The 70,878-nt window shown below is 50.0% G+C and overlaps 1 protein-coding gene and 2 pseudogenes across 3 annotated transcripts in view; 2 read left to right on the plus strand and 1 right to left on the minus strand.

Annotated features, from left to right (window-relative positions):
• The first annotated feature begins 10,837 nt into the window (after positions 1-10,837).
• On the plus strand, positions 10,838-12,145 carry LOC116532483 (annotated as a pseudogene).
• Positions 12,146-26,226: 14,081 nt separating this feature from the next.
• LOC116532496 lies at positions 26,227-26,345 on the minus strand (annotated as a pseudogene).
• A 31,432-nt stretch (positions 26,346-57,777) lies between these two features.
• DAB2IP (DAB2 interacting protein) overlaps positions 57,778-70,878 on the plus strand; it is a 213,608-nt gene continuing 200,507 nt past the window's right edge. Inside the window, exon 1 of one of the 3 annotated variants that reach the window (XM_032251506.1) lies at positions 57,778-58,251. In XM_032251506.1, the coding sequence (XP_032107397.1) occupies positions 58,212-58,251 (40 nt within the window). In that variant the 5' untranslated portion in view covers positions 57,778-58,211. The remainder of the gene's footprint in view (positions 58,252-70,878) is intronic. The other 2 variants (XM_032251501.1, XM_032251509.1) reach the window with 2 other exon arrangements.

Consider the following 70,878-nt stretch of genomic DNA (forward strand, 5'->3'; position numbering starts at 1 on the left):
AGAGAAGTGAGCAGGGGCTTCCCAACTGGAGCTGTTTCATTACAAAAAGGAGCTGTCACTTTTCTTCCGGGTCCCTTCACAAATCCACCAGACTGCAAGTCCCACATGGGCAAGGATTGGCTGAGTATCCTCTGCTGTTGCAGCCCCAGCCTAGTGCAGTGCCTGGACCATGGTAGGTACCAGACATTTGCTGAATAAATGGAACTGAGAGGGTATGTATTCTCATCCATCTCTAATTTTGGCAGACTTACTCCTCTGTGACCATACAACCTCCTCTCCCCCTGCAAAGGAATCAGACCGAAATTGGAGTGTGGGTGGGATTTAGGGGAGGAGTATGATGGAAACCAGCCCCACTGACAAGCCTTTATCTCAAGATACTGACTCCTGGGGACAGAAACCACAGCCATCTGTCTTTCCCCACACCTGTTCACTGGGGTGCATTGAAAGCCAATTTTCCAATGATCTGTCAAGTCTTACAAGCAGAGCCACGGACTGCCTTTTGTTCTAGACTACCTTTTCACGCAAGCAGCCTGGGAAGGCAGAGCCAGTGGCTCTCTGAATTAAACAGCAAGCATACTTACTGTCCATTATAAAAGATTTGAGTTCTTCAAATCAGGGTCAGTTTCCTATAATGCAACCCAATATGGGTGAACTCATACAGCTGAACTCATCTATGTCACCCATGTAGAGCTGCCAGTTAAAATATAAGACATCCACTTCAATTTGAATTTCAGATAAATAATTTTTTTTTAGAAATACTTTTTTAGAATATGTACATCCCATGCAATATTTGGGACATACTAAAAAGGTATTCATTGTTAATCTACAATTCAAAGCCAACTGGGTGCTCTATATTTTTATTTTCTAAATCTGGCAACCCTACCACTGTGGGACTTGGGGGTAAGAGGAACTAATGCAAATATGCTGATGCTTATGCTGCTTCTCTTGCTGTGAGGAATAAAATCTTTTGTCTCTGACCCAAGAATCTTGTGTCTTCCGTTAGTACTCAAGTTGGCTACCACATAAGGTAAAATCTTATGCTCTACATGGTTCTTCTTTGGAGGGATGGAGTCTCACTCTGTTGCCAGCCTAGAATGCAGTGGTGCGATCTAGGCTCACTGCAACCTCTGCCTCCTGGGTTCAAGCGATTCTTCTGCCTCAGCTTCCTGAGCAGCTGGGACTACAGGCGCCTGCCACCACGCTCAGCTAATTTTTGTATTTTTAGTAGAGATGGATTTTCACCATGTAAACCAGGATGGTCTCAATATCTCGAGCTCATGATCCACCTGCCTTGGCCTCCAAAGTGCTGGGATTACAGGTATGAGCCACCGTGCCCGGCCTCACAGTTCTTTATAAATATCCCCAACCTAAGCTTGGAGCCTGGGATAGAGTTGGCCGTGAAATGTATTTGTGGAATGGATGGTTGTCAATCCATAGGAATTGCTGCCAAGTACACAGAATCCCTAGAGATGAAGAATTTGTTACTGGTGCTTTGTACACAACTATACATCTCACTAATGCATTGTTGTTACTATGGTTACTATAACTAGATAGTGCTTCATAGCTTCCAAAGAGCATTTTCATGCATTTCCTCATTCAATTTTCCAATGACTTGCTAAAATATGTGTAATTATTCTTACTTTAGGAATTAGAAATTGAAGTTCAGGATCAAGAAGTGCATTGCACAAGGACATGCCTCCTGTAAGTGGCACAGTTGGGGGTCACTCAACCACAGAGGACTTACAAAGATCCGCTATACATCTAGCACTGAGCTAAACGCATTACTTCCTTTATCAATGCCAAGTCTTACAACTGCCTTATGATGTGGGCATAATCAGCCCTGAAGGAGTCACATCCCTCCAGATTTGCATAGCGGGAAAGTGTGGCGAAGTCAGAATGAGAACCCACGTCTGTTTGATGCCAAAGCCTAAGCAAAAGTGGCAGGAGGTGGTGGGGTTAGGGAGGGACAGAGCCCAGCAGAGAAGAGCATTTCAGGCAGCTGAGAGATTCCCCAGCCAGTCCCAGGGGGTCATAACTAGCAATGAGTAAATTGGCCAAATATGCCAAATTGGAAACCATGGCCCCAACCCAGATGGGAACTGCAGCACTAGATGGGGAAACTGAGGCAGTCCAGCCACACAGACTAGATCAACTCAGCAACCGCACATCCTGGGACTTCTACAAATACCACAGTTCATTCCAGGGCCCACAGCGTGGGAGGCTGGGCTACCCTGGGCCCTAACAGTCATAGAGATAGAACAATGATTCAAGTTGATTGGGAGAAGAGGGGGTAATGATGTTTTCTATATGTCCTGGGGGGAAAGTTGACCTTTTGGGAAAACACACTCTTTTACACCAGTTTCCTTAAGTATATGTACCAAAACATTAGTTTCCAAAAAATAGAAAAGGAGGTTCTGTAGTCATATTGCACCAAAACAAGCCACAGACAAAACCTCCTGGACACCAGATTTAAAGAAGGTAGTGGCTTTGTTTGGCCGGGAGCATTGGCAGACTTGCATCTCAAGAACCAATCTCCTGGTCAAAGAAAATCCTAGCCGTTTTAAAGGCTTACAGTTCTAGAAAGTACATGTGAGAGGGTTGTGATTGATAAAATAGGCGTGACCACGTGGGGTTTGAGCAAGATTGAGCAAGGACAATGCTTTCCAGAGGGTGTTTCTCCATACTACGCCTGGGATCTGTAGCTAGGAGTACGATTAAGGGTGGGAAGTTTAATCTTTCACCTCCAGGCCTGATCAGCAGTGCTAGCCCACCTTGCCACTGACCTCATGGCTGCTATGTCTCAACTTTTGCTTCCTCCTCCTTTGAGACAAGAGACAGGAAAGAGGGATCTTTTCCCTCAACATAAGTTTAAGAAATGCCACAGCCCATCTTTCTCTTCGATGAATGGAGTCCTCAGTATATTAAAGGCTCTGAGAAGTTTGGTAGCAGGCCAGGTGCGGTGGCTCACTCCTGTAATCCCAGCACTTTGAGAGGCTGAAGCGAGCGGTTGGATCACTTGAGATCAGGAGTTCCAGACCAGCCTGGCCAACATGGTGAAATCCCGTCTCTTCTAAAATACAAAAATTAGCCAAGCATGGTGGTACATGCCTGTAATTCCAGCTATTCAGGAGGCTGAGGCATGAGAATCACTTGAACATGGGAGACAGAGGTTGCAGTGAACTGAGATCGTGTCACTGCATTCCAGCCTTGGCGACAGAGTGAGACCGTCTCAAAAAAAAAAAAAAAAAAAAAAAAGTCTGGCAGCAAAGAAAGCTGTTGCATTAAAATTTTTTTTTTTTACATTTTAACTTTTTTGTTTATTTTAACTTTTTTTTTTTTGCTTATTTTTGTTTACTTTTAGCCTCTACTGTTGCAGGAGTAATCAGTCTGGAAGTAATCAGATCATGACTTCATGACATCATGACATATCTCCCTCACTTGGGGTGATTCTTTTTTTTTTTTTTGAGATGGAGTCTCACTCGTTACTGAGGCTGGAGTGCAATGGCACGACCTGCTACAATCTCCGCCTACTGGGTTCAAGCAATTCTCCTGCTTCAGCCTCCTGAGTAGCTGGGATTACAGGCGTCCACCACCATGCCCAGCTAATTTTTGTATTCTTAGGTGGAGGCAGGGTTTCACCATGCTTCGCCATGTTGGCCAAGCAGGTCTCGCACTCCTGGCTTCAAGTGATCTGCCTGCCTCAGCCTCCCAAAATGCTGGGATTACAGGAGTGAGCTACCATGCCGGTGCCCAGCCCCAGAAAGCCTTGAAAGCAAAATTTTCAATGGCAGACAACGGTGAAACCACATTTAGCCTCTTGAGCCAGAGGAAACGCAGCTGAGGTCAAACTTCCCCACCATGAAAAGGGGGGAAGGAGCATTCTGTGCCGCTAGAGCTGGCCTCAGGATGCAGAGGAAGCAGCTGCTGACGAGTTTGACATGCAGTGGGCCAGGCGGGCCCTGATGCCCTTATCTGCTCTGCCAGCTCTTCCAGGGCCTGAAAACACCACTGCTAGAGTCACCGCTTTTGCCTGTGGATGCTTTCCGGGCTGCAAGTCTGTGAAGAAAATGTCATTACCCCCCACCCCCAAAGAAAGACCCTCTTGGATCTCACAAGGGTGACATTCGTGAAGGTATGGCCCGAGGAAATAATACTTGGGACATTAACAAGTGTCACAAGAGAAAAACTGTTTCATGCTTACGTAAGTTCTGACACTCTGCATCCTGAACACCCTCTGAAGAGAGTCACAGTGGATGCTAAAGTGCTGAGAAGTCCTGAAGGACCAAGATTTTGACTGTTTAGAGCAGAGTGGCTATTTATATCTACCCAGCATGGGAAATGCTGAGCATAGGAGATTTGGTCAACAACTCATTAAGAAGCAGGCTTGTATGGCCGGGCGCGGTGGCTCATGCCTGTAATCCCAGCACTTTGGGAGGCCGAGGTGGGCGGATCACGAGGTCAAGAGATCGAGAGCATCCTGGCCAACATGGTGAAAACCCGTCTCTACTAAAAATACAAAAATTAGCTGTGTGTGGTGGCGTGCGCCTGTAGTCTCAGCTACTCAGGAGGCTGAGGCAGGAGAATCACTTGAACCCAGGAGGCGGAGGTTGCAGTGGGCCGAGATTACGCCACTGCACTCCAGCCTGGGTGACAGAGCAAGACTTTGTCTCAAAAAATTAATAAATAAAAATAAATAAATAAAAAAGAACCAGGCTTTCAGGGGTGGACCACCAGGGCAAGACAGATGTTATGTAAAGCAGCTCAGATGTCAGGAAGACATGAGTTCAAGTTTTGCCACCATGATTTAGAACTATATAGCCTTGGGCAGATTACTGAACTTCCCTGACCAAAAATTTCTTATCTGTAAAAGAGGGATAACAAAAATTCCTATTTCCTACACGTGCGTGTGTGTGTGTGTGTGTGTGTGTGTGTGTGTGTGAGATGAAGTCTTGCTCTGTCGCTCAAGGTGGAATGAAGTGGCATGATCTCAACTAGCTGCAACCTCCACGTCCCAGGTTTGAGGAATTCTCGTGCCTCAGCTTCCTGAGTAGCTGGGACTACAGGTGCCTGCCACCACCCCCAGCTAATTTTTGTATTTTTATTGGAGAGGGTTTTGCCATATTGGCCAGGCTGGTCTCAGACCATTGTCTTGTGCATACCTGGGCACAGCCTATGTGGTATTTGTAAGGATTAAGGGAGGTATGCACAAGACAGTGGTTCAATAATAGTAATAGCCATAATCATTGCTGTTCCTGTGTTTTGTACTTTTTTTTCCTTTTTTTTTCAGAGTCAAGGATACTCTACCAGTGCAGTCTTGTTTTTGTTACAAGGCTGTTTATGGAGATGGAATGGAGAGGGTAGATAACAGGAACTGAGGAATCATAAGGGGTGAGGAGGAAAAAGGCCAAGCATATATTTCACTGCCTTGGCAAATCCTATAATGTCAGAGTTGAAAGAAACTTCTCTTGCTATGAAGTTGGGACAACCTAGCCGGGCATGGTGGCACATGCCTGTAATCCTAGCTACTCAGGAGGCTGAAGCAGCAGAATCGCTTGAACCTGGGAGGCGGAAGCTGTGGTGAGCTGAGATCGCGTCACTACACTCCAGCCTAGGCAACAGAGCGAAACTTCCTCAGGAAGGAAAGAAGGATGGGAGGGAGGGAGGGAGGGAGGGAGGAAGGGACAACCAAAGTCCAGAGAGACACATTTTCCCCAAATCACAGAGTGAATTAGTCTCAAACCAAGAATTCATTCATTTATTTTGCAACTATTTACTAAGCATCTACTCTACTATGTGGAAGCAGTCTGCGTAATCTAAGAAACATACACAACACACAGTAAAAATCTCAAGCTTGGAATTTACCTTACAGAAACTTTTGCAAAATGTTTTCCAAACAAGTGTATTTTTTATTTTATTTTATTTTATTTTTTATTACAAAGATGGGATTTCACCATGATGGCCAGGCTGGTCTTGAACTCCCGACCTCAGGTGATCCGCCCGCCTTGGCCTCCAAAGTGCTTGGAATACAAGCGTGAGCCACCACGTCCAGCCAACAAGTGTATTTTTTTTTTTTTTTTTTTTTTTTGAGACGGAGTTTCGCTCTTGTTACCCAGGCTGGAGTGCAATGGCGCGATCTCGGCTCACTGCAACCTCCGCCTCCTGGGTTCAGGCAATTCTCCTGCCTCAGCCTCCTGAGTAGCTGGGATTACAGGCACGTGCCACCATGCCCAGCTAATTTTTTGTAGTTTTTAGTAGAGACGGGGTTCACCGTGTTGACCAGGATGGTCTCGATCTCTTGACCTCGTGATCCACCCGCCTCGGCCTCCCAAAGTGCTGGGATTACAGGCTTGAGCCACCGCGCCCGGCCCTAACAAGTGTATTTTTTAAAGGGACATAAGAAAATACACTTTGGCTGGGCGCAGTGGCTCACCCCTGTAATCCCAGCACTTTAAGAAGCCGAGGTGTGTGGATCACCTGAGGTCAGGAGTTCAAGACCAGCCTGGCCAACATGGCAAAACCCCATCTCTACTAAAAATAGAAAAATTAGCCAGGTGTGGTGGCGGGCACCTGTAATTCCAGCTACTCGGGAGGCTGAGCAGGAGAATCGCCTGAACCTGGGAGGCAGAGGTTACAGTGAGCCAAGATTGTGCCACTGCACTTCAGAATGGGCAACAGAGCAAAACTCCATCTCAAAAAAGTAAAAATAAAAAAGTGTATACAATATTGTATTTTTGTTAGACTCAACTTTCACAGAGATGTGGGTTAGAAATTTTGAATTTATTTTATCTATATCTTAGGATTGAGCAATTAAGCAAATATATTGTAAATAATGAAAGCCAGGTTTCTTGTTGTTGGAGAAAAAAAGTTAGAAATAAAGCAGGGCCAGGTGCGGTGGCTCACACTTGCAATCCCAGCACTTTGGGAGGCAGAGGCGGGCCGATCATGAGGTCAGTAGTTTGCGACCAGCCTGGACAACACAGTGAAACCCAGTCTCTACTAAAAATACAAAAATTATCTGGGTCTGGTGGCAGGTGTCTGTAATCCCAGCTACTCGAAAGGCTGAGGCAGAAGAATCGCTTGAACCCAGGAGGCAGAGTTGCAGTGAGCCGAGATCGTGCCACTGCACTCCAGCCTGGGCAACAGAGCTAGACTCTCTTTCAAAAAAAAAAAGGAAAAAGAAAGAAAAATAAATAAGCAAAGCAGCTGGGTGTGGCGGTGGTGGCTCATGCCTGTAATTCCAGCACTTTGGGAGGCCGAGGCAGGACGATTGCATGAGGCCAGGAGTTTGAGACCAGCTTGGCCAACATGGTAAAACCTTGTCTCTACTAAAAACACAAAAATTTGCCAGGCATAGTGGTGAGAGCCTGTAATCTCAGCTATTCAGGAGGCTGAAGCAGGAGAACTGCTTGGACCTGGGAGGTGGAGGTTTCAGTGAGCTCAGATTTTGCCACTACACACCAGACTGTGTAACAGACAGATCAAGACTCTCCCTCTCGAAAGAAAGAAAGAAAGAAAGGAAGGAAGGAAGGAAGGAAATAAACAAAAGAGAAAGGCTGGAATAAATCCTGTGGTGATTGATTGGAATTGGAGTTGTTGGTATAAACTCTTGAATATATACTAGATATATACTGAATATACAAACACACACATGCACATCCACACATACATATGTAGTTGAGTCTCATTATTTGCATTGTTTTGGATATATGCTAGATATATAGTGGCGATACACCCACATACGCACACACATACACACTTATACAGTTGATTCCCATTATTTGCAATTGTCAAGTTTACCTTAGTCCCCTCCAGTCTGGGACAATTCCTCAGACTTTGTCTTTCAAAGGTCTCTATATCTTTGAAGAATTTCTGCTACTTATTTTGTAAACGGTGCCTCAATGTGTGTTTATCTGATATCTTCTCATAATTCAATTGAATTGTGTATTGGGGGCAAGAATCCCACAGGAGCAATATCGTGTCCTTCTTTGTGCATTATATCAGGGGGTTCATGGTCCATATGCCTTATAACTGGTGACAGTAACTTTGCTTTTAGATATCTGCCAGGTTTTTTCCCTTGTAAAATTGCTACCTATCCTTTGTCATTAAAAAGTATCCTGTAGGGAGACACTTTGAGATTCTACAAATATCCTGTCTCTCATCAGACTTCGGCCCACTTATTTTAGCAGCTATCAAAAATTCTCACCTGCCTCAATTAATACTATGTTGTGCACCTAATGGTTATTTTCTATTTCCATTATTCTTTCTACATTTACTAATTGGAATTCTGCTCTAAGAAAAAGTCATCTTTGCCCAGGCGCAGTGGCCAACGCTTGTAATCCAGCACTTTGGGAGTTAGAGGTGGCCAGATCACGAGGTCAGGAGTTCAAGACCAGCCTGGCCAGCACAGTGAAACCCCATCTCTACTAAAAATACAAAAGTTAGCTGGGCGTGGTGGCAGGTGCCTGTAATCCCAGCTACTTGGGAGGCTGAGGCAAGAGAATCGCTTGAACTCGGGAGGTTGAGGTTGCAGTGAGCTGAGATCGCACCACTGCACTCTAGCCTGGGCAACAGAGCCAGACTCCATCTCAGGAAAAAAAAAAAAACAAAAAAAAACGCCATCTTTTCTCCCTCATGTATTTATTTAGTCAATCATTTCTATCAATATAAATTTATGAATACTTAGTTTACCCTGTGAGCCATGATTGATCACCGTTATGCTTACTCAAATTGTCTCAGATTTTGAATTATTCTTTACTTTTTTTTTTTTGTTTTGAGACAGAGTTTTGCTCTGTCGCCCAGGCTGGAGTGCAGTGTGCAGTCTCAGCTTGCTGCAACCTCTGCCTCCCAGGTTCAAGCAATTCTTCTGCCTCAGCCTCCCAAGCACCTGGGATTACAGGCATGTGCCATCATGCCCGGTTGATTTTTTTTTTCTATTTTTAGTACAGATAAGGTTTCACCATGTTGGTCAGGCTTGTCTCAAACTCCTGACCTCGAGTGATCTGCCCGCATTGGCCTCCTGAAGTGCTGGGATTACAGCCGTGAGCCGCCGCTTGTGGCCAAGTTGTTCCTTACTTTTTGATGCTATAACATCTTCTAGTTTCATCTATATTTTCTCTATTCCGATCCTGGAATCAGCCATTTCTTCAAGAAAATGGAGGAGAAATTCCATGGAGTTCTTATTTCTTTTATTAGGGAATAATATTTGAAACTAAAATCTGGGTGCGGAATGTCCTCATTCCTATTGGGGTGTCATGGATTCTAGTCCCTCTCCACAGACAGAGCTAGGGACTATGTTTATGTGTGCTCACTTGCTCATTGTGATAGTTACCTTCATGTGCTAACTTGGCTGGGCCAGAGACATGTGGTCATACATTATTCTGGATGTTTCTGTGAGGGTGTTTTTGGATGATGTTAACATTTAAATTAGGCTCTGCGCGGTGGCTCACACCTGTAATCCCAGCACTTTAGGAGGTTGAGGAGGGCAGATGACCTGAGGTCAGGAGTTCAAGATCAGCCTGGTCAACATGGTGAAACCCTGACTCTACTAAAAATACAAAAATTAGCTGGGCATGGTGGCACACACTTGTAGTCCCAGCTACTCAGGAGGCTGAGGCAGGAGAGTCACTTGAACCCAAGATGTGGGGGCTGCAGTGAGCTGAGATTACACCATTGCACCATAGCCTGGGCGACAAAGTGAGACTCTGTCTCAAAAAAAAATTATATTAGTGGATTTGAGTAAAGCAGATTGGCCTCCATCATGCGAGTAGGTCTCATCCATCAGTTGGAGGCCTGCACAGAGCAAAATGGCCCACCAGCAGGAGGAAATTCTGCAGCAGATGCCTTTGGATGTGAACTGCAGCATCAGGCCCTGAGTCTTAGCCTGCCAGTCTACTATCAGATTTTAGACTTGCCAGTCTCCATAATCGTGTGAGCCAATTTCTTAAAATAAATATCTTTCCTTCTATAGACACATCCTACTGGTTCTTTTTCTGTTGAGAACTCTGAGTAATGCACACACACACATTTCTCTCTTTTTTTTATATGCACATGTATGCATATATATACTGATATGGTTTGGATCTGTGCCCCCACTTGTATTAGTTTGTTTTCACGCTGTTGATGAGACATACTGGAGACTGGGCAATTTACAAAAGAAGGAGGTCTAATTGGACTTACAGTTCCATGTGGCTGGGGAAGTCCTCATAATCATCACGCGAGGTGAAAGGCACTTCTTTACTAGGTGAGGTAAGAGAGAATGAGGAAAGTGCAAAAGCGGAAACCCCTCATAAAACCATCAGATTTTGTGAGACTTATTCACCACCATGAGAACAGCATGTGGGAAAGTGCCCCATGATTCAAATTATCTCCTACTGGATCTCTCCTACAACATGTGGGAATTATGGGAGTACAATTCAAGATGAGATTTGGGTGGGGACACAGCCAGACCATATCATTTTGCCCCCGGTCCCTCCAAATCTCATGTCCTCACATTTCAAAACCATTCATACTTTCCCAACATTCCCTCAAAGTCTTAACTCATTTTAGCATTAACTCAAAAGTCCACAGTCCAAAGTCTCATCTGAGACAAGGCAAGTCGCTTGCACCTATGAGCCTGCAAAATCAAAAGTAAGCTAGTTATCTGGATTCAGGTATTTCTTTATAGCATTGCAAGAACAGACTAATACGTGTATGTTATATATTATAGTATATCTACATAGTTGACATGGTACCAGATTTTGGAGGCAACACATCTCCCACTTGGGTGTGTTACTCTGGCCTACCTATTGAGTGACTTAAAAAGCTGCTAGTTTTGCCCTTCTCTCTTCCTTGGTGCTGCCTCCAGAGGTGACAGCCATCTCCTCCTCGGCATCATGGCCACCCTCAGACCGCTTGTGAAGCCCAAGATCGTCAAAAAGAGAACCAAGAAGTTCATCCAGCACCATTCAGACCAATATGTCAAAATTAAGCATAAGCGGCGGAAACCCAGAGGTATTGACAACAGGGTGCATAGAAGGTTCAAGGGCCAGATCTTGATGCCCAATGTGGGAAGTAGAAAAGTTGCTTTTTAAAGTTTCCTTTCTTGGTTGGGCACAGTGGCTCATGCCTGTAATCCCAGCCCTTTGGGGGGTCGAGGTGGGTGGATCACCTGAGGTCAGGAGTTCAAGACCAGCCTGGCCAACATGGTGAAACACCATCTCTAAAAAAAAAATAAATAAATAAAATTTAAAAAATAAAAAGTTTCCTTTCTTGTTAAAGAATAAGTGTGCTAATAACTTTGTGTTTTTTTCTTTTTCTTTTTTTTTAAGACTGGGTTTCACCATGTTGGTCAGGCTGGTCTTGAACTCCCGACCTCATGTGATCTGCCCACCTTGGTCTCCAAAGTGCTTGGATTACAGGCGTGAGCCACCACGCCCGGCCGTGGTGCTAATAACTTTGTTAAGCCCTATCCTATGTAGCTATTAAACATGCCATGCTTATAGGCATGTAGTACATTCTATGTCCTTGTACTTTAACCAAGATATCTGTGCTGGACGTGTTCACAGGCATGTCCCAGCTCTCTATTGCTTTTACCTGTTTAGAAAAGTTTTAAGTTGTTAGCCAATCGGGTTTTAGTTTAGATTGTGAGGTCTGGCTCCAGCCAAGGGAGATCAGACACAGCAGTAGGAATGGCCCCTAAATGCGTAAGGAATAAATTTGTGTGTTTTCCTTTGATCATTGTACTCTTGTGGCACGATGGCTAGCGAGGGTACTCCTCCTGCAGTCCGGAAAGTAAAAATTGCATTGCTGAAAGATCGTTTGTCTCAGTGCTAATTTTTCTTTGCGGCACTGAGCGTCTTTCTAACATCTATTTCCAACACCCAACATTGGTTATGGGAGCAACAAAAAAACAAAGCACATTCTGTGCAGTGGCTTCCGGAAGTTCCTGGGCCACAACATGAAGGAGCTGGAAGTGCTGCTGTGTGCAACAAATCTTACTGTGCTGAGACTGCTCACAATGTTTCCTCCAAGAACCACAAAGCCATTGTGGAAAGAGCTGCCCAGCTGGCCATCAGAGTCACTGACCCCAATGCCAGGCTGCTCAGTGAAGAAAATGAGTAGACAGCTCATGTGCACATTCTGTGTTTAAATAAAACTGTAAAAACTGAAAAAAAAAAAAAAAAAAAAAAAAAAAAAAAAAAAAGCTGCTAGTTTTGAATGGGACCCAGAACAGGAGAAGACTCTGCAACAGGTGGGTATGTGAGGACAGCTGGGAAGAAGGGCTGGAAGGGGAAAAGAAATAAGGGGAAAGTGACACTTCTCTGTGCAAGCAGCTCTACCACTTCGGCCATGTGATTCAACAGATCCAATGGTTCTTGAGGTGTCAGTGGCAAGAGGGAGGCTGTTTGGCGCCTTTGGCCAACCTCTACAGGCAAATCATAGCACAGGCCCTTAGGATTTTGGAGCCAGGTCTTGCCATCATCTGCAGATAACTACTCTCCTTTTGAGAGACAGCTCTTGGCCTGTGGCTGGACTTTGTAGAAACTGGATGCTTGGCCATGGGCCACCAAGTTATCGTGTGACCTGACTTGGGTCACCAAGTTATCATGTGACTCAGTGGGCATTATCTGAGCCACTAAGCTGTAAAGTTGGACATACACAGCGGCACTCCATCATCAGATGGAAGTGACAGAGACATGATGGGGCTCAAGCAAGTCCTAAAGGCACAAGTAAGTCATGAGGAAGTGGCCCAAATACCCACGGTCCCCACTCCTGCTACCCTTCCTTGTCTCCCTCAGCCTGCACCTACGGCTCATGGAGACTTTCCTATGGTCAGCTGACAGAGGAAGAGAAGAGCAGGACCAGGTTTACAGATGGTTTGGCCCAATAGTGGGGCATCAATCACAAGTGGATGCTGCAGCACTGTAGCCATTCTCTGGGACTCCCTGAAGGATAGTGGTGAAGGGAATTCTCTCAGTGTACAGGACTTTGGGAAGTGCACATGGTTGTGCACTTTGCTTGAAAGGAGAAATGGTCAGATGTGTAATTGTAAACCAATCCATGAGCTGGAGCCAACGGTTTGGCAGATGGTCAGGAACTTAGAAGAAACATGGTTGAAACATCAGTGACAGGCTGGGTTCGGTGGCTCATGCCCATATTCCCAGAACTTTGGGAAGCCGAAGTGGGTGGATCACCTGAGGTCAGGGGTTCGAGACGAGCCTGACCAATATGGTGAAACCCTGTCTCTACTAAAAATACAAAAATTAGCCAGGCATGGTTGTGTGTGCCTGTAGTCCTACCTACTTGGGAGGGTGAGACAGGAGAATTGCTTGAACCTAGCAGGTGGAGGTTGCAGTGAGCCAAGATTACGCCACTGCACACCAGCCTGGGCAAGAGAGACCAAGACTCCATCTAAAAAAAAAACAAAACAAAAACAAACAAACAAAAACATCAGTGACAAATTTGAGGAAGAGTTATGTGGATGGACCTCTCTGAGCAGGCAAAGTTGTGAAGATATTTGTGTCCCATGTGAATGCTCACCAAAGGGTGACCTCAGGAAGGGGGTTTTAATATTCAAGTGGATAGGTTGGCCCATTCAACCTAGAGGTATTTCAGTCAATCTCTTTCCCCCGTCATCCCTGTCATTGCCCAATGGACTCATATGATTTATGATGGGCTCAGCAGCATGGAGTATCACTCACCAGGGCTGACCTGGCTACTGCCACCTCTGAGTGTCCAATCTGCCAGCAGCAGAGAACAACACTAAGTCCCTGCAATGGCACCATTCCCCAGGGTGATCAGACAGCTACCTGGTGGCAGTTGATTACATTGGTCCTCTCCCATCATGGAAGGGGCAGCATTCTGTCCTTACTGGAACAGTCACTCTGGATATGGATTTGGACTTATGGAATGCCTTATCCATCATCAATCATAACATTCCACATAGCATTGCTTCTTCTTTTTTTAGACAGGATCTTACTCTGTTGCCCAGTCTGGAGTGCAATGGCACAGTCATGGCTTACTACAGCCTTCAACTCTTGGCCTTAAACAATCCTCCTGCCTCAGCCTCCTAAAATGTTGTAATTACAGGCATGACTCACAATATCCTGCCTATTTCTGAGGAGGGAACACACTTCACAGCCAGAAAAGTGCAGCAATGAGCCCATGTTCATGGAATTCACTGGTTTTACCATGTTCCCCATCATCCTGAAGCATCTGGCTTGACAGAAAGGTAGAATGGTCTTTTGTAGACTCAGTTAGAGTGCCAGATAGGTGACAATACTTTATAAGACTGGGGAGAGGTTCTCCAGAAGGCTGCATATGCACTGAATCAGCATGATATTTATACAGTATTGTTTTCCTCAAGCTAGTTTTATAGTCTGCCAATGCACCACAATGTAGCAATCTCTCATTGTTTGAGGTATCATCAGGAGTTCTTTGTCTCATGACCATGAAAATTAAGGCATGTGTACACCAAGGGTGAGGTTGAAATGAAAGTTCAATAAGCAAAAGAAGAAAGCTCTCCTCTGTGGAGAGGGGGCCCAAAACAGCGTTGCTGTTTTTACAGTTGAATGCAAAGGCTTTTATAGAAAACTGATGAGTCAGGCTGGGTGTCTCATTTGCATAAGGTGCAAATTTCTAGTAGCTCCACCCCATCCTCCTAATGTGCATGCAAGCCCTTAGCTTGAGTTACTCCATATTGCTTTGTTTCCCTTACTGCTCATGTGTCAGGGGATGGAATTTTTCACTGCAGACATGTCTAAGCAAGTTACCTGTGCAGGCTTTCTTTATCTGTGCATCTGTGGGCATGTCTTAGGCAAGCCCCCTATGCAAGTTCCCTTATCTGTGCCTGCAGCTTGATTTTTCAGGTTGTTATTTTGTTTGAAAGAATTCAACTGAGGATCCACCCTACCTGCTCACCTGATCAGTTTCTTCCTTTCTCCTCTCTCATTCTCCCTCCTCAGGAGTAAAGACCCTAATTGCATTTAGGGAGGTGGGGCGACGATCCTTCGGGTTATTTTCTACTGGAAAGGGGTGCTGTGTGGGGAACAACCGATAGGGTTCCTCCTGGGGAAGGTCTAAGAGTCCTTGGAATAAAGGCACGCCCATGTGTAGTTTCATTTGCATCACTATTTGGAGCTTGATAGCCTTTGGGGAGAAGAAACAACTTGGGTTATTAGAGGACATGTATTAAAACAAAGCAAAGGGGTGGAAGTAAGGACAGCTCAAAAATCCCAAGCCTGCCAATATGCCCTGATAACTGGTAGCTATAGTTATACCTGCTAAGATTTGGATGCATGGGGTTTGGCTTTGGTTAACTTCTTTGGTTCTATTTTACCAAACAAAGAAACCTCTGGGTTATGGGTGCCCTGTTTATTCCCATCACATGTCAGGATTTGCAGGATAATTGTCCAGAACTAGAATATTGATCCAGACTTTTACATTACCCATTTCTTTTTGTTTTTTTCTGAGCTGCAGCCAGAGATTGCTAGTCGGTTTACAGGAATAAGCAGGGTTAGTCTAAAATGTATGCAAGAACTTAAAAACAGCTAAGGAGATTAGAATTTAATGACAAGTGTATGATAAGTTTTGAAATATAATTTGTCTCTCTTAGTCTTCATTTGTGTTAAAAACAAATCGTGATAGGACTGAGCTGTTTCCAAAATAAACTTTAGTTTTATACATGACCTGATTATTTGGATAAAGTGCAGCAAGAATAATCATTTTGATATAGGCTTTTAAAATTGGCTTTGGATCGGCTGGGTGAGGTGGATTATGCCTGTAATCCCAACACTTTGGGAGGCTGAGGTGGACAAATCACGAGGTCAGGAGATCGAGACCATTCTGGCTACCATGGTGAAACCCAGTCTCTACTAAAAATACAAACAATTAGCTAGGTGTGGTGGCATGCACCTGTAGTACCAGCTACTTGGGAGGCTGAGGCAGGAAAACCACTTGAACCCAGGAGTAAGAGGTTGCAATGAGCCAAGATCGAGCCACTGCACTCCAGCCTGGGCAACAGAGTGAGACTCCATCTCAAATAATAATAAATAAATAAAATATAATAAAATTGACTTTGATAGGACTCTGTTCCATAAGAAATCTCAGATAGGACATTTTAAAGTCATGCCCAGCCATGGGTTTGTATCTTCAAATACCTATGAATTGGGTGAATTCCTCTCTTCTTAAAGTCCCAAGAATATAAAGTTCGTAGGCCTGTTAGAAAGTGACATTCTCTACTCACCACAGGTTAGGAACCCTCTTTGGGGACTGTGCAGACAAGGTATGAGGCCAGTTTCCCAAGGGGCATTTATTGGCTCTGTAAGTCAAGTTTCATTCCTTAAAGGGAAGCATACCCTTCCAGTCAAAGCCAGTAAAACAACTAATTTCTCCAATTGTGTCCTGTTTCAAAATGAAATGGATTCTTATTGGACTAATACAAACGACTATATTATCATAAGTTAGGAGTACTCACAAATAGTTTCCAAATTCTGGAGAAGCCAGGAAGAGAGAAACAAACATGCTCCAAATTTTGTTTACAAGAGTATACCTCACTTAATTATTAAAGGCTGTAAAGAGCTTAAGTTTCCTTGACTCTGAAAAACAAAACAAGAATCAGCAACTTTTCTTTTTTCTTTTTTAGGACAGAGTCTCGCTCTGTCACCCAGGCTGGAGCGCAATGGCATGATCTCAGCTCACTGCAACCTCTGCTTCCCAGGTTCAAGCAATTTTCCTGCCTCAGCCTCCCGAGTAGCTGGGAGTACAAGTGCCTGCCACTACAACTGGCTAATTTTTGTATTTTTAGTAGAGATGGGGTTTCACCATATTGGCCAGGCTGGTCTCAAACTCCTGGCCTCAAGTGATCCACCTGCCATGGCCTCTCAAAGTTCTGGATCATAGGCATTAGCCACTGTGCCTGGCCAAGAATCATCAATGTTTTAAGCAAAAAGGTTGACAAGATTATTTCAGTTTTCTGTCAGTTCAGGCCATTCTGTTAACTCTTGTTTTGCTTGATGTTTATGAACATTTCAGCTCTTCATGAGTCCTGTACATTTTTCCTTTATTCTAATGTCATAATCTCCAAAGTTATTAGAAACTTGCATTGGAGAGCACCTGTCAAAGTCCTATAGCTGATTATATACCATCTTTTAAAGAGGATTAAAACAAGATAACAATTCTCTGCGAATGACAAAATGTCTAGGGTAGTTACAGTCAAGAACCTGATTGCCAGGCATGGGGACTCCTGCCTGTAATCCTAGCACTTTGGGAGGCCAAGGCAGGTGGATCACTTGAGGTCAGGAGTTCGAGACCAGCCTGGCCAACATGTTGAAGCCCCAACTTTACTAAAAATGCAAAAAAATTAACCAGGCATGCTGGCACACACCTGCAGTCCCAGCTACTTGGGAGGCTGAGGCATGAGAACTGATTGAAACCAGGAGGTAGAAGTTGCAGTGAGCCAAGATTGTGCCACTGCACTCCAGCCTGGGTGACACGGTGAGACTCTGTCTCAAACAACAACAATGTCAAAACACAATTCATAAAGAAATTTGGTTATTTCTGTGGCAATAACTTAACATAATAACCTTAACTATGATTAATAGCATATACTCAGACATTAGAATTTTAGAAATTCCATACAATTTTGGAAAATGTATCAACATTATTCACTAAAATATAATCTGAAGAAGAATAAGCATCATTTTGGCAATCCCACATATGTAAACATACCAAATAATCCTTTTTGCCTCGCTTCTGGATGCTTCAGGGGCCCTCTGTAGCATCTGAAAACTAGGGGTCAGGAGAGACAATTTTGAATCCGAAGCTTGAGTTAGGAAAGCCCGTTAAGTGTTAGAGGTTTAAAACACTTGAAATTATAAAATACAATTCCAGATTAACATAGATTATTCATTTTTGTCATTTAAAACAAGGCAAAAAAAAAAAAAAAACCTTTACTCATTAAGAGGGAAGACTTAGTTTTTCAAACAGTTTGCCTCCTTTTCCCGCTTTCCTCTCCTTGGTGGTCTATCTGCAAGGCAAATGAAAAGCTTTCATTTTTCTTCACTACTACATGAAAATCTCGTACAAGAGAGAGAAAGCCAAATTTTAGCCTTATATTGGTTTCAAAACAATCCTTTATCCCTAGGCAAGATTTACATTTTCATACCTTTTTATAGTTGTTCACCACAAACACATTTTACCTTTCTTAGATACCTTGTGCGTAAATCTATTTTCACTAGTCTCATTTACATGTTATAATAGTAGCTCTTAGCAATTTTTAACTTTAATGTAAAATCTGGTAAGTTGTTTTAGTTATGTACTAGGTTCAGATAAAGTCTGACTATTTCCAGCATAGTTAGGGGTGTGGTTAATTTTGTATGTCCACAGGCCTTACCAAGTTGTAAAGCAGGCAGTTTACAATCTTGAAACAGTTAGAGAACCTAGTATTTGACTTATATGATTTAGACCACCTATTTACATTTTGACAACATGGCATTTTACCAATTATCTTTTTTCTTTTTTTGAGACAGAGTTTCACTCTTGTTGCCCAGGCTAGAGTGCAGTGGCACTATCTCTGCTCACCACAACCTCTGCCTCCTGGGTCAAGTGATTCTTTTGCCTCAGCATCCCTAGTAGCTGGGATTACAGGCATATGCCACCATGCCCAGCTAATTTTGTATTTTTAGTAGAGACAGTGTTTCTCCATGTTGGTCAGACTGGTCTTGAACACCCGACCTCAGGTGATCCACCTGCTTCAGCCTCCCAAAGTGCTGGGATTACAGGCATGAGCCACTGCGCCTGCCATCCCCCCAAATGTTTTAAATAAAACTTAAAAAGGTTTCCTTAAAAATTTTTTTTGATTTCCTACAGAAAATTTCTTACAGAAAATTTACAAAATATGTACACTCTTCCCCAGCTTGCTTTAATGTTAACATATAATTGTAGCACAGTGATTAAAACCAGAAAATGAACATTGATGTAATACAATATTTATCTACATTTTTCCTCTAATATCCTGTTCTAGTCCAAGATCCACTCCAGGATTCCACACTGTATTTAGTTGTTGTATTAATCAGAGTTTCCTGGAGAGATGGAACCAATAGGATAGATGGTTGGAGGGACAAGCAGATAGACAGACAGATAGACAGAAAGACAGAGAGATAAGGGAATGTATTAGTTCATTTTCATGTGGCTGCTAAAGAAACACCCAAGACTGGGTAATTTACAAAAGAAAGATGTTGATTGGACTTACAGTTCCACATGGCTGGGGAGGCCTCACAATCAGGTGGAAGGCAGGGAGGGACAAGTAACATCTTACGTGGATGGCAGCAGGCAGAGAGAGAGAGCTTGCACAGGGAAATTCCATCTTATAAAGCCATTAGATCTCGTGAGACATATTCGCTATTATGAGATAGTGAGGTCAGGAGTTTGAGACCAGCCTGACCAATATGGTGAAACCCCATCTCAACTAAAAATACAAAAATTAGCCAGGCATGATGATGCACACCTGTAATCCCAGGCAGAGGCAGAAGAATCACTTGGACCTGGGAGGTGTAGGTTGCAGTGAGCTGAGATATTGCCATTGCACTCCAGCCTGGGCAACAAGAGCAAATCTCCAGCTCAAAAAAAACAACAAAACAAAACATTTTTGGGGGGACCATGTGTGGTGGCTCACACCTGTAATCCCAGCACTTTGGGAGGCTGAGGTGAGCGGATCACCTGAGGTTGGGAGTCCAAGACCAGCCTGACCAACGTGGAGAAACCCCACCTCTACCAAAAATATGAAAATTAGCCGGGCGCGGTGGTGCATGTCTGTAATCCCAGTTACTTGAGAGGAGAATTGCTTGAACCCAGGAGGGGGAGGTTGCAGTGAGCTGAGACCACATCACTGCTCTCCAGCCTGTGCCACAAGAGTAAAACTGTCTTCAAAAAAAAAAAAAAAAAAAGAAAGAAAAGGGGTTTTTTCATGAAACAGCTTTATAGGGCTTTTTTTTTTTTTTTTTTTTTTTTTTTTAGGAGGGTCTCACTTTGTCACCCGGGCTGGAGTGCAGTGGCTCAATGTAGCCTCGACCTCCCAGGTTCGGGCACCCCTCCTGCTTAGACCACAAGTAGCTGGGACTACAGGCATTAGTTGTTTTTGTAGCTTATCTTTTCTAAGAGTGATATTGAGGTTCTGCATTTTTTCTGGACTGATCCAAACAGAATGCCAAAGTTCAATCTCCATCCTTGTAAATCTGAAGGAGACTTGGGCCGTGACCTCCTGGCCTCTCTGGGAAGGGGCGTCTGCAGGCCCCCACTCTGGTGGGCACCCGCTGAGGGCTGGCTTGTACCCACGTTGGATGCAGCAGGTGCAGCTTGTGGCTGAAAAGAAACACGCTTTGCTCTGGTTTATGTCTGGCTGAGCTTTGAAAGGGTGGGGCCCTCTCAGCAAGCTGGGAGGCCACATCTGAGGAAGATGACCTGCGGGCTTCTCAGCACCTATCTTTCATGAAAACCCTGAGAGGCCAGCTTTGTGTCTGGGACCCTGGCAGCTCAGGAGGGCAGCTCCGCTTTTGTTCCTTGTTCTCCTCCAGCTGTTGGGAACTTTGCTGACAGCGGAAATCTACTGCATGTATTCACAGCACAGGCTAGGACCAGAGACATATTTTCTTCCCAAAACTTTTTTTTTCCTGATTTTAGAGTTGATGCCCATTTTCTTTTCTAGCTTTTTATTTTGAAATCGTGTGAAGCTTCTAAAAACACTGTAAACGTTATACAAAGAGTCCCCATGCACCCTTCACCCACCTTGATGCTCCTTTACCTCTAAATGCCTTGGTCTGTATTCCTCCCAAAATAACCACAGGCTAGTGACTAAATCAGGAAATTAATGTTGATACAGTTCTGTTATCTTTCCCTCATCATATTTTTCCTAGGCCCAGGAATGCGTCTTCTCTGAATCACACCTTGGGTTAGTTATTGCTTCTCTTTAGTCCTTTCTAATCTGGATCACCACACCCTGCTAATTTTTTATGTTTATTTTTTACTTTTTGAGATGGTGGGTTTCATTCCTGTTGCCCAGGCTGGAGTGCAATGGCGCGGTCTCGGCTCACCACAATCTCCACCTCCCAGGTTCAAGCGATTCTCCTGCCTCAGCCTCCCAAGTAGCTGGGATTACAGCCACCACCACACCTGGCTAAATTTTTTTTTTGGATTTTTAGTACAGACGGGGTTTCACCATGTTGGCCAGGCTGGTCTCAAACTCCTGACCTCAGGTGATTCCGCCCACCTCAGCCTCCCAAAGTGCTGCGATTACAGGCACCCAGCTGATGCTCAGCTAATTTTTGTATTTTTTGTAGAGACAAGGTTTCACCCTGTTGCCCAGGCTGGTCTTGAACTCCTGAGCTCAAGTGATCCACCTCCCTTGGCCTCCCAAATTGCTGAAATTACAGGTGTGAGCCATTGTGCCCGGCCTTTGATAGGACTCTTTTTTTTTTTTTTTTTTTTTTTTTTGAGACGGGGTTTCGCTCTTGTTACCCAGGCTGGAGTGCAATGGTGCGATCTCGGCTCACCGCAACCTCCGCCTCCTGGGTTCAGGCAATTCTCCTGCCTCAGCCTCCTGAGTAGCTGGGATTGCAGGCACGCACCACCATGCCCAGCTAATTTTTTGTAGTTTTAGTAGAGACGGGATTTCACCGTGTTGACCAGGATGGTCTCGATCTCTTGACCTCGTGATCCACCCGCCTCGGCCTCCCAAAGTGCTGGGATTACAGGCGTGAGCCACCGCGCCCGGCTTTGTTTAAAAAAAAAAATGTTTTGGCTGGGCGCAGTGGCTCACTCCTGTAATCCCAGCACTTTGGGAGGCCAAGGAGGGCAGATCATTTGAAGCCAGGAATTTGAGACTAGCTGGCCAACATGGTAAAACCCCATCTCTACTAAAAATACCAAAATTAGCTGAGTGTGGTGGTGGGGGCCTGCAGTCTCAGCTACTCAGGAGGCAGGAGAAGCACTTGAACCCAAGAGGCAGAGGTTGCAGTGAACTGAGATTGCACCATTGCACTCCAGCCTGGGCAACAAAGTGAGACCCTGTCTCAAAAGAGTAAAAATAGGCTGGGCGTGGTGGCTCACGCCTGTAATCCAAGCACTTTGGAGGCCAAGGCGGGCGGATCACCTGAGGTCGGGAGTTCAAGACCAGCCTGACCAACATGGTGAAACTCTGTCTTTAAAAAAAAAAAGGAAAAATAATAAAAGTAAACATTTTTTTTTCAAGACAGGATCTCCCTCTGTTGTCCAGGCTGGAGTGCAGTGGTGTAATCTCAGCTCACGGCAACTTCCACCTCCTGGGCTCAAGCCATTTCCTCACCTCAGTTTCCTGAGTAGCTGGGACCACAGGTAAGCACCAGCTAATTTTTTAGTATTTTGTAGAGATGGGGTCTTGCTATGTTGCCCAGGCTGGTCTGGAATTTTCCGGAGCTCAAATGATCCTCCACCTCAGCCTCCCAAAGTGCTGGTGATGGCAGCAGTGGCCTGTCTAGAGTGGCCGCTGTCATGACGCCGGCTGCAGTGGGTGAGGTGTGGCCGGGGCTGCATACTTCATGGAGCCAGTGGGGGCTGGGAGCAGGCAGGAGCCCCACCCTCCCAGGTGCAGCTGTTGCCGCGCAAGCCGTGGCTTCGGACCCAGGCATTTCTGCACTCTCGGGGGGCTGGGAAGGCAGCCCCTTCCCCTGCTGGCTTGGAAGTTCCTGCTCCCGCTGCCTGGCCTCTCCTCGATCTTGAAGTGAGGCTGGGGCTGAGCCCGGGTGCTGTCACAGCCTGGCCAGGTGTAGGGACGCTTGGTGCAGCGCTGACACACAAGCCCCCTGCCACCTTAGCCCCCTCCAGACTTTGAACACCAATGAGCAGAGGAGGGAGGCCAAGGGGGGACTAAAGGCAGCTTGGCATTGGCCTGCAGGCATCCCTTGGCACGAACAGCCTGGGTGCCATGAATGGCAGCAGAATGCATACAGGCTCCTGGATGGAAGGAAGCAGGTCCCTGTGAAGCCCCACCTCCCCTCCAGGGAGGGCCTGAAGCCTGGGGGCTGGGCTGCCCATCCCATGAGAAGGAGTGGGAATTTGTAGTACTTCTTCTGGGCCCACCCACGGCCACCCATGGACCGACTGGTGCACACTTCCTCCCCTCTGAGGCCCATTAAAGCCTCAGACTCAGCCAGACTCAAGGAGACAACAGTCTGCCAGCTGTGGAGAGGGACCACTCACTCCAGGGTCTCCACTCTGCTAAGAGCAGAGCAGTCACTGGGACAACCTACCTGTGGAAAGGAGCTCCCCACTTCAGGTCTCCTGAGGGCTGCTCTGTCCCTCAGTAAAGCTCCTCTTCACTTTGCTCACTCTCCACTTGTCCACGTGCCTCATTCTTCCTGGACACAGGACAACAACTTGGGACCCACCAAATGGCAGGGCTAAAAGAGTTGTAACACAAACAGGGCTGAAGCATGCCTCTTCCTCATAACGTTGCAGGTGACAAGAAAGAGAGAAGAGAGAAGGAGAGAAGAGCTGTGGCCCTTGGGGGAGCCAGACTTAGTGGCTCTCTGAGCCAGGGCTGTGACACCCTGTTTGGGGCTCTGCAGTTCCCGGCATCTCTAAGCTTCTGGGTGCCATTGTGTTCCCCGGTGCCAGCCGTAGAAGCTGTTTGTGGTATGCCCGGTCCAGCTGCAGCCTCACAGGGAGCTGCTGCCTGTGCCAGCACCTGGAGCTGCATGCCCCACTGCAGCGGGCATGCCTGGCTATGCACAGTGGCCAGACCCCATGATCGCTCACACATCCCTCACTGCCCCATGCCTGCCTTACCCTTGGCAGGCAGGGGATCTAGGCTAGCAGTGTGAGCCAAGTGCAGCCTGCCAGGCCAAGTGGGTAGAATGAGTGCAGTAGGCCTGTGCAAAACTTGGGCAAAGGTGTCACTGGCTACAGAGGTTTCCAGCTGGCAAAGCAACACCCCAAGGACCCCATAACAATGGGATTACAGGCGTGAGCCACTGCACCCAGACAAGAATCCTCCCACCTCAGCCTCCTGAGTAGCTGGGACCACAGATGTGCACCACCACAGCCAGCTAAGTTTTCAATATTTTTATAGAGACAGGGTCTTGCTGTGTTGCCCCGCCTGGTCTCAAACTCCTGGGCTCAAGCGATCCTCCACCTCAGCCTCCCAAAGTGCTGGGATTACAGGCATGAGCCACTACACCCAGACAATAAGTCTGTCTTAAACAGAGTCTTGGAGGTGGGGGGAGGTTAAAAAAAAAAAAAAAAGAGTCTTTTACTTGGAGCTCTCTGAATTGCAATCTGCTGTTATTGTACTTGTTGATGTGGTGGTGGGCGCCTGATCTGTTATCTTATGATTCAATCCTACTTGGTTGGTTTTTTTCTTTCAGGAGGTCTGAGTTGCTGAGCTGGGACCTTCAGAATGTCTTAGCTTCCGTTCCCCCTCCTCTTTGTGAGTCAGGAAGTCTGGAGAAGGCCGGATAATCTCATCACCTTTCCTCCAGATCAGACAAGACTCTGGAAAAGTGGTTTCCCCTGAAGGCAAGCCTTTGTCACAGACAAAGATCTGGGTGTATTTCAGAACGGCTACTTTCCCTTTTCCCTGCCAGAAATATGAGGGGACTTTTCTCCAGTTTTCACTGTGAGAACCTGGTAGGCTCTTGGAGATAAAACCCTAAAAAATGTGGGGAATTCCCTAAGACTGGGCCCCCTAGATTTTTCAATTTGCAACCTAGTCCACACTGAGCCTCCAGCAATGACCATTTTATTTTATTTTTATTTGAGACAGTCTTTGTTTGTTTGTTTGTTTTGTTTTTTTATTTCCTTGCAAGATTTTTTCAATGTTTTGTTAGTTTTTTTTTTTTTTTTTTTTTTTTAAGAAACAGGGTTTCACTCTGTTAGCCAGGATGGTCTTGATCTCCTGACCACCTCAGCCTCCCAAAGTGTTGGGATTACAGGTGTGAGCCACTGCACCTGGTCTTGGTTTTTTTTTTAAGATGGAGACTTTGCTCGCTCTGTCACCCAGGCTGGAGTGCAGTGATGCGATCTCAGCTCACTGCAACCTCCACCTCCCAGATTCCAGGCAGGTTCGCCTGCCTCAGCCTCCTGAGTAGCTGGGATTACAGGTGCCTGCCACCACACCCATATAATTTTGTATTTTTAGTAGAGACAGGGTTTCACCATGTTGGCCAGGCTGGTCTTGAACTGCTGACCTCAAGTGATCTGCCTGCCTTAGCCTCCCAGAGTGCTGGGATTACAGTGCTGAGATTACTGTGCCTGGCCCTAGAAATGGCCGTTTCAGATGTTCCAACCAGTTCCTGGCTCCAGCGGCTTCTGCTTCCCAGGAGGCTGTCTTCATTGTGATTCTCCCTTATTCCTCCATTTTTTTCCTGCGGTGGTTTCCCCTGCGACTTTAGTTCTCTGCTGGATCTAGGACAATTCATTAATTTCAGTTTGTTCAGCTTTTTCTTACTGTGAGGATGGACATGATGACTTCCAAGCTCTTTCTTCACTTGTTGCAGCTGAAACTGAATGAGTATGTGTTTATTTGTGCCTGGAGAGAGCTAGAAATGTTTTAAAGTTGTTTACTCTTTAATCTTTCTTTTATTTTTTTCTTTGTCATAATCTCACTCTGTTGCTCAGCCTTGAGTGCAGTGGCATGATCTTGGCTCACTGCAGCCCCCACCTCCTGGGTTTAAACCATCCTCCTGCCTCAACCTCAGGAGTAGTGGGCATGTGCCAACCATGCCCAGCTAATGTTTGTATTTTTAGTAGAGACGGGTTTCGCCATGTTGGCCAGGCTGGCCTCGAACTCCTTTCCTCAGATGATCTGCCCACCTGGGCCTCCCAAAGTGTTGGGATTACAGGCATGAGCCTCCTCACCTGGCCTATTTTTAATTAAAAAAAATTTTTTTGGCTGGGCGCGGTGGCTCATGACTGTAATCCTAGCACTTTAGGAGGCTGAGATGGGTGGATCACCTGAGATCAGGAGTTTGAGACCAGCCTGACCAACACGGCAAAACCTTGTCTCTACTAAAAATACAAAAAATAAAAAATTAACTGGGTGTGGTGGCGGGCATTTGTAATCCCAACTACTCAGGAGACTGAGGCAGGAGAATCGTTTGAACTTGGGAGGCGGAGGTTTCAGTGAACTGAGATCACGCCACTGCATTCCGGCCTGGGCAACAAGAGCAAAAGTCCATCTCAAAAAAAAAAAAAATGCTTTTTTTTTTTTTTTACAAAAGCCTACAGCACCTAGTATTCCCAGGCAGTCTCCCATCCAAGTGCTAACCAGACCTGACCCTGCTTAGCTTCTGAGATCAGACGAGATCAGGCACATTCAGGATGGTATGACTGGATACAAAAAAATGCTTTTAAATTTTCCTTTTCAAAAATTTATAATTTTTTTTTTTTTAAATATAAGGTTTCATTCTGTCACCCAGGCTGGAGGGAAGTGGCATGATCACAGCTTACTATAACCTTGGACTCCTGGGCTCAAAAGATCTTCCTGCCTCAGGAAATTTTATTATAAATTATTTTCATTTTCAGTAATTTATAACTTTTTTAAAAACCAAGGTCTCACTCTGTCACCCAGGTTGGAGTACTGTGGCATAATCACAGCTCACTGCAGCCTCAAACTCCTGGGCTCCAGGAATCTTCCCTCCTCAGGCTCTCAAGCAGCTGGGACTGCAGCCACATACCACCACAGCCACCACGCCCAACTATGTTTTCATTTTTTGTAGAGATAGGATCTTGCTATGTTGCCCAGGCTGGTCTCAAATTCCTGGACTCAAGTGATCCTCCCACCTTGGCCTCCCAAAGTGTGGTTGCTGTTATTTGTAAACAGAGAGGTTTCTGCCCTTGAGGCATTTACAGTCTGGAGAGGGAGACAGAGAGTAAACAGATAATCCTATCTACAAGTGCGTGCTACAAATTGCAAGAGGTGCTGGGAGGTGCTACAAGAACGTCTCCAGGGGAACCTTGAGGCGGAGAGAGGGTCTTGGCCGGCAGCAGTGACTGCTTAGCGGTGGTGTCTGCAGGAGGCTCAGGCAGAGAGAAGGGATGGAGGGGCCAACACTGAGAAGCCAGGAAGCCCTTTCCAACTTCCAGGCCAGAGCGTGCTCCTCTGGCCTTTATATTATCCCTGTTCAGTCATTCTCACCCTTAGCTTGATTTGACAACTCTACTGCGTCCACCTGGGTGGTTGAGTTGAAGCCATTTTCACCAGGCAGATGCTGTCTGGGTTGGATGACTCTCCTCCTCTCTTTGAATAAAATTGCTTGGACCTAGTTGGTGATTCTGGGAGAAGAAACCTACAAACAGTGTTCTTTCTGGTCCCAGTTCCTGCTACTAACAGACTCAAGAAATGCGAGTGACGATCCGGTATCCTGTTTGCTGCTAGATGTCCTTGTGTGTGTTAATAATCACTCTCCTTGATCGTACACCCTGTGTGATAAGTATTATTATCCCCATTTCACAGTCAAGAAAACTGAGGCTCAAAGGGGAGGGTGCTCGTTTGCCCAGGACCAGGCAGGTAGAAAGGGCTGGGATTCAGATTCAAGTGTCCTAACTGGAGGTCTGAGCTCCCCCGCAACACTCCCACCAAGGTCATGCTGACCCAGTGTGACAAAGCCTTGCGCCCTGTGGCCTCAGCTCCGGCATCTGTCCCAGATGTACACAGAGTCTGTTGGTGATTTAATGGCAGGCCCGTTGGAAATTTGGCTTGGAGCCTCCATTGTCTCAGCATTTTGTAATCTGGTCCTGGGCAGGGGGCTGGGGGCGGAGGCCACATTTCATGGGAACTCAGGCAAGGAGGGAGTGTGAACTGTCAGACTGGGACCCAGGCCAGGAGAGCAAGAAGAAAGCTGGGGACTTCGCCAAGGCTCAGGGCCCTCGGGAGCTTCCAGCTGGATGGGGCCTTGTGGGCTGAGCCAGATGCAGGCCGGGAAGGACACAAGAGTTGCTGGCGACTCATCGACTCATTGTCTGCAGGGGAGAGAGACAATGAGTAAGCTGACCTGGTGGTCCAGAGGGTGGAGATGCCGTCCAGGCACACAGGGGCCTCCCGTCACCCAGGAGAGCAGCCGATCCATTTTGAGGGAGCAGAGAGGAATCTCAGAGGAGGGACCCCCAGTGTTCTGACACCCAAGAGATGAGCAAAGATTGGCTGGGGGAGAAGGGAGAATGGCCTTTCTGGTGGAGGGAACAGCAGGAATGAAGAGCGTATCAATGAGGAAATGTCTAACCCATTCGGAGAGTTTACTTTTCTTTCTTTTCTTTTCTCTTTTCTTTTTGAGACAGGGTCTTGTTCTGTCTCCCAGGCTGCATGCAGTGGCACAATCTTGGATCACTGCAGCCTCAACTTCCTGGGCTCAAGTGGTCCTCCTACCTCAGCCTCCTGAGTAGCTGTGACTACAGGCTTGTGTCACCATGCCCAGATACTTTTTATTTTTAAAATTTTTAAAATTTTATTTTTTACAAGCACCAAGGCGCAAAAACTTTTTTTTTTTTTTTAAATGGAGTCTCAGTTTGTCGCCCAGGCTGGAATGCAGCGGCACAATCTCGGCTCACTGCAACCTCCACTCCCTGGGTTCAAGAGATTCTCCTGCCTCAGCTGCCCGAGTCACTGGGACTACATGCATGTGCAACCATGCCTGGCTAATTTTTGTATTTTTAGTAGAGATGGGATTTCACCATGTTGGCCAGGCTGGTCTCAAACTCCTGACCTCAGGGGATCCACCTGCCTCAGCCTCCCAAAGTGCTGGAATTATCGGCATGAGATAAAGGCAGTGGGCTTTGGCAATTAATTGGGTGTGGAAATAGAAGATGGAGCAGTCAAGTTTGACATCCAAGTTTCTGGGCCACTAGACAGATGGTGGTGACCAATTCTTTTTTTTTTTTTTGAAATGGAGTCTTGTTCTGTCACCTAGGCTGGAGTGCAGTGACACGATCTTGGCTCACTGCACTCTGCCTCCTGAGTTCAAGCGATTCTCCTACCTCAGCCTCTTAAGTAGCTGGGATTATAGGCATGTACCACGATGCCCGCTTAAGTTTTTTGTATTTTTAGTAGAGATGGAGTTTCACCATCTCGACCTCCGCTTGCCTTGGCCTCCCAAAGTGCTGGGATTACAGGCATGAGCCACTGCACTCGGCTGGTAGTGACCACTTCTGAGCTAGAAGTACAGGAAGAGAGGCAGTTTTGGGAGGAAGGAGAAGCAGAGTCCAGCTTCCAGCATGTGGATCTGAGCAGCCTGAGGCCATTCAAAAAGAGACATCTGGGGACAGCTGGAGCTGTAGATCTGGAATTCAGGCAAGAGGCTGGAGCTGGAGGTTGATGTTTGTAAAAGATCAGACTTTGGAGTGAAATTGAAACCATGGGAATAGATGAGCACACTCAGGGAGACGGTGCAGGGAGAGAAAGGAAGGGAACCAGAACAGACCCCTGAGAATAGTCATGGTTTTGAGGAAGCAGAAGGAAGAGAAGCCAGCACATCAAAAGCAGAGGCAGAAACCAGAGAGGTAGAGAAATGCAGGAAGGGCCGTCAGGATAAAATATTCCCCTAGGAGGGCCGGGCGCGGTGGCTCAAGCCTGTAATCCCAGCACTTTGGGAGGCCGAGGCGGGTGGATCACGAGGTCAAGAGATCAAGACCATCCTGGTCAACATGGTGAAACCCCGTCTCTACTAAAAATACAAAAAATTAGCTGGGCATGGTGGCGCGTGCCTGTAATCCCAGCTACTCAGGAGGCTGAGGCAGGAGAATTGCCTGAACCCAGGAGACGGAGGTTGCGGTGAGCCGAGATCGCGCCATTGCACTCCAGCCTGGGTAGCAAGAGCGAAACTCCGTCTCAAAAAAAAAAAAAAAAAAAAATATTCCCCTAGGAGACAGAACAGGAGAGCTTTGAAAGGAAAGTGAGCTTGATGGTGTCAAGTACTATCAAGACATCAAATAATATGGAGAAAAAACACAGTCCATTGGATCCAGCTACTGGAGACCTGATGAGGGGGATTTCAGTGCAGTGGTGAGGGCTGAGACCAGACAGGAAGGGCGAGCAGGGAAGTGGAGACAAATCTACTTTGGCCATGAGCCCCTTAAACATGGTGGATTGACCATAGGCATGCCTTTCCCTCCTCAGAACCATGAATCTGACAGTAAAGGAATAATGTAAGCTGACCTACAATGACAAAGAGGCTGGAAAAGGAGGCATCAGCCAAATAAAGATTCCAACCAACCTTTGTAAGTCGGCATGCTAACAGAGAAGTACCAAGGTCACTTTTGGTTATGACCTAAAGTGCCCGTGGAGGAGATACCAACGCCAATTTGTCCTGACACATCCCTGAGAGGTCCAGGTCTTGGAGAGAACAGGTGCGGCTGGAAGACTGAACATGGGGCAGTTCTCTCAAGCCTTCTCCCTATCCCATGCAGCCAGATGTCTAAACCCACAGGCATAAAAACAGCAGTTTTGTCCAGGTGCGATGGCTCATGCCTGTAGTCCCAGCACTTCGGGAGGCCAAGGTGGGTGGATCACCTGAGGTCGGAGTTCGAGACTAGCCTGACCAATGTGGAGAAACTCTATCTCTACTAAAAATACAAAATTAGCCGGGCGTGGTTGTGCATGTCTGTAATCCCAGCTACTTGGGAGGCTGAGGCAAGAGAATCGCTTGAAACCCGGAGACGGAGGTTGTGGTGAGCCGAGATTGCACCAGTGCACTCCAGCCTGGGCAAGAAGAACAAAACTCTGTCTCAAACAAACAAACAAACAACAGCAACAACAACAAACCCAGCAGTTTCTTCCTGGAGGAACTGAACTCTCAAAACGTCCTAGACTTGTTTAGATCGGGCACAGCAGAGAGGTGGACTGCAAACAGAGATTAGAGATTGGCATTCTGAATGGCAGGATTTTCCTTTTTCCTTGGCCTGCTCCTAGAATGCCAGCAGCCAAGGGTATCTCCTCTATGCCCTACCCCAGCAAGAGATTAGAAGACTTTTCTTTTTTTTTTTTTTGAGACTGAGTTTCCCTCTTGTTGCCTGGGCTGGAGAGCAATGGCTAGATCTCGGCTCACTGCAACCTCCGCCTCCCGGGTTCAAGCGATTCTCCTGCCTCAGCCTCCCGAGTAGCTGGGATTACAGGCATGTGCCATCACGACTGGCTAATTTTGTATTTTTAGTAGAGAAGGGCTTTCTCCATGTTGGTCAGGCTGGTCTTGAACCCCTCACCTCAGGTGACCTGCCCACTTTGGCCTCCCAAAGTGCTGGGATTACAGGTGTGAGCCACTGCGTTCGGCCTGAAATTGGAGGACTTTTAAGCTACTAAGTCCCAAAGAATGTACTTTCTGTTGATGGTATGATGATAGGTCTGCACACTTTTCAATCACCTTTCAGTGAAACCCAACCATGAGAATCAAGCTTCCAACCACCTTTTTAAAGTTTCTTTGACCTTAGTGTTTTTTTTTTTTAAAGAGACAACTAGAATTATTTTCTTTCTTTCTCTCTTTCTTTCCCTCCTTCCTTCCTTCCTTCCTTCCCTTCTTTCCTTCTTTCCTTCTTTCCTCCTTCTTTCCTTCTTTCCTTCTTTCCTTCTTTCCTTCTTTCCTTCTTTCTTTCTTTCTTTCTTTCTTTTCTTTCTTTTCTTTCTTTTCTTTCTTTTCTTTCTTTCTTTCTTTCTTTCTTTCTTTCTTTCTTTCTTTCTTTCTTTCTTTCTTTTTCTTTCTTCTTTTTTTTTCAGACAACTAGAATTTCTAAGAAGAATCAAATGAGGCCGGGCGCTGTGGCTCACACCTGTAATCCCAGCACTTTGTGAGGCCAAGGTGGGCAGATAACTTGAGGTCAGGAGTTTGAGACCAGTCTGGCCAACATGGCAAAAACCCATCTCTACCAAAAAAAGAAAAAAAAAAAAAAAAAGAAAAAAAAATCTCCACAAAAATAAGCCAGGCATGGTGGCAGTTGCCTGTAATCCCAGCTACTCATGAGGCTGAGACAGGAGAATCGCTTTAACCAGGGAGGCAGAGGTTTTAATGAGCTGAGATCCTGCCATTGAACTCCAGCATGGGTGACAGAACAAGACTCTTTCTCAGGAAAAAAAAAAAAAAAAAAAAGAATCAAACAAATATTATTGTAAAATTAAAATATTACATGCTGAAAATAAACACTCCAGGTTGGGTGTGGTGGCTGACGCCTGTAATCCCAGCACTTTGAGAGGCCAAGGCAGGTGGATCACCTGAGGTCAGGGGTTCAAGAACAGTCTGGCCAACATGGCGAAACTCTGTCTCTGCAAACATACAATAATTAGCTGGGCATGGTGGTGGGGCCTGTAATCCCAACTGCTCGGGAGGCTGAATTGGAAGAATTGCTTGAACCTGGGAGGTGGAGGTTGCAGTGAGCTGAGATCCATGCCATTGCACTCCAGCCTGGGTGACACAGTAAGGCTCCGTCTCAAAAAAAAAAAAAAAAAAAAAAAAGCAGTCTATAGATCAGTTTCACAGAAGATTGGAAATAAGTAAAGCCAGGACTAGCATACTGAAAGATGAGTATGGTTAAAAATATCCAAACTGAAGCATAGGAAAAAATTAAAAATAAAACATAAATGAGCATAAGACATAAATACAACACACATGAAAGATCTAACGTAATATAAACGTGGTTTGCAAAAGAGAAGATTAGGAAGAAGAAGTATGTTAAGAAATAAAGACCAAAACTTTTTTAAATCTAAGGAAAGACATCAAACTATAAATTCAACAAGCTCAGCAAACCCAAAACAAAATGTACACAAATAAGCCACATGACAGTACAGCAGAACAAGATAGTCAGAAACCGAAGACAAAGAGAAAATTTTAACAGCTTCATAGGACAGTCAGGTACGGTAGCTCACACCCGTAATCCTAACACTTTGGGAGGCTGAGGCAGGAGGATTGCTTGAGCCCAGGAGTCCAAGAACAGCCTGGGTCTTAGCAAGACCTCATTGCCACTAAAAATAAAAATAAAAATAAAAATAAATATGAGCCAGGCATGGTGGCGTGAGCCTGTGATCCCAGCTACTTGCGAGGCTGAGATGGGAGGATCATTTGAAGCCTGGAAGTTGAGGCTGCAGTGAGCCATGATCGCTCCACTGCACTCCAGCCTCGACAATTTCAAATAGAAATAAAGTACTATAGATATATTTCCTTGAATACGCCCCGTCATCTCTAGAAATAGTGGCTGTTGTCTACTTTGGTTGTTTTTTTTTTGAGACAGAGTTTTGTGCTGTCTCCCAGGCTGTAGTGCAGTGGCACGATCTTGGCTCACTACAATCTCTGCCTCCCAGGTTCAAGCGATTCTTGGGCCTCAGCCTCTCGAGTAGCTTGGAGCACAGTCACCACCACCACATTCATTTTTTTTTTTTTTTTTTTAAAGCAGAGATAAGGCTTCATCATGTTGGCCAGTCTGGTCTCAAACTCCTGACCTCAAGTGATTCTCCTGCCTTGGCCTCCTAAGTGATGGGATTACAGGTGTGAGCCACTGTGCCTGGCCCTTACTTTGTTATTTTTAAATTCCTTTAAGTCCTCCCATGCCTCCTTAGTGGTTAACTGCTATGTTTCTTTTATTTTTATTTTTTATAAAGACGGGGTTTCACCATGTTGGTCAGGCTGGTCTTGAACTCCCGACCTCAGGTGATCCACCTGCCTTGGCCTCCAAAGTGCTTGGATTACAGGCGTGAGCCACCACACCCGGCCTATTTCTTTTTTTTTTTTTTTTTTCAAAATTTTCTTTGAGAGAGTCTCACTTTGTTGCCCAGGCTGGAGTGCAGTGGTGTGATCATGGCTCACAACCGCCAGCACCTCCCAGGTCCAAGTGATCCTTCTACCTCTGTCCCCAAGCAGCTGGGAGTACAGGCACGCATCACCACGCCTGGCTAATTAAAAAATTTTTTGGTTGAGTTGAGATCTCCTTATGTTCCACAGTCTGTTCTTGAACTCCCTGGACTCAAGTGATCCTTCTTCCTTGGCCTCCCAAAGTGCTGGGTTTACAGGCATGAGCCACCACACCCGGCCAAGTCCAAGCTCTCAACCACAGCAGCAGATATAAACCAAGGTTTTCAGGTTCTGTCTGCTGTTCTTTCCATGGAGGCTCACTGCCGGGGACAAAGTGGGCTCCTGGCAAAGAGCCCCTCCCACTGACTTCCTCTTCTGGGAGAAGAAAAACCAGAAGGACAATGAAAAATGGGGCCGCCTGTAGCTATTGCTACCACCTCTTCCCACCCCCTGAATCTCACCACCGAACAAGCAGCTGCAGGAGAAAAGGACTGGCTTGGTCTCGCAGGGGTCTGTCCTGCAGAGGGTGGGTTCACGATGGCTAGGGAGAAATGTGGTGGTAACAGCACGTACCTGGGTTGGGCCCCAGGCGCTGGCCTTTTTGGAGATGGAGTTTTGCTCTTGTTGCCCAGGCTGGAGTGCGACGGCATGATTTTGGCTCACTGCAACCTCTGCCTCCTGGGTTTAGGCAATTCTCCTGCTTCAGTCTCCCCAGTAGCTGGGATTACAGGCACCCGCCACCATGCCCGGCTAATTTTGTATTTTTAGTACAGACAGGGTTTCTCCATGTTGCTCAGGCTGGTCTTGAACCCCCGACCTGATGATCCATCCGCCTCGGCCTCCCAAAGTGCTGGGATTATAGGTGTGAGCCACCACACCCGGCCTGGCACTGGCCTTTTAAAGGGCAAAGCCATCCACTCCTCCAGGACAACATGGAGAAGGAGCGTCCCAACATTTCCTCAGCACCTCCATGTCCAGCACTGAGCACATCTGTTCTCTCATTGGTTCCTGACATTGACCAAGAATGTCTATCTGACATTAATTCGCCCTCGAGGCCTGAGGATTACATCAGCCTGCAGATTGCTGCTGTTTCTCAGCTCCCTTCTGCCCTGGTCTCCTCCCTCTGCAGTCCTCAATGCCCATCTGCAGCCACTATCCATCCATACCTGAGGTTGCCCTGGCTCTGACCCTTGCATGACATTTGGGAGTTGCTCTAATGCCACCTCCTGGCTGGTACTAGAAAGATGAGGACCCGGCCGGGCATGCTGGCTCATCCCAGCACTTCGGCAGGCCAAGGTGGGTGGATCACTTGAGGTCAGGAGTTCAAGACCAGCCTGGCCAACATGGAGAAACCCCATCTCTACTAAAAATACAAAATTAGCTGGGCATGGTGGTGCATACCTGCAATCCCAGCTACTCCGGGGTCTGAGGGAGGAGAATCGCTTGAACCCGGGAGGCAAAGGTTGTGGTGAGCTGAGATTGCACCCTTGCACTCCAGCCTGGCAACAAGAGAAAAACTCCATCTCAAAATAATAATGATAATGATAATAATAATAATTAGCAGGCTGGTGGCACACACCTGTAGTTCCGGCTAACTGGGAGGCTGAGGTGGGAGGATTGCTTCAGCCTGGGAGGTTAAGGCTGAAGTAAGCCATGATCACAACACTGCACTCCAGCCTGGGTGACAGAGTGCGATCCTGTCTCAAACAAACAAACAAACAACAACAACAACGAAACTATCAAGAGGGTTGGTTCCCCTTCACAGGATTTGATTTTTTTGATTTGTGGGGCTCTGTGAGTCCTTTGAGTTGGTACTCCCTGAGGAAGCCTGGGAACTGAGTCTTTCTCTTAAGCCCTGAGCTGTCTGGAAAGGTAGTCTCTTCATCTGCCTTCCAGCATCACTAGCTCCAGGGCTCCTCCCCAGAATGGAGGCCTCTGTAGCCCTGCCTGGGTGGTCCTGCCCTCAGGACACTGTGCCAGGCTCCTGTGAGGGGCTCAGCTCCATATCCCCTGGGTCACTATCTGGGTCCCTTCCAGGCTGTGGGAGGTCTCTCTGTTTTGGTCTGGCTGATGTGGTTGAAATGAACAGGACTGCTCTGACCAGCTCATAGAAGGGGAAGTGGATGGCACAAACACAGGCAGGGCAGCCAGGGAGCAGAGATTCTCTCAATTCCCCAAGGTCTCCAAAGCAGGGCTCCTTGGGATGCAAATGAGAAAAATCCCAAGCTATCCTCAAGCAAAAGAAGGAAGAGGAGGCACTGGCTTAGCTGGCTTCAGGTGCTGCTGGATCCAGCATTCCATTTTGCTTCCATCATTTGTCTCCTCCCTGCTCAATCCCACACTCTTAGCAGTGAGCAGTTTTTTTCCTCTATCAGTTCTTACCGTGGTCCCAGCCAGACCCAAGTCTCACTGAGCCAGATGAGGTGCCCAGCCCTTCTCTGAACCAATCACCACAGCCAGGGGGAAAGAATTACACAGATTGGCTAGGTCTGTGTCTCTACCCATTTCTAGGTAACTCAATCCCCTAGACGAAGGTTTTAGGAGATCCTTAGGGAAAATAGAACTGCAGATGAGAGGCTGATAGGCAGAGACAGATTCATCCTTTCTATCCAGGAAACCCCATACCACTGGGCTCCCAGAGACCAGAGCCAGGGAGCTGGAGGGGGGCTGAGGTGGGCCCTGCAGGGCTATGGCGTTCTGCTTCTCGCCTGTGTCTTTCCTCTCCTTTCTTTGGTGACCTCTTCTATTTCCCCTCCTAGTTCCTAGTGTGCAGATATGGAGACCCAAGCCATCCCAGGGCCAGGTGACACGAGCTCTTGGAGTCAGTCCATCTAGGTTTGAATCCTGGCTCTATGTTTCTTAGCTGAGGGACTTGGGACACTTCACTTCATCTGTCTGAATCTCATTGTCTTCCCTGTGAAGTGGGCCAAGGACAGAGCTGGCTCCTGGGTGGTGGCTGCCACAGCTTCATGAGACGAGGCATTAGGAACACGCAGCAAAAGCTGCTGTGGAAAACGGTCTGGCGGCTCCTCAGAAAGTGAAACGTAGAATTACCGTATGATCCAGCAATTCCACTCCTGGTTACTGACCCAAAAGAATTGAAAGCAGGGACTCAAAACACCATCATTCACAGCAGCATTAGTTACAACAGCGAGAAGGTGGAAACGACTCAAGGTCACCAACAGATGATGGATAAACACGACGTGCTAATATTGACAGGGCTCAGGGCAGGATATTCCCAACACGGCATCTTGGTTTTTTTTTGAGACAGAATCTCGCTCTGTCACCCAGGCTGGAGTGCAATGGTACAATCTTGGCTCACTGTAACCTCGGCCTCCTGGGTTCAAGTGATTCTCCTGCCTCAGCCTCCTGAGAAGCTGGGATTTCAGGTGCCTGTCACTACACCCAGCTACATTTTGTATTTTTAGTAGAGACGGGATTTCACCATGTTGGCCAGGTTGGTCTTGAACTCCTGACCTCAGGTGATCCGCCCGCCTTGGCCTCCCAAGATGTTGGGATTACAGGCATAAGCCACTGCTCCAGGCCCATCTTGGTATATTGATTGTTTCAAGCTGAAGGAAGTTGGGAAATAGCATGTGCAGGAAAGACTTTCTGACCTTTCCCGATCAGGTCATAAAACCCACTTGTGAGAGGTGCTCTCCCTCTACCTGGAGGAAAGGGAGCCTCCTAAACTCTGAAGATGAAAGGATGTCAAGAGGAATCTGGATGCACAGACCTTGGTAAACTTCCTCCAGCTGATTACACTCAGCTCTTTGTCCCATCCCATTTTTCCATGACTTTCTGCTCTTCATCGAACCTACCATAAAACCAGCCTGGGCAACACCGTGAGATCCCCCATCTCTACAAAAACACAAAAATTAGCTGAGTGTGGTGGCACATACCTGTAGTCCCAGCCACTCAGAGGCTGAGGTGGGAGGATCACTTGAGCCCAGAAATTCAAGGCTGTGGTAAACCATGAGCGTGCTACTGCACCCCAGCAGACAGCAGAGCAAGACTCTGTCTCAAAACAAAAAATAAAAAACCCAGCATAAAGACATTCAGGTTTAATGGCTTCTTTGGGTCTTCATTTCTTTATGAAAGCTCCTGTATTACACACTATTTACATAAAACATTTGTATGCTTTTCTCTCTTTTTTTGTTTGTTTGTTTTTTGTTTTTATCTCAGTTCACGACAAACTCCGCCTCCTGGGTTCAAGCAATTCTCCTGCCTCAGCCTTCCGAGTAGCTGGGATTACAGGCACACACCACCATGCCCAGCTAATTTTTGTATTTATTTATTTTTTTGAGATGGAGTTTCGCTCTCGTTGCCTAGGCTGGAGTGCAATGGGCAATCTCGGCTCACCGCAACCTCTGTCTCCCTGCAGAGTGCTCAACAGGCCTCAGAAGTGTCACAACAGTCCTGGAAGGTCCTTCACAAGAGAGGAAACTGAGGCAGGAGCCACGAGGTCAATCGCCTGTCTGTGGCTGAGCCAAACTTGAACCTTGTCTGACATGCTTTTTCCGACTTCCTGTCCCCCCCAAAGTCACCCCCCTCCGGAATCCAGGCTCTGGGATCCTGAGGCCTCAGGGACGGGGCACCCCTTCCTCCACCACCGCCGAGGAGTGGTCGTTTCTACAGCCTCCGTGGGCCTGCGACCCCCAGTGTGAGGGGAGGGCCGCTGGGGGCTCTTGAAACCCCCTCTTCCAGGGGTGGGAGGTGAGGGGCTGAGGTGCAGCGCTGGGCTGGCCCCGGGCCAGCTTCGCCCACACCTGGGATGGAGGCGGAGGCGCTCCGGGTGGTCTGCAGGCGGCGGCTTTCCCACCGCCCTGGCCCCTCACCCCGGCGCACCCTCATGGGATCCTCACGAGGGCCTCCATTCTTACTCTCTGCCCTGGCAGGAGGCGAGCAGAGGCCCTGGACCCCACAGGTGGCGCGTGGTGCGCGGCCAAGATAAGCTCAGGCAGCCTCTCCAAAGCAGGGGCGCCAACGCAGCCACCTCTCACGGCCTGGCCCCCGGCCCGTCCTCTCCGCCCCTGGCCCCGCCCTAAGGCCACTTCTCGGCCGCTCTGCCCGGGCGTCCCTCCCTACGCCCGCCAGGGGGCGTGCGAGCTCCTTGTAAAGACCTCAGGAGGCCGCCGAAGGGTCTGGACCGGCCAGGCGAGGCGGCAGGGGGTGGACCCGCGGGGTGGGGACGGGAATCGGGAATCGCAGGGAGGCCGCCCGGCTTGGGGTCCTGGTCCTCCCTGGCCTCGCCAGGCTCCAGTGTCCTTGTCTATATAATGGGAGGTGGGGCCCTGGGGAGCAGAGCTGCTCACTTCCTAAGGGCATGTGAATCACCTAGAAATCTTTTTTTTTTCGAGACGGAGTTTCGCTGTTGTTGCCCAGACTGGAGTGCAATGGCACGATCTCGGTTCACCGCAACCTCCGCCTCCTGGGTTCAAGTGATTCTCTCCTGCCTCAGCCTCCCAAGCAGCTGGGACTACAGGCACGCACCCTCATGCCCAGCTAATTTTTGTATTTTTAGTAGAGACGGGGTTTCACCTTGTTGACCAGGATGGTCTCGATCTCTTGACCTTGTGATCCACCCGCCTCGGCCTCCCAAAGTGCTGGGATTATAGGCGTGAGCCACCGCGCCCGGCCTAGAAATCTTTTTAAAGGCAGATTCTGATTCAGTGGGTCTGGGGTGGGGCCTGGGAAGCCGCATGTCTAAGGAGCTCCCAGGTGGGGTCCATGCTGCTGGATCCTGGATTCAGCTCTCTCTCACCCTCTCTTTTTTAGATAGAGTCTCACTCTGTTGCGCGGGGTGGAGTGCAGCGGTGCAATCTCGGCTCACTACCACCTCCGCCTTCTGGGTTCAAGTGATTCTCCCGCCTCAGCCTCCCAACTAGCTGGGATTACAGGCGCCGGCCACCACGCCCAGCTAATTTTTGTATTTTTAGTAGAGACGGGGTTTCACTCTGTTGGCCAGGCTGGTCTTGAACTCCTGACTTCAGGTGATCTGCCCACCTTGGCCTCCCAAAGTGCTGAATTACAGGCATGAACCACCTCGCCTGGCCTCTGGATTCAACTCTAAGGGAGCTGCCAGCTCCAACCTACCTGTGTCCCAGACCCTTCCAAAAAAGTGGCTGTTCATGTGGTCATTAACTCACTCCTTCATCCAACAAGCATTCTCCGAGTCTCTCTCTGTGCCAGGTCCCTGCCTGGTGCCAGAGATACAGAAATGGACAAGGTCCTGTCCTGCCCTTGAGGAGCTCATGGACACAAGAACCAAGATTAGCACCCAACATGGTCAGCGCTGGGGGAGAAAGAAGCCCAGGGCAGAGGCGTGAGAATACCAGAGGGGCCCGTCACCAGACATGTGGGGAGATCAGGGAAGGCTTTTGGGGAAGAAGACTCCTCCACTTCCCTTTTTATTTTTGAGAAAAGATCTCTCTCTGTCACCCAGCAATTACTGCTCACCGCATCCTCAACCTCCCAGGCTCAGGCTCAGCCTCCGGAGTAGCTGAGATTACAGGTGAGTGCCACCAAAGCTGGCTAACGGGAAAATTTTGTTTTCTGTAGAGACAGGGTCTCACAATGTTGCCCAGGCTGGTCTCGAGCTCCTGAGCTCAAGGGATCCTCCTGCCTTGGCCTCCTAAAGTGTTGGGATTACAGGTGCGGGCTCCACCTACTCTGGATGAATGGGCAGAAGAGCACCAGGCAAAGGGGAGGGGAGGGAAAGGGTTTTCCAGCAGAGGAATGAGCACGCGCGAGGCCCTGAGCAGAGAGAGCCAGGCATGGGGTAAAGTGGTTATGCAGCGAGAGGGCGGCGCATAGACACACAAATACACATAAACCCCTCACACAAAGCAAACACACGAACACGCAAGCACATACACACACCCCCTCAGAAGTGCAGATGTGGGTAGGAAGCCGCATCCTGAGAGAGGGGAGTTCTTATTCGGGAACTTCAGTAAGCTCCGATTGGAGTGGGTTGTTGTAGGACGGTTTCCTTGGCAACCCCCTGCTTATCTCCCTGAAGACTGCAAGGACCTCTTCTAGGGCTCCTTCAGCTCCACAGCTGAGGCTCCCCTGGCTGCCAGACTCCAGAGTCCAGCCCTGTCCCATCTCCCTTCTCTACTCCCATCCCCAACTCCGGGACCCTGGTTCTGAAGAACTGACCCTAGGGAGTGTCCCGTCACAGACGGGCCAACACCCATCTCCACCCCTCTGCTCCAGTGGCAGTGGCTACCTGCTTTTCCCTACTCCTGGCCCCATGCTGTCCCTCCAGCAACTTTGGGGGACAGGTCTGGTTAGTGCCTTTCTTGGCCTGTTTGTTTGTTTTTGAGACGGAGTCTTGCTCTGTCACCCAAGTTGGAGGGCAGTCGCGTTATCTGGGCTCACGGCAACCTCCGCCTTCCGGGTTCAAGCACTTCTCCTGCCTCAGCCTCCCAAGTAGCTGGGACGACAGGCGTGCACCACCACACTCGTTTAACTTTCATATTTTTAGTAGAGACAGGGTTTCACCTTGTTGACCAGGATGGTCTCGATCTCTTGACCTTGTGATCCGCCCGCCTCGGCCTCCCACAGTGCTGGGATTACAGGCGTGAGCCACTGCGCCCGGCCTAGGTTGCTGGTCCTACTGCTTGCTTTCTATTTGTCCTACTCATACTGTTACTTTTCTCTACTTTCTTGCCTTCTCTTGCCAGCCTACACCAACGTGCCCAGCAAAAAAATACTCTTCAAAAACAGAGGTGGTCTCTTCTGGAAGATCTGATTTTATAAAAAGAAGCAGAAAAAAAAAATTGAATGCAAGTGAAACCGAGACATTTCATACAAATAAAAATGGAAAGAATTTGTCACCAGCACATCCCCATCAAAAAATTAGCAAAGGGTGATTTTCAGGCAGGAGAAAATGGATCCCAGATGGAAACTTGGAGATGTTGGAGGAAATGAAGGCCAATGGAGAGAGAAAATATTTGGTTAATCTAAACAAATATTGTCTGTATAAAACAATAATTAGGTCTTGTGGCGTTTGCAGTAGATATACAGGATTCAAATAGCAGATGCTAACAGATGAAAATAGCATACAAGTCGGGAGGGGGTAAATGGAGTTTTAAGTGGTCTAAGCTTCCTGCCTTTTCCTCTGAGTGGTGAGAGTTCATCAGTAGCAGACTTTAATAAGTCAAGGATATGCATTATAATCTTTAGGATAATGTGCTAAAAGAAAGGAATACAAAAAATTAATAAAGCAATAGCATGGATTAATTAAAAATACCTATCAGTCCAGGTGCAATGGCTCATGCCTGTAATCCCAGCACTTTGGAGGCCAAAACAGGTGGCTCACTTGAGGTCAGGAGTTCAAGACTAGCTTGGCTAACATAGTGAAACCCTGTCTCTACTAAAAATACAAAAATTAGCCGGGCGTGGTGGTGGGTGCCTGTATTCCCAGCTACTCAGGAGGCTGAGGCATGAGAATCACTTGAACCCAGGAGACGGAGGTTGCAGTGAGCAAGAATGCACCACTGCACTCTAGCCTGGGTGACAGAGCGAGACTCTGTCTCAAACAGACAAACACAAAAAAGACCAAAGCAAAACCAACCAAACAAAAAAACCCATATCAATCCACAATAAGGTAAGAAAGGAGAGAAAATATATTTTAACAAGAAACTTCGAAGGGAATTAAAATGTTCTTAAATTGGGTGGTGGGCACACAGTGTTCCGCTTTAACCTGATTCATATACCATACGTGTGTTCAATAAATATCTTTTATCTGTACTCCACAGTTGATTAAAATGTTTAAAAAGCAAAGCAAGTGGCAGAACATTAGGCATATGTAATATGACTCATTTGAGTGCGTGTGAATATATAAATATATATACATACTATGTACATAGTTGTTTTCTGTTGAAGAAAATCTGGGCTGGGCGTGGTGGCTCACGCCTGTAATCCCAGCACTTTGGGAGGCTGGGGCAGGAGGATTGCTTGACCTCAGGAGTTGAGACCAGCCTGGACAACATAGTGGGACCCTGTCTCTACAAAAAAGAAAAAAACTAGCTACACATGGTGATGCGTGCCTGTAGTACCGGTCACTTGGGAGACTGAGGTGGGAGGATCACTTGACCCAGGGAAGTGGAGGATGCAGTGAGCCATGATCGCTCCACTGTACTCCAGCCTGGGTGACACAGCAAGACCCTAACTTTAAAAAGAGAAACCAGAAAAATAATCTGCAGTCATAGGTTTCGGTGGGGATGGAATTCTGCAGGAAAACTGCCTGTGTCTGACCTTTCTTTTTGAGACACAGTCTCTATCTGTCTTCCAGGCCGGAGTGCAATGGTGCAGTCTCTGCTCACTGCAACCTCCACCCCCTGCGTTCAAGCGATTCTTCTGCCTCAGCCTCCCGAGTAGCTGAGACTACAGGCGCCTGCCACCACACCCAACTAACTTTTGTATTTTTAGTAGAGACGGGGTTTCATATATTGGCCAGGCTGGTCTCGAACTTCTGACCTCATGATCCGCCCGCCTCGGCCTCCCAAAGTGCTGGGATTACAAGCGCGAGCCACTGCGCAGGGCTAGTCTGCCTTTTTATATAGTCTTTGGAATTTGCCTGATGTTTTCGGTAAGTGTATATTACTTAATAATTACAAGTCACAAACAGGCCGCAAATGTTTCTGTTTAGAAAAAATTAGTTTGAAACTATGTGATGAGAATAGGATCGATGGCTGCCTGGGGGTCCCCAACGCCTGCCCATCCCGCGGTGTCCTCCGCTCTCCCCAGCGCCAGCACCTCCAGCTCATCGCCTGGTCAGCCTGCCGTCGTGACCCGCCTCGCCCACACGGTGGCGCTGCGGGGACGGCCCAGCCTCTCCCGGGCTCCGAGGGCTGGGGGCCGTCGCGGCAGGGAGGGGGCGGCGCGTCTTCGGGAACCGATGGATTTCTTCTGCGTCCCGCCGACAGCTTTACCAGGTGGCATCCGGGGCGCTCGCTCGCAGCAGGTCAGTCGCTTCCGTGGGTAGCTCCAGAGCATTAGGCGCCAACTGCCGGGCGGTTATCTACGCCCAGCCCACCTGGCCGCCAGGAGTCAAATGGGCTCCCGTCTCCCGGCGACAAGACTGGGTTCCCAGAGCAGGCCTGGAGGGCTCTCCCGGCGCTTGTTGGGACCGGCTAGGGGCCTGCCTCCAGCGGCCGTTAGGTTCGGGTCCCGGCGGAGCGCAAGCCGCGTTTGACCCACCTCACCAGTCAAGGGAACTAGAGGAGGGAGCGAGGTCTTGCCTGGGTCCCTCTGGGCTGAGGTTAGGTGTTTCTGATCTGCCTCTGAATTCTCCCACATGCAAATCTGAGCAAGCCACTCCCTGCCTAAGACACTCCATGGCTCCCTATCACCCTCAGGAGAGGGTCCAAGTCCCTAAGCCTGACTGCTCCCCAACACCCAATACTCCATCTCACCTACTCCCTTCATTCCCTTCCACGTGTGAGGTGCTTTCTTACCTCTGAGCTTCCCACAGCCCATTCCCATTTACCAAACACCTTTCCACTCCTTTTTCTTCTTGAAAAACTCTGACTCATCCTTCAGACCTATAGTTTAAATGTTGCTTCCTCCTGGAACTACCCCCCCACACGCCAAAGGTACCCCAGGCTTCCCTTTACCAACATCACATGGAGTCTGGCTCTGTCACCTAAGCTGGAGTGCAGTGGTGTGATCTCTGCTCAGTGTAACCTCTGCCTTCCAGGTTCAAGTGATTCTCCTGTCTCGGCCTCCCAAGTAGCTGGGATTACAGGCACGCAGCAGCTAATGTTTGTATTTTTAGTAGAGACGAAGTTTTGCCTTGTTGGCCAGGCTGGTCTTGAACTCCTGACCTCAAGTGATCCTCCTGCCTTGGCCTCCCACAGTGCTGGGATTACAGGCATGAGCCACCACACCCAGCCTTCACTAATGATAGGTTTATTGCCTGACTCCACCATTGGACGGTGGCCCCAGGAGAGCAGGGGTCTGTCTGCCTGCATCATTAGGGCTCTCTCAGGGCCAGGACCGTGCAGCACTCAGCAGGTGCTCCATGACTTGCTGTGCCATGAGTGAATGTTTGTGAACATACATCTCATGGTGGTGGGCGCTCGAGGGGTATGCAAAGCCGCTCTGTGGCCTGTGAGTAGGTGGAGGTGGCAGGGACAAGGCACATTACAACAGCCTGTCTAAGGAGCCACTGGGCTTTCCTTGGACTCCTGCCATTTGACAAACCACAATGACTGGTGGCTGCCAGGCCTCTCCCCAGCACCCAGCGGGTGGCTGGACACAGGCTGACCTACAGAGGCACCAGAAAGAGGTGAGCATGTGGGTCCCTTCACCCAGCCCTGCCTGGCCTCCTCCCTGTGCATGCAGTCACCTCCCAGACCCAATGCCCAGCCTGCATGCCCAGCTGATGACAGACATCGCCTCAAATGTTCTCCAGCCTCCGAAAGTCATCTGAATTCATCATCTTCCTCAAAAATCACTTTCCCTCCCGGTTCCCCATCTCAGGGATGGCCCCACCATCTCTGAAGCCACCACCCTCACTTTCCTCCCTCTACCTTCACCCACCCATCACCAAAGTCTGGTCTCTAATTGAGGACCCCACCATCTGCTTTGCTGAACTCTGCAGGGTTCTGGGAGGACAACACCCTCGCCCACCCCGAGCCCTCCTGAACCCCATATCACAGCCAGGCTTATCTACTTTCAGTTCCCCAAATGAGCTGCGCCTGCCCTCTTCTCCTGGCCTCTGTCTGTGCTGTTTCCTCAGCCTGGTCTCCCCGTTTTTACCTGGGGAATGTGTGTGGACCCTCATGTTTCTGCTTAGACATCCCTTCTTCCAGGAAGTCCTCCCTGATTGGGTGACCCTCCTTGGGGCTCTCATGGTCACCTGGGCTTCACTGGTCTCCGCCCTGGTCACACTGTGTTGCTGTTGCTTATCATCTGTCTGCTTGTTGCCAAATCTGGGGTCAGCGTTCATTCCTCAACACACACAGCTGCTCAGCCTGGCTTAACCTAGCCTGCTATGCCCTCCTTGCTGAAGGCCCTCCTCTCGGACTTCCAGGTCACTGCTGTCTCTGAGGTCTCTTGTTCGCTGGCTGCTTCTACTCAGTTCTCTTGGCCGGTTCTTCCTCATCTCCTGCCCCTAACGTTGGTGTTTCCCGGTCTGGGTCCCAGGACCTCTCCTCTCCTGTCTACTCTCCTTCCCTTCGTGCTGGCCTCCAGGCGCCTGGGTTCAATCCCATTTGCATGCTGACAGCCCCCAAATTCTATTTTCCGCCTGAACCTGTCCTCCAGCTGCTCCTCACCTCTCCACTCGCTGTCTAATGGACACCTCCAACCCAGCAAGTCCACATCAGGCTCTCAGCTGGAATCCCTTCCCTCGAACCTGTTCCTCCACCGACTCCTCTTCTGGGACCCGCATCCTGCTGTTCAGGTAGCCGAAAAGCTTGGTGTCATCTTTCACTCCTTTTTCTCACCCTACATCCAATCCATCAGGAAAGCCAGTGACCACCTTCAACATACACCAGCATCCCACCCCCTTCTCACCACCTCACCTGGACCACCTGGTCCAAGATCTCTTGGTAAGGCAAGTGCAGTGGCCTCCTGTCCCCATCACTGCTTCGGCCCTGGCCCCTACAGTCTATTCCCAACCAGCAACTGGCCTGGAAGTGAGGCCGCATTCATCCTCAGGAAGTGAGGCCGCATTCATCCACCTCACTTGGAGTAACAGCCTATGAGACCCTCAGGGGCTGGCCTGCTCTCCCACCACTGCTGGCCTCAGAGCCTTGCACTGTCTGTTCCTTCTCCCCTTGACACTCCCCCCACTATATCTGCACAGCGCCCTCCCTCTAGCTCTCGGATCTCTACTCAGGGAGGTCTCCTCTGGCCAACTGCATGCAAATCAGGTCTCCAGTACTTCCCATCTTAGACATATGTTTATATGTTCCTTATCTGTCTCCTCCACTAGAAGTAAGTCTGTGAGGGCAGGGATTTCTTTCTCCTGTGTTTTCGGATGTATTTTTGGTATCTAGAGTGGTATCTGGCATGTAGTAGACCCAGAAAAATATTTGCTAAATAAATGAATGAATGAACAAATGCCTCCTTCACCAGACAGTGAAGATTAAAAGGGCAGACACGTGCTCGTACTCACCCACCATAGCTGGAGTACTTGAGCCTAATCAGGGCTCAGGAAATACTTGTTGAATGCATGGATGGATGGATGGATGGATGGATGGATGGTTGGATGGACAGAATGATGGATGGATGGATGGATGGATGGATGGATAAATGGATGAATGGATGGATGATGGATGGATGAATAGATGGATGGATGAATAGATGAATGAATAAACGGATGGATGGATGGATGAATGGATAAATGGATGGATGGATGATGGATGGATGGATGATGGATGGATGGATGGATGGATAAATGGATGGATGGATGATGGATGGATGGATGAATAGATGAATGAATAGACGGATGGATGGATGATGGATGGATGGATGGATGGATAAACTGTCCCCAAAGGTTGCTACTCAGACAGGTACCCAGCCCAACGTTGCAGGAGGAGGCAGTTCTGTCCACCCTGGCAAGCCTGAGCCCCAGTCTCCTAGGGGCACCTGAGACACTGAGGTTCTAGCTCCTATCACCCCATGGGACTTCCCCAGGTCCCAGAGGGTTTGCAGTGCTTGTTTCTGTCAGCAAGACATGAAGCTGCTGCAGGATGCCACAGTGATCCAAAACTTCAGTTCTTGTGCCCTTTAACACAGCACTTTTGCTTCAGAGAATCTTTTTGACTAAAAGGCTAGCACCAGTGCACAGAGCTAGAACCCCACGTTGGAGTGTCACCATGGGGCTGGTAATCACCGAGGGAAGGAAGCAGCCTGGATGCCCAACAGTAGGGGACCACCTGGGTGCAGGGTGGCACAGCCTGCCACGTGGTGCTTGGTGGCCAATACAAAGATCAAAGAGGATGGATTCAGGTACTGAGGTGGGAAGATGCAGGAGGAGTTGCCAAGTGACAGAAGCATATCACGGAACCACTGTGTGGAATGAGCCACGTGTGGTTAATTAATGTAGCCCGTGGGTGTGAGTGTGCCCTCGTGTACACGTCTGTGCGCACTGGAAAGGGGGCAGACTCACACTCACCCACCTCCTAATCAGGTTGCCCCTGGATGTAGAGCAGGATTTCAAAGGACACTGGCCTAGATACATCTTTTTTTTTTTTTTTGGCATAGAGTTTTGCTCCTGTCGCCCAGACTGGAGTGCAATGGTGCAATCTCGGCTCACTGCAACCTCCACCTCCCAGGTTCAAGAGATTCTCCTGCCTCAGCTTCCCTAGTAGCTGGGATTACAAGCATGCACTACCACGCCTGGCTGTTTGTATTTTTCATAGAGACGAGGTTTCACCACATTGGCCAGGCTGATCTCGAACTGCTGACCTCAGGTGATCCACCCACCTCAGCCTCCAAAGTGCTGGAATTACAGGCGTGAGCCACCGCACCCAGCTGCAGATGCTTCTTTATTGGCCAGGGCTTTCAACAATTAGCTTGTATTCCTGTGTAATTGGATGCACACTTTTAAAGAAATTGTCCCTGCATCTGTGTCAGCACTTGATCCTAACACATGTTTTTCTAGTTTTGTAATGGCAAGCAAAGGTTTGATTGGCAGTTGGGTTGGAAGGAGGGTGGGTTGGTGGGCAGTGGCTGCTTTTTTACTCAGGGTGGTAAATGTGGCATCTGTTGCCAAGCTCTGATCAAATCAACCCCAAAGCCTCACTCGGCATTCAAAACACTCTTCTTCCCAGCATTCAAGCACAGTCTCCCAGTTTCCCCAAACACAAATAGCAGGGACAGCAAACTACGGCCCACCGGCCAGACCCAGCCCATGGCTTGTTGGAAAAGAATACTGTACTGTTTTATGACATAAGAAAATGACAGGACATTTAAATTTCAGTGTGAACAAATAAAGTTTTATTGGTACACAGCCATGCTCATTCATGTACACATTGTGGCTGCTGTTAAGCTACCGTGGCAGAGTTGAGTAGTTGCGTCACTGACTGTATGGCCTGTAGCACCTAAAATACTATCTGGCTCTTTACAGAATAAGTTTGCCAATCCCAATATATAATATCTTGCTTGGGGCCAATGAGTTGCTCTGTGGCTTTTCTTCTCTTGGGTCCACCGACCCTAAATGCCCTCTCTGTCTTAGTGGGAAATTAGCCACCCTAAAGGACCCTTTTAAACCCTCCCCTCCACCAGGTGGGCTCACTTTACCGATCCTACCCCTCCTGGCTGATGCCTCAGGTGTCCCTCCCCACCCTCCCAACCCCCATCTGAGTGGAGAGCCTCATGGGCAGCAACTGAGTGATTCATCTCTGTCTCCAGCACTTGGCGTAGTCCCTGGTGAAAGTTTGCTGAATTGCATGAACTGCTATTATTGCCGGGTTGGTGAAATGCTTCCAGGCTTCTTGAGGTTTTTCCTGACTCGCCACAAAACCTGAAAACTAGCCAAGAAGCATGGGGAAGGGTGGCTGTGGAGGGAGCTCAGGCGGAATGCAGAGAGCTGAGTTCATGTGGGGATTTCTGATGACCTCAGGGGCTTCCCCAGGGCAGAATCACTCCCAGTGACCATAGAGAATAAAACTAGGACAAGAGATTAGTTACTAGGTTCAGTGGATGTTATTCACATGATGGACACCCTGTAAGTATCCCTGACTTGACCACTACACAATTCATGTGTGTAACAAAATTGCACATGTATCTCATATATTTGTACAAACGGAAACAAAAAAGAAAAGCTGGGGGGGGGTGCCATGGCTCACGCCTGTAATCCCAGCACTTTGGGAAGCTGAGGCAGGGGGATCACTTGATGTCAGGAGTTCGAGACCAGCCTGGCCAACATGGTGAAACCTCGTCTCTACTAAAAATACAGAAATGAGCCAGGCAGGGTGGCATGTGCCTGTAGTACCAGCTACTCCGGGGGCTAAAGTAGGAGAATCGCTTGAACCCACAGGGTAGAGGTTGAACTGAGCCACAGAGCAAGATCCCATCTTAAAAAAAAAAAAAAAAAAAAAAAAAAAAAGCTAGGACCAGGATTGCCTGGAGGCAGGGAGTTCCCAATTTTGGGAGGTAAGCAAGTGGAGTTAAGATCAGGGATGTCATGGAGGAGATTGCTGCTCTGTTGGAGGGTTTACTAGATGAGATCTCCAGTTGCTTCCAACCCAGAGCCCAGGAAGCCTGGAGTTCTCTAATGATGACCAGGCCCTTGTGCCTCACCAAGGCCAAGCTCCGGGGTCTGGGAAAGAGGACAGAGAGCCCCATTCCTGCAAGCTGCTGAACATCCCACTCCATCCACACAAGCCCGTGTCTCATCCCTGCCTTGACCTCCTACAATTGTGTGCCTGCTACAGGAATCCAGAGCACAGCTTCCTGGAACACCAGGCAGGGCCATGGGACCCAGCAGCTGGGACATCGCAAGTCCAGCCCCATAGTTCATCATGAAACTGATGATTTCCAGGAACTTTGAGGACCCCAGACCATCCTCTCTGTCCACTCAGCCCTGGAAATCCCCTAACTCCAGGCATTTATTTATAGCTTGCCTTCTTTCCTGGAAAGGTTTGAGGTATGATAGTTCCATCTCACATTTGTGCGGCACTAAGGGAAGGCCACAGGGCATTGTGGTGTGGAGTCAGCTGTGTGATGGGGGAAGGGGTGCCGAGTTATTTAACTTCCGCAGCAGCACCACCGCGGAGGACTCAAATTTCTAACCCAGCCCCAGAAGCGTGGTGCCTGTCACATCCTCCCTCTGTGAGGTTGATTAGCCACTTCCTCCTCTGAGCCCGGGTTTCCTCAGGACAGTTGGGATGAGAGAACGTGGGAACTCACAGGACCCCAGGCAAGCATGCACGTGGGACAGTGGGCTGTCTGTGGCCCCTGCTTGCCCTGGGGAGCCGATGGCAGGACCGCTGCTGGCAATGCACCCTCATCCTGTGGGCTGTCTCAGAAATCGTAAGGCGGTGCCAACCCTTGGTTCAAGGCCTTTCGATGAGTCAAGAAAGCCTCTGTACAACAAACCCCTGAGACACGAGTTTACCTATATAACAAATCTGTACCTGTAAACCTAAACCTAATATAAAAGTTAAAAAAAAAAAGAATAAAGCAGAGCCCACCCACTCCCTTAATGTGTGGCTGGAGAAGGACAGTTTCAGGAGGGGCCCAGGGTGCACAGTGAGACCACCAGGGAGCAGACCAAAGCCTGGCTCAGACATTTCTTTCTCTTGAAGTCCCTTCCCAGCTTGGAGCCTCCCCACCACCCCAGCCAGACATACTCCTGCCCACCTTGGCTAAGAGGCACTGGCGTTTCCATGGGGTGAATAGTGACTTCCTGCCTGGTGGGCTTGCATTCAAACCCTAACTCTGCTGCTTCTGCTTCTCAGCCACTGGAATACCTCTCAGTTTTCCCATCTGTGAAATGGGGCTCAGAAAACCTTTTTAGAAGGTTGGTATATGAGCCAGGCATGGTGGCTCACACCTGTAATCCCAGCATTTTGGGAGGCTGAGGCAGGCGGATCACGAGGTCAAGAGGTCGAGACCATCCTGGCCAACATGGTGAAACCCCATCTCTACTAAAAATACAAAAATTAGCCAGGCATGGTGGTGCATGCCTATAGTCCCAGCTATTCGGGAGGCTGAGGCAGGAGAATCGCTTGAACCCAGGAGGCGGAGGTTGCAGTGAGCCGAGATGGCGCCACTCCAGCCTGGCAACAGACAGAGACTCTGTCTCAAAAAAATAAAAAAGAAAGTTGATCTATGAGGTGCATGGAGAGTACTAGGCCTCTCTGAGTACGAGACCCTCTGGTCTCCCTCCTCCCATTCTGGCCCCCGGGGAGGACCCAGTCCAACCAGAAAAGCATTATGATACAGGGACAGCAAGGCGCAGTGGCTCATGCCTATAATCCCAGCACTTGGGAGGCCGAGGCGGGTGGATCATTTGAGGTCAGGAGTTTGAGAGCAGCCTGGCCAACATGGTAAAACACCATTTCTACTAAAAATATAAACATTAGCTGGGCGTGATGGCTCGCATCTGTAATCCCAGCTACTTGGGAGGCTGAAGCGGGAGAATCACTTGAGCCCAGGAGGTGGAGGTTGCAGTGAGCTGAAATTGTGCCACTGCACTTCAGCCTGGGCGACTGAGAGGAAACCCGGTACCTCAATAAGGGATCCTGAATGGAGTGCATACAAGGCATGCAAGGAGTGGGGAAAAAAGTAATAAAGACAGCCAATGCTTAGTCACTCCACAAACACTTTTATTTTTTGAGACAGGGTCTTGCTCTGTAACACAGGCTGGAGTGCAATGGTGCGGTCATGGCTCACTGCAACCTCGACACCTCAGGCTCAAGTGATCCTCCCACCTCAGCTTCCTGAGTAGCTGGGACCACAGGCGTGTGCCACCATGCCTGGCAAATTTTTGTATTTTTTGTAGAGATGGGATTTTGCCATGTTGCCCAGGCTGGTCTTGAACTCCTGGACTCAAGCAATTCACCCGCCTCAGCCTCCTGACATGTTAGGGTTACCAGCATGAGCCACCGTGCTCAGCCAAATATTTTATTCAATACATGTTTATTGGGGTCCACTGTGCTGGCACTGTGCTAGCTGCTGTGGATACAGCCTGGAGCTTGCATGAAGGCAGAGGCTGGAGAATGATACACAAATAAATATATAAATAATGTCAGGTGGGATCCGAAGGGCCAGGAAGAAAACTAAGCCGGGACAGGGGCAGATAGAGCAATGAGAGGGGCAGGAGTTCGAGAGCAGCCTGGCCCGTATGCTGAAACCTGTCTCTACTAAAAACACAAAAATTAGCCAGACGTGGTGGCGCACACCTGTAATCCCAGCTACTCAGGAGGCTGAGGCAGAATTGCTTGAACCTGGGAGGCAGAGGTTACAGTGAGTTGTAATTGTGCCGCTGCACTTCATCCTGGGTGACAGAGCAACCTCCATCTCAAAAAAAAAAAAGAAGAAGAAGGGGAAAGGGAAGAGGAGGAAGGGGAAGGGGAAGAAGAGGAAGAGAAAGAGGAAGAAGAGGAGGAAGAAGAAGAGGAGGAGGAAGAAATAAGGAAACCCTGCCCTGAGGTGAGATGTGCAGAGCAGTGCACAGAAAAAACAGAAGGCTAGTGTGGTTGGGGGATGGGGGAGAGGGAGAGGGAAAGGGAGAAAGGAAAAGGAGAGAGGGAGGGAGAAAAGGAGAGGGGAGGAGGGAGATGAGGTGGTGGGCAGATTTTGCAGGCTGTGCGATGGGCTATGGATTTTAGATTCATTGAGCACCTCCCCGATCCAAGTTTTTGTTGTTTTTTTGTTCTGTGTTTTTTTTTTTTTTTTTTTTTTTTTTGAGAAGGCGTTCCACTCTTGTTGCTCAGGCTGGAGTGCAATGGTGTGATCTCAGCTCATTGCAACCTCCATCTCCTGGGTTCAAGCGATTCTCCTGCCTCAGCCTCCCGAGTAGCGGGGATTACAGGCATGCACCACCACGCCCAGCTAATTTTGTATTTTTAGTAGAGATAGGGTTTCTCCATGTTAGTCAGGCTGGTCTCGAACTCCTGACCTCAGGTGATCCACCCACCTCGGCCTCCCAAAGTGCTGAGATTACAGGCTTGAGTCACCGCGCCAGCCCCAAGTTCTGTTTTAAGTTCTATCTGAATTAACTCATTAGTTCTCCGAATGGTCCTCCAGGCATGGCCTATTTTTATCCTTGATTACGGATGAGGAAACAGAGGCACTAAGAAGTAAAGTCACTTGCCCAGGGTCATCCAGCTGGCAAATGGGGAACTGGGACTTGGACCTAGGCAGGCTGATGCCAGATCCCAAGTTCCAAACCAGTAAGCTCTGCTACCTGCCCTCGAGGCGCTGAAGCCAGAGCTGAGGCTGGATTTCAGCCCACATGGGTCTGCCTAAATGGCTGGGGTCTGTGTTCTGGAGACAGGTGGTGCTGGGTTGAGGAAAGTGCCCCAGCCTTAGGTCAGTCTCCACCCTGGCTCAGAATCTCAGGAAGAGTAAGACACTATGGGCCCCCATGGGCTCTATTTGGCCTTGAACAGCAGGATTTAGCTAGAAAATCAGTGGCTTATGTAGTGGCTTATGCCTGTAACGCCAGCACTCTGGGAGGCCGAGGTGGGCAGATCCCAAGGTTAGGAGATCGAGACCATCCTGGTCAACATGGTGAAACCCCATCTCTACTAAAAATACAAAATTTAGCTGGGCACGGTGGTGCGTGCCTGTAGTCTCAGCTACTTGGGAGGCTGAGGCAGGAGAATCACTTAAACCCAGGCAGTGGAGGTTGCAGTGTGCCGAGATTGTGCCACTGCACTCTGTCACCAGTCTGGTGACAGAGTGAGACTCAGTCTCACACACACACACACACACAAAAGAACAGAGGGGGCTTGACTGCTCTTTGCCGCCATGCTGGAAATGTGCAAATGCAGGCTCTTTTTGACTCAGCAACTTGGCGTCTAGGGTTTTTCTGTAAAGAGATCAGTAGACAGATGGACACAGAAGTACAGTCAAGGTATTCCTTGAAGCTGGGCATAGTGGCTCACACCTGTAATCCCAGCACTTTGGGAGGCTGAAGTGGGCAGATCACTTGAGGTCAGGACCTGACCAGCCTGGCCAACATGGCAAAACCTTGTCTCTACTAAAAACACAAAATTGACTGGGCGTAGTGGCACGTGCCTGTAGTCCCAGCCACTGCAGAGTCTGAGGCAGGAGAATTACTTGAACCCGGTAGGTGGTGGTGGCAGTGAGCCAAGATCACACCACTATACTCTAGCCTGGGGAACAGAGCAAGACTCTATCTCAGAAAACAAAAAAGTTATTTCTTGCAGTTTTGCTTTTCATCACGACAGCTGGCAGCAACCCAGGTGTCCATCAATAGGGGATTGGCTCAAAGCAAGTGTGGCACAGCAAAGGGTGGAATATTATGCAGCCACTAAATAGGAGTCGGGCCCTTTCACCAAGGGAAGGAAGGAGAGCCTAGTGCCCGATGTTCAATACGATTAATCCCTGGAGGGTAGGAGCTCTGGTTGCACTTAAATATGTCTAATTCATAACAAGGAGGAAATGGATAGGGAGGTGGGAACTGCCGGGGTCATCCAAGTCTGTACCTTGACCGGTGAAGAAAGTGAAGCACAGGGAAGCAAGACCCTCTCCCTAGGTCACACCCCTGCCTGGAGGCATAGCCAGAGCCGGGGTCCAGTTCTTCCTGCCACCAAGACCTCCTTCTGCTCTCAGCAGGTTCTGGGGGTACAACCAGCTGAGTGAAGGGTACATCCTGAGCCTCACTGTGGACCCTCAAGTCAAGTCCTCTCTTTTGGAGCCTCAGTTTCCTCATCTGTAAAATGGGCCCATGTTCTCCCACACTTCCTTTACTAGGCTGTGGAGATGATCAAGTTTGTATGAGGATGAGCATTGCCCTTTACTGAATGCTTCAGACACACCCAGCCCTGCCCTAAGGCTTTGATGCACATTATCCCATTTCATCTGCAAAATAACCCTCTGAAGTAAGGGCTGTGAATAGCCTCATTCTGCCAACATGAGACAAGAGTTGAGTAACTCACCCAGTGGCTCCCAGCTCGTTGGCAGCAGAGCCTGGATGTAAATCCAGGTGGTCAATTTCAGCCCCATCCTGCTAACTGCCACATTCGATCTGAAAAGAGATTGCGTGTGCGTATGTACAACTGGGCACGCAGATCCCCTGGGGCCTTGGAGGAACAGGGAGAGCTGGACCTGAATCTATCCATTGGCCGGTGGTCCAAGGACCTGATTTCCCCCTTCTGCCTCCCCAGCCCCCAGTCTGCCCTACCCACTGATGAGAGCCAGGGAGCCTGGTGCCTGCAGCTAGCCTGGGTAGGGCGAGTCTCCCTGTAATTAAGGCAGCGGAAAGTTGGGAGCTGGGATCCCTGTCATTCAGGGTTGGGGAGGAGGGGTGATGAGTGACAGAAGGAGCCTCCCTGTACCAGGCCAACCACGTCAGCAGCCACTGGCTGCTGTGGGAGCCGATGGGCAGCAGTGGGTGGCTGGGAGCAAGCCCGGCAGGGTCTTCCCTCCCTGCCACTCCCAGCCTGGCCCCTCCTGTTAGCCTCCCACCTTGACTTCTTGTCTCCCTGCATCTCCCTTCTCTTAATGCCTCCTCCACCCCAGCACCAGAGCCAGGTCTCCAAAAACCAGGTCACCTAGGCTTGGCTTCTGGTGTTCCAGCCATGCTGTGGGACAGGGGATTTCTCCTGCTTTAAGAGCAGAGCGGGAAGAAGGCTTTGGGGAGTGGCTTGCAGGAGCTCCCAGGCAGCGCTTGGAAAGGAGGTCATTCTCCAGAACAAATGCCTGCTGGGGCTGTGTCACCCTCCGGAACACTCCCACACTCCCAGGCTGGCACTCCAGGCCCTTTCTTGATCTAGCCCAAATCTGCTCATCAGCCCTGACGTCCTCCCAGTCACCTGTCCAGTCCATTGTGTGCGACCTTCTGGCCTCCACGCCTTTGCTTGTGCCATTCCCTCTGACTGGGACACCCTCACTTTTCCCTGCTCTTCTTTCTCTGCCCAGTTCAGACACCTCCTCCTCTCGGCAGCCTTCTCTGATTGAGCCCAAATGAAGCTTTCTCTCTCCCATAAGCCCATGGTACTACCCTGTGGTCTGGGTGGGCTTGTGGGAGAGGGAGATGCAGATTCTTCTTTTTTTTTTTTCTTTTTTGAGACGGAGTCTCACTCTGTCGCCCAGGCAGTGGTGTGATCTCAGCTCACTGCAAACTCCACCTCCCAAGTTCAAGTGATTCTCCTGCCTTAGCCTCCCAAGTAGCTGGAATTACAGGTGCGCGCCACCACACCTAGCTAATTTTTAAAAATTTTTAGTAGAGACAGGGTTTCACCATGTTGACCAGGCTGGTCTCGAACCCCTGACCTCAGGTGATCCACCTGCCTCAGCCTCCCACAGTGCTGGGATTACAGGCGTGAGCCACCGTGCCTGGCATGGAGAAGCAGATTGAATGCTGACAGACTGAGATGCTCTTTGTCCTCCCCCCGTCCCAGCACCAAGGCTGTGCCCTCTCTGAGGTCCAGGCCTGCCTTGGAGGTCACGCACAACCGTGGCCTTGGTCAAGTCACATCACCTCTCTAAACTGCATTGTCCCTATCTGTAAAATGGGAGAATCAGAGTTTCTCCGGAAGGGAACATCGTGAGGAGTGCATGAGACAATGTGGGTAAATACTCAAAACGGCGCCCACCTGTGGCGCCTGCTTAATAAATACCACCCAGCGTTCCCGCAGCTGTGGCCGTGGAGGCTGCATCTCCCTCTCTCCTGGTGGCCTGACGGCCTCCCCTCTTTTACAAGGTAGTCAGGGAGGCCTTCCCAAAGGATGATCTGGATCATGTCACTCTCACGGACCCTCCTCAGGGCAGGCCTGGGCCCATCCCCACAGCCCTGACTGACCCACTCCCGCCTCTCTCCTGGCTCCCCTGTCCCATCTCACCAGCCCCACCTCATTCGCTCTGCCCCAACCACCTGGAACTTATCTGGGGGGGGCACTGAACGCACCATGCACCCTTTACCTCAAGGCTGTTGCATCAGGCCACTCCCTCCTTCTGTACCTGGCTAACTCCTGCTCATCCTTTAGGCCCCAGCTTAGGTGCCCATTCCTCCAGGAAGCCTTCCCTGACCACCTCTTCTATCCAGGCGAGGCACCCCTTCTCTGTGTTCCTGCAGCTGCACTGCCATGACCTGTTTTCCTGTGAGCTCCAAGAAGCCAGGCACTGTGCCTCACTCCCTGCTGTAAACTCAGCACCAGGCACGGTGTCTGGTGTGGACTAGATGCTCAAAAAATATTTAGTGACTAACTGAATGGATGGATGAGTCAATTTCTGCATCCCCCACACTGCGGGAAATGTCTGTAGAACAGATTTGAGTGGGAGGTTCCAGCAGGGCCTGGGAGAAGCCCCTGGGGTTTGTGCTCTGGGGGTAAACAGAGCAGACCCCCCCAACCCCTCCCTTGGAGGGCTGGGCTCCCCACTTTCTGCAGAGCCCCTGGGCCCCAGAGCCAGCTTCCGGATGCTAAGCCCGCGTCAGCCTCACCTCTTAGCTTTTCCATCTGCACAGCCGGGCCAGATCCCCGCAGCCAGCATCGCGGGCAGCCAGGCCAACCATCCTGGCGTCTTCCTATTTTAGACATCTCGCTGCCTCAGTCCCTTCTAATGTTTCCAGCTAGGCTGCGGGGGGAGGAAAAAGAGGTTACTGCTACTTTAAATGTACTGTATGAAGGCGAGGGCTGGAAAGGGGCCTGCTTGCAGGAATACCCAGTCATCTAGTTGGAAAAGCCGCCAGATGGAATACAAAAGGAGGAACCCAGACGCTCATGGAGACAGCCTCGGTTCATAAATCAGGTGGGGCCAGGGGCTGGGGGCCCACACGCCATGGAGCCCGACTCCCTCCTGGACCAAGACGACTCCTACGGTAAGACGGTGCCGGCAAAGTGCAGAGCTGGGGGTTTCAGCGTCACTGCTCAAAGGACTTTTCTCTGCTGTAGGAATCTGAGGTGAAGTGGGGAGGGGCTCAGGCATCTGGGCACTGTCTGGTCTCGGGACCCATGGGTACCTTGGGTTATGAGGCTCAGGGCTGGAGTGTCCCTGGAGCGGGAAGCCCCTCAGACTCCGGGCATTGACAGGGTCGAGGGGAGGGAGAGAGAGTTTCTCAGCTGCTTCTGTTTTGCTCCTGGCCAAGAAGGAAAGGAAGGAAGTTTTGCAGCCCCCTGCCTGCCTGCCTGCCTGCCTCGCTGTTCACCAGGCCTGCCCTGTGCAGTGGGGAATTCAATTAGTGCGATCCTGCAGATAAATATAGACGGAAGAGGCAACAGGAACATACCCTGTAATTAAGGGCCACAGCTCGATCTGAAAGCACTCCCTGTGTGACAGGGCCCCAGTGGCTGCCACCGGGGAGCTGCCCCTGTGCAGCTGCCCAGGCCACTGGAAGCCCTGCATGCTTTGTTGGGGAAAAGTTGCTTGGGACAGAGCCCATGCAGAGAGTCTGGAACAGGGATTTATAAGACTCAGAAGCGTTCCTTCAGGCGGTTTCTGCAGGCCTGGGGCTCCAGGGATGCAGTACCTCAGCTCCTGCACTGCTCAGCCTGGCCAGACAGCTCACCGTTGGCTGGGATGCCCAGCACAGCCTGGCCGTCTCTGGACAACCAAGGAGGGACACAAGAGTGTGGCCGAGGGATGGAGGCTGGGAGTGGGGGCGTGCGGGAGCAGGTTTTAGTACTCAGCAGGGAGAAGGCCCTGTTGGCCTCAGAAGAGGTGGTAATTGCAGGGCGACCTCATCCCAGCCTGGGTCAGGTCAGCCTTCCGGGGGTCAGGTCCTCCTGAGACCACAGTTCTACTTAGAAAACCAAGTTCTTGTTTCTCTGGATGTCCCCCCACCCCATCCAGGCCTGGCTGCCTGGCACAGATTCAAGGCCAAATTTCCTTCCTCCTGCAGGAGCTCGGCCCTTTCCAGGGAGAGGGGCCCTTTGCCACGTGTGGAGCTGCAGCCCTCAGGGAAGCTTAGCAAGGCCCAGCCCCCAGACTGGGCATCTTTGGGCAGTCGGGGGCAGCCGATGCATGCAGAGTGACCTCCATGCACCAAGCCCCGTGTCAGGATCAGGGGTGCGACACAAGGAGCTCCGTCCTAACAAATAGTTGATGCTTCATGAATGGAAGGAGAGAGAAGGGGAGGAGAGAGGGCAAAAAATAGAGCAGCCTTTGCCCTGGAAGAGCTCCCAGTCTGGAATGGGAGATGGACAAACGATCCCAGAGTCAATTCAGAGTGATGTGGTCCTTGGGGAGGCTGCGGGCAGACAGTCTAGGGGTGTGGGACAGGCCTGCCTGCCTCCAGAGCTGTTCACCGGAAGCTTGGCATCAGGATGGGTATGGGCTCATTGGATGTCTGGATGCTCCCTTAGGGAGGGCACTGACCTTTAAGAGGCAGGCGAGGGAGTAGGGGGAATAGCCCCCGCCAGGGGTATCTCAGGAACCCACAATCCCCACTTGCTATCCTCCAGATTTGCTAGCAGCAGCCTCTGGGCTGGGCAAGGCTGGAAACTGAGGCTGCCTCCACCCTCACAGAAAGGCCCCATGCACAATCAGCCCCTTGTCCTGGCCTGTCACGGGGCTGGTTGCTGATCTCCTGGAAGCTGGCCAGGCAGGGAGGTAAGGGATTCAAGAGGAAGAGGAAAGGCACAGAGGGGGCCTTAGGAAAGGGACAGGCAGGCATGGAGTGGAGCCCAGGCTCTCTCTGGGAGCAAACCCAGGCCCAGCTGGAGAGGGGTCTGGCTTTCCCAGCCAGGGTCTCCACCCAGCCAGCCTCAGGGGTGCAGGGCTGAAGGAGAGGCCATCCTGGGTCAGGGCAGCAAAGGAAAATTGTGGCCTCAGCGAGTCATTTCCCAGTCTGAGCCCTGGTTGTGCATTGTTCATTGGACAATGACCTTCAGATTGTGGACTGGGCTTTGGTGTTCAAGAGCAAATCAAACCTTGTGACATTCCTAGGCTAATCTAAGAGAGATGCAGGTGCTCTGATGGCGGAAGTCAAGGCATTGTGGAAGCCCTAACCCCACACTTGGATTCCAGAAAGGCCTCCTGGCAGAGGTGACTCCTCCACTAAAGAAGTCAATGATTCCCTCTATATCAGTCAGCTCAGGCTGCCATAACAAAGACAAGGCGACTTACACAGCAAAGGTTTCAGAAACAGAAATTAAAACAGAAGGCTGGGCGCAGTGGCTCACACCTGAAATCTCGGCACTCCGGGAGACCAAGGCAGGTGGATCACTTGAGGCCGGGAGTTTGAGACCAGCCTGGCCAACATGGTGAAACCTCGTTTCTACTAAAAATCCAAAAAATTAGCCAGGCGTGGTGGCACATGCCTGTAATCCCAGCTACTTGGGAGGCTGAGGCATGAGAACCGCTTGAATTTGGGAAGCAGAGGCCACAGTGAGCCAAGATCGCACACACTCCAGCCTGGATGACAGAGTTCCGTCTCAGAAATAATAATAATATTTTGCCGTGATGCAATCAAAGGTCACTGCAGCCTTGAACTCCTCAGCTCAAGGGATCCTTCTGCCTCAGCCTATAAGTAGCTGGGACTATAAGTGTATGCCACCACACCCTGCTAATGTTAAAAAAAATTTTTTGTGGAGATGGGGTATTGCTACCCATGCTGGTCTGGAACTCATGGGCTCAAGCGATCCCAATGCCTCAGGGTCCCAAGTGCTGGGGTTACAGGCATGAGCCACAACAGTCAGCCCTTCTCTCTCTCTCTCTCTCTCTCTCTTTTTAGTTGGGGTCTTACTCTGTCACCCAGGCAATCTCCACTTCCCAGGCTCAATCCATCCTTCCATCTCAGCCTCCCGAGTACCTGGGACTACAGGTGCACACCACCATGCTCAGCTAATTTTTTGTATTTTTGGTAGAGACAGGTTTTTGCCATGTTGGCCAGGCTGGTCGTGAACTGATTAGATCCCACTGTCTCTTAGCTTGGCTTTTTCTTATGGACCTGTTCGCATGTGCAGTACTCACTACTGCATGCTGATGTGTTTCACCTGCATCTCCCGCGAGTCTCTAAGCTCTTTGGATCCCCAGAGCACAGTTCTCCACCTGTCAGAAGTAAGCATCCAACAAACGCTTGTTGAATGAGTGAGCGAACGAATGCAGTTTGTGCAGGCGAAGAGGCGAGGAAAGGCATTCCAGAGCAGAAGGAACAGCAGGTGCAAAGGCCTGGAGACTGGCGATGCTTTGGAGCAATCTCTGATACTTACCGTCTTGGTCAGGGGTTGGCAAGCTGAGCTCCTTTAGGGGGCTCGGGAACATTGATAGGGAAGGGTTGGGAGCTGCAGAGCTGGAGGCGAGGCTCTGGACACCTCTCCCTGCTTCAAGCTGAGCAAAGCACCCTTCTGTCTGGTGAAGATCCAAGCTTTGATTGCATCCACCAGGAGTTCAGAGGCTGAAAGGGTTTGGCCATGGTGTGGTGGGGGATCTGCAGCTACTGGTGAAGTTCTGGAGGCCTGACCCTCTTAGCAGGCAGGGCTGCACAGAGCCCTACTGGGTGGTCTGGTGGTGGGAGCCCCTTAGAGCAAGGCCAAGAAGAGCTCAGCCATGGCAGCAGGGAGGAGCAGACACGGGCGCAGATGTTTCTTTCACAGTACGACGGTCAGAGGCAGAAAGGCGAGGAGAAGAGGAGAGCATAGAACCTTGGCACTAACCCCTGCAGAGCGCTCGCGATTGGCGTTAGTTTCCCCAGGTGTAAATTGGGGTGATGGCCAGACAAGATGTGGCTGCCCCCCATTCTGGTGCCAGCCCCTTGGAGCTGTGTGAAAAGTCCAGCTCAGAGAAGCACGTCTTTCTGTCTGCCTTGTGATTTCCAAGGGAGGGGCAGAGAAACAGCCCTGCCCTGAAAAACGTACTTTCTCCGGGTTCTCTTGGAGTCCTGCTATTCCTCCCGCTTCACAGGTACCGCCTCCTACCTGTACCCTGCCGACAGTGCCTGGTGCATCCTCCGCCAGGGTGTGTTTTCCTTGCCTGCTCACCGGCCTGACTCCCACGTGAGACTATAAGGCCCTTGAGGGCAGGAGCTGTATCTTGTCTGCCGCTGGGTTCCCAGGGTGTCACACAGCACTGGCCCTGAGAAGGCGCTCAATACATAGTCAGTGGATGAATGAACGAGCGAGTGAGCCAGAGTGAGTGAATTAATGAGTGGCATGAGCTGGAGAGCACCCTTAACTTACTTCGCATCCTCAGGCATCCTCCCCAGCTCTGGACTTCCGGTTCCTTAGTGGTCAGCTGAGGGTGCTGGGCCCCATGCCCCAAGAGAGCAGGTCTGCACCTCATCCCAGCTCTCTCTGTTATTGGGTGGCCTGGACCGAGTCCCTGCTCTGACTTAGCTTCAGCTTCCTCATCTGACAAATGGGCAGACGCAGCCCTGCCCTGCCTGCTTTCCAGGTGGTCTTGGAGTGTAAGGCTGGGCGCTTGCCTGGGGTTGTCTGTGATTCGTTCAGGAGGGGGTTGGGCTCAGACTGGCCGCTGGGATAAACCCTCCAGAAGAGGGTGGTTGCTTTGAACATCATGGAAGTGGGGCAGGCAGCTCAGAAACTCAGAACTTTCCATTTCTTCCTGATGACAACCAGCATGGGCATCTACCCCAGGGTTCTTGGGAGACCCCAGCAAAGAAGAAGGTGGATGTGAGTTTGTAAACTTCCAAGTGCTACAGCTATAATAAACAGCACCATTCAGTAAGCACCGACTCCATCAGGATCCAAAGGCACTTTATCTACACTCTTTTTTTTTTTTATTGAGACAGAGTTTTGCTCTTGTTACCCAGGCTGGAGTGCAATGGTGCGATCTTGGCTCACCGCAACCTCCGCCTCCTGGGTTCAAGCGATTCTCCTGCCTCAGCCCCTGAGTAGCTTGGATTACAGGCATGTGCCACCAAGCCCAGCTAATGTTGAATTTTTTAGTAGAAACGGAGTTTCGTCATGTTGGTCAGGCTGGCCTCGAACTCCTGACCTCAGGTGATCCACCCACCTCGACCTCCCAAAGTGCTGGGATTACAGGTGTGAGCCACTGCGTCCAGTGTTTTTTCTTTTGTTGTTGTTGTTTGTATGTTTGTTTGTTTGAGACAGAGTCTCGTTCTGTCACCCAGGCTAGAGTGCAGTGGCATGATCTCGGCTCACTGCAACCTCCACTTCCTGGGTTCAAGTGATTCTCCTGCCTTAGCTTCCTGGCTAGCTGGGACTACAGGCGTGAGACACCATGACTGGCTGGTTTTTCTATTTCTGTAGAGACAGAATTTGCACCATGTGGGCCAGGCTGGTCTTGAACTTCTGACCTCAGGTGATCTGCCCACGTCAGCCTCACAAAGTGCTGGGATTACAGGGATGAGCCACCACCTCTGGGCTACACTGTCTTCTGAATCCTCGAAACACACCTGGTGGGTTGCAGTTAGCCTCATTTTCCAGATGAGGAAATTGAGGCCCGGGGAGATTACATGACTGGCCCTGATCACACAGTGAGTGCACTGATTCGAACCCAGCTCACTCCAGTTACAAAGCCTGAAATCTTTATTTTGCTGCAGTCCTGAGAGCCACCCACTGTGTGCCAAAGCTCCCACCTGGAGGTCCCTCCCTGTGCCCGTGGAAAATCCTCTCTCCCGGGGAGCATTCACTGCAGCAGCTCAGGGATGTGGCAGGAGCCATGTCAGCTCGCTGGGCAAGGCGAGCGGCAGAAGCTGCTGTGGGACAGGGTTGGGCTAAAGCGAGGACAATTTGAGGCCAAAATAGCCTGATGTCATCAGGGGGTCTGAGGTCATAACTTCCTGGGCCTTACTTTGAGAGGCAGAGGGATTTGCTTCAACTGGTAACAGATAGATAATCATCATAAAAAATAACAGCTATGTGTCCAGCCACTGGCCGGCCATTCATCATCTCACTTCCCCTGCTTAGGCCTGCCCTCCTCTGAGGCCTCCTCCTGGCTCTGCACTCAGCTAAGTCAGCAGGGGCCAAAGCCAAAGACCTGGGCCCTCGTCCAGCCTCCGTTTCCCCATCTGTGAAACTGACAGCAACCCAGCCTGCCCGGAATGGGGAAGGGATGCCAGAATCTGGATTCCTTCCATTTTGTCCAAGGACTCTCTCCTAGACCAGGCTGCCTGGGCCTCACAGGAACATTAAGGAAGAGAAGCCACATTCACACCTGGAGGCCTTTTATAAGTAAAAAAAAAACGAGGCCAAGGAGGCAGAGCTGGGGTCCTGTTTACTGAGCACTTACTGTGTGCCTGGCTCCCTGCTAAATGTTCTCCACTGACTCTTCACAGAGGAAGGGACAACCCCATAGCACAGATGAGACAGTCAAGGCTGAGAAGGGCCCTGCCCCCAGCAAGTGAGAAACACTTGTGATTCAAACGCCGGACTCCCAGACTCCTGTGCGCTTTCTCCATTCTGGTCCGGTTCCACTCCCACCCCGGGTCTCCTGGTCCCCAGTCCAGGGCCCTTTCCCATGCCCAGGGGAGCCTCAGTTCTGCTGACCAGCCATGCAGGGGGCTTCCGAACTTCCTCAGCTGGGCAGGTGGATAAGTGGTAGAGCCATGCGCCCCCTCCCTTGCCCTGAGACTCTGGGAAGAGGCTCAATCAGGAAGAATGGACAGTAAAGAAGAACAAAATGGCCGGCTCGGGAGGGGCTTCGGTCGTTTTGACACCCAAGCCTGAGCAGCTGGCCTCATAACAAGGTCAGGGGCTGAGGCTGCAGTGGGGGGTGGCTGGTGAGGAGGGAGCTCCTATGCCTGGAGCTGGGAGGGGAAGAGCCAGGAAAAAGCTCAAGAGAGGGGAGCTGGTGTCCCCAGAGAGAGGGACAGGGACAGGGAGGGAGCGCCTGTGTGGTAGGATGTGGACATTTCACTTCCCACAGGCTCCTGGAGAGCCGCTCCTGAACCGCGCTCAGCACCCCAGGCCTGAGCTTCTATCTGCTCTGCCTCTGTGTGACTCGAGAGTCAGCCCAGTTGATTCTCAGAGCCTCAGAGCGATGGGGGCAGCAGCAGCCGCCGCTGTGCAGGGCTCCTCTCGGGTAGGACTAAGCAGGACAGGTCCTTCCTTGGTCTGTGGTCCTGGACAGCCACTGCCTCTGGCTGGCTCCTCTGCCGTGGGACCTGGTGCTGAATCACAGATCTTTCAGTCAGTCAGTAGCTTCTCCCGGGTCCCTGGAGCTTTCCTACCACTGAGTGTTTCTTGTCATATTGTTCATTTCCCAGTTTATAGAAGAAGAAACAAAGACACTTGCTTGAGTATCAGTCCTTCAAGTAACGGGGCCTGACTCATGCTCAGGTAGTCGGATGGCCGCAGCAGCCCTCCCTATTCCAAAGAGGCAGGTGATCCCCACGCCGCAGGCCCTGTGTGTCCCCAGCTTCCCATCACTGGCCTCCCTGCACTGGCTGCAGGATATTCAGAGTCCAGCCTTCTGCTCCCACTGCCCAGTCCGTTCCTTCTGCTGGGTGGGTACGCCCTGGGCTACTGAGCCCACCCCAAGCCTTCCAAAGCCAGAACTGTGGTCCTCCCAGCTGGGATTCCTTCCAGGGTGTCACCTCTGGAAGCCCAGGGAGGCTGGAACAAATAGCAATGGCCAAGGTGTGGGGAGACCCCAGGGGAAGGGTCTCCCGAGGTCCTCCTGTCCATTCCCCATTACACCATGGGAAGATGGAGGTCAGAGAGGATGAAACCAGAGCCATTTATGGTCCATGCTATCTCCTAAGAGTCCAGAGATCCACCCAACTCTATCTCCCAGCCCCCACTTCAGGCCAGGACCCACCTCGGACACCTGCACAGCAGCCTTGCCTCCTCCTGGGGCTCCCCGTCTCTACCTGTCCCCCCATTTCACCCTTCATGTGCAGCCAGAAGGAGCCACTCATAGGCATTCAAAAAACTCCACAGGGCCCACCGCTGCCACAGGATCAAGTCAAACTCATTAACAGGGCTTAACGCCATTCGTGGTCTGACCCTGCAGATACACTTCTGCTCTCATCTCCAAGCCACACCCTCATTCTCACCACCCCCACCATTGTGAATTAATTTCTGTCTTGAATGTGCCTCTCTCTCTCTCCACCACCTTTGCACTTGCTGTCACCACTGCCCAAAACACTCTTCCATTTCAGCTTTCCCTACTACCTCTCCAAGATCCTGCCCATCCTGAAGTCTCAGCTCAGGTCAACTCCTCCAGGAAGCCTTCCCTGACAAGCTTGTTCGGGCTGCCTAGGCTCCCTGGGCTTTCTGCTAACCCAGTGCACCCTGACGAGTAAAGTCCATTGCTTTACTGCTTGCCTGCATCTCTGGGCTGTGAGCTGCTTGGTGAGCCACAGTGAAATAAAGAAAGAAGTCAGGATAACCCTGATCTCTGGCCTATGCGGCAGGAGATGTTGGTGTCCACACTGAGGGTGGACCTGGGTGAAAGGGGGGATTTGGGGGGGGGGGGGGGGGGGGGGGAACGATGTTCTGGGTTTGCTGTGTCTGGAGGGCCTACAGGGCCATCCAGTGGCTATCTCTAGAAGAACCGGTGACAGTCACCTTTGAGAGAGGCCTGGATTCCAGAAGGAGGGCGGGGAGCTGCTGGGGCTTTCCCAGCGTGTGTCAGAACCACTTCCTTTTCTGAGGGGGTTGGGGACGGAGTCTCGCTCTGTTACCCAGGCTGGAGTGCAATGGCACCATCTCAGCTCGCTGCAACCTCCGCCTCCTGGGTTCAAGTGATTCTCCTACCTCAACCTCCTGAGTAGCTCGGACTACAGGCGCCTGCTACCATGCCCAGCTATTTTTAAATGTTTTTAGTAGAGATAAGGTTTCACCATGTTAGCCAGGATAGTCTCGATCTGCGATCTCGTGATCCTCCCGCTTCGGCCTCCCAAAGTGCTGGGATTACAGGCGTGAGCCATGGGGCCTGGCTCAGAACTACTCCCTTTCCCAGGCTTGCATAAGCCCTCATTCAACTGCCCAACTAGGGTCCTGTTGCCCCCCGCAGGAAGCCAGCCTGGCCCCGGCAAAGCAGCTGCTCTGTTCTCCCCCTCGACCACGACTGGCCTCTGGTCCGAGGCCATCTCTCAGGCTCTGCCTTAGAACTCTTCAAGGTGGGAGCCACATACATCCCTCCATGTCTCGTAGACTCTGCATCGCCCAGCACAGGGACAGTCGCAGAGAAGAAGCCGGGTGGAGGAGGAGCCCCGCCCCCTCCCCTGGACAGAGCCCCAGCCGGTGAGATTCTGGGGGAGATAAAACACAAGCCTGAGGAGCTTTGGGTCAGATTGTCTCGGGAGAGCGGGGGAAGAGGCAGGTGGAGGAGGGGTGGATTTCTGTCCAATCTGGAAGCGTGTGCTGGATGGCCGGATCACCAGCACCCCAGGCTCGAAGCATTCCAGCCGGTGACCTACATTCCCAGGGCGCCTCTGTGTGCGCACACACGGGCCTGCGAGCGTGAGCGCGGGAGCTCCGCGGTGCGCCTTCCAGTGGGCCTCCGTCTCGGCAGGCTGTCTCCTCCGGAGCCCGTGAATGAGCACGTGAGGACGTGGGGGGCCCACACTCCTGCTCCGGGGTTCCACAGATTCTGCACCAGAAGGAGTTGCGCCGTGCCCCAGAAAGGCCAGCGCCAGGGACTACAGGGACTGACATGGCTGGGGGGATCTGTCCCACACGCAGCCCTGCCCAAGACCCTCTCTCCCTCCTCCCAAGCTCTCTCGGTGACAAATGGCCTCACACTGCTCTTTGTTAATGGTGGGGTGTTAGGCATGGAAGATGGAGGGCACAGCTCTTAGGCAGCGGTGATTAGAGGGCGGGGACCTCAAACCACAGCGAGGCAGCCACGTGGCAGCCAGAGGTCAGGAGGGCGGGGGCTCAGTAGAGGGAGCAGGCACCAGGCTCTGGGCCCTGCAGCGGGAGCTTTAGGCCCACTCAGGGGTCCTTGGGGGCTGTCCCGGGTCAGCATCCTCCTGCCCCTAGGCGGTGGTAGAGGCGGAGGCCTCTCCCTCCTGGGAGGCCCTGTCCTTCCCTGAGAGGCTAAGCTGACTCTATGGCCCTGAATGCAGGGCACCTGGCAATGTGGGGGGTGGGTGCTCTGCTTGGAGGCCCGTTAGTCTCTCCTTTGCCAGTTCTGTGGTGGGCGGGATACAGTGGCTGTCCCCCAGCCCCTTCTGAGGCGCTTCCTTCAGACTGGTTCCCTGACAGCAGGGAGAGAATAGGCAGTTCTGTCAAAGACTCTCTCTCTGTGTCTCTCTCTGTGTCTATTTCTGTTCCTATCTCTCTCAGTCTCTCTGTCTCCTCATGTCTCTGTATCTCTCTCTCTGTCTCTCTCTCTCTCTTTCTCCCTCCTGCTGGGCTCCCCCTGCTCCTCCTCTCTCCCTAGTAACTCCTGCAAAGCTCCCCTTCCCCAGCAGAGGAGGGTCCACACAGACCTGGCCGAGGGCCAGCTGTGCCCTGCAGCAAGAGAGAAGTGAGGCTCAAGCCCCAACAGTTTCTCCCGGGCTTCCAAGCCCCTGGGGCTTTTTTGCTTCAGTTCTTCCCTCCCTCCTTCAATTCCCCAGCTGAGGCCAACCTTGCTCCCTCGGCTCTGCACCTTCTGCCCGCCCTCCCGAGGACTCCCCATCAACCTCCCTGGCGGGCCCTTTCTCCAGCCCTGCAAACGAGACCAAGTCTTTCTCATCCCTTCTCACCCCTTCTTCCCCTCTGGCCATGTGCTTTTTCTTTTTTTATTTTTTTGTGAGACGAAGTCTTGCTCTGTCGCCCAGGCTGGAGTGCCCTGGAGCGATCTTGGCTCACTGCAACCTCCGCCTCCTGGGTTCAAGCGATTCTCCTGCCTCAGCCTCTTGAGTAGCTGGGACTACTAGTCCATGTCCTTCTGATCTCTGCTCCACACTGGCCCTGTGATACTCAACACCACTCCCTGTCCCAAAGCTGCTCTGACCGGGCCCACCAATGGAATGCCAACTGCAGACTCCAGGGCTTTCTCCTGGGGCACCATCTTACCAGTCCCCTCAGCTGAGGCTCTGGTTGGGGGTAGGTCAGGGCAGGGTCCCTGGAGCCCCGACCATCAGATCTCTGCCCCTGGTCATTACCAGGGGAAATGACGTAACTTCTCTGAGTCTCAGTTTTCCCACCTGTGAGATGGGATGATCACTCTCGTACCCCTCTCACAGGTTATTGAGAAGAGTCGTGGTGTTCATGCTTATTTTAAAAACTCTGAGAGGCCGGGCGCGGTGGCTCGAGCCTGTGGTCCCAGCACTTTGGGAGGCCGAGGCGGGTGGATCACGAGGTCAAGAGATCGAGACCATCCTGGTCAACATGGTGAAACCCCGTCTCTACTAAAAATACAAAAAATTAGCTGGGCATGGTGGCGCGTGCCTGTAATCCCAGCTACTCGGGAGGCTGAGGCAGGAGAATTGCCTGAACCCAGGAGGCAGAGGTGGCGGTGAGCCGAGATCGCGCCATTGCACTCCAGCCTGGGTAAAAAGAGCGAAACTCCGTCTCAAAAACAAAACAAAACAAAACAAAACTCTGAGAGCTGTTCTAGCAGAGAATGAGCGCTCAGTTGACCTTGGCTATTGTTATAATCATTTGTGTTTGCCATTGCTTGAATCTCTCACCTCCCTCTCCCCACCCCGAGGACCCCATGGTCTCCTGGGTTTCCTCTTGCCTATCTCTTCATCCCTTCTCCGTCTTTCCTGCAGGATCCCAGCCAAGCCACGAGGTGCCCAGGCCAGGCCCTCTGCAGTCCCCCACTGTCCCTCCTCATATCTGTGTGTCCTCACCCCCTGCCCGCTGCAGGACCAAGTCCACCTCTGCCACCCACACCTTTGTCAGCACCTACCGGAGCCTTCTGCCTCGCCAGTACCACCCAGACTGGGGGACCTCCCTCCCACCTGCTCAGGACCCTCCTCCTCTGTGCCCCTGACTGGTTCTGCTTGGGATTCTGGGGGCAGCCCTGTCATACTTCGTGGCCTTGTTCATCAATCTGTCAGTCCACAGCCTGTCTCCGCCACACACCTTGGAGCTTCATCTCTGTGGCCCTGGTACTTTCTGCTGCGTGTTTGTTGAATGAATAATGAATGAATGACTGACTTGATGAGGAGAAAGTACTTTGCAAGCTAGAAAGGCTCCTCCAATCAATGCAACACGAAGCGGGGTATTAAAGAGCACTCACAGCCTCCCGAGAGACTTGGCCTTACCTGACGGGGGGTGTCCACTGCACCTGGGTGGGGGGAGGGAGACCTGAGTCTTCCAGAAAGTTCTAATTCTTGCTATGCCTCAGGATCATCCTGGGTAGGAACAATACCCAGCCTCACCCTAGAGATTTGGATTCAGTTTAGTCTAGAGGGGCCTGGGCATTGGCCTCCTCCTTTTTTCCCTCCTTCCCTGCCCCACCAGGTGACTCTAAGGGGCAGCCGCTGGAATTGGAGAAAGAGTGCTGGAGCTCTGGTCTTCGTTCCCTGCCCAGGTTCTCTTCTTTTAATTCGTGCCTTCTCTGTGCTAGCTTCATGCTGGGTGCTAGAGGGGAAGGGTGCACCCAGGGAAGCATGGGACTCTGCCTTGGGGAAGAG

The sequence above is a fragment of the Sapajus apella genome, unplaced genomic scaffold (genome assembly GCF_009761245.1).
Source record: "Sapajus apella isolate SASKATOON/1434 unplaced genomic scaffold, GSC_monkey_1.0 scaffold76, whole genome shotgun sequence".
NCBI lineage: Eukaryota > Metazoa > Chordata > Mammalia > Primates > Cebidae > Sapajus > Sapajus apella.